Source organism: Acartia tonsa, chromosome 4 (genome assembly GCF_053477335.1).
Source record: "Acartia tonsa isolate MP-2025a chromosome 4, ASM5347733v1, whole genome shotgun sequence".
Lineage (NCBI taxonomy): Eukaryota > Metazoa > Arthropoda > Copepoda > Calanoida > Acartiidae > Acartia > Acartia tonsa.
Genome location: NC_137263.1, coordinates 20,636,184 through 20,708,272, shown reverse-complemented (window position 1 = coordinate 20,708,272; position 72,089 = coordinate 20,636,184). Strand labels below are relative to the sequence as shown.

Here is a 72,089-nt window from a genome sequence, read left to right as displayed (position 1 = left end):
TTGTTATCTTTTCATAGTAAAAAGTTGCATTATATCCTTGATAAAAAGATCATTAAATTTTCATTCCGCTAAAGTGTTAATTAATTTTCTTTCAAAGACTCTAATGGTGGAAAAATTCAATTAAAGCTTGGGTCTTTTATATACCAATGGATGTAGAATATACGTGGATATTATGACAGAGGAAAATTGTCGTCAATACACCTTACTAACATGTTTAACTTGTTTATTGGACAGTTCGTTCATCATGTTGGTAGGAGGGGGGTGGGTTAAAGGAGGAGGAAGGGGCATATAGTTATCGCTACAAGTTTTACTTTATTAGAGAACATGAAAATCTCGTTTAAGATCCAAGTAATAATATATCCATTTATTATACCCAACTCAGCATATATGCGCAGCTACTCTATACTTATATATTGTCTGTCAAGAATAAGGTATAACCAACAAGGGAATTAATTCGAAAATTGATTTGGGGGGCAAAATAAAGCAACCATAATACGATGCTAGACATAGTTTTTTCGTTAACAACCAATTGTTAACGTTATAGCTAGCTGGTTGTCTTTACATGCATAACAAGGATGACAACATCCATAAAAGCGAAGCTCTGAAACAGTAGGACAAACGGACATTAACACTTGTATATTGTCATAACAGAATAATCATAATATAAATGTATAAGTCCCAAGGCAAAATTGTAAGTAAATTTGTTGAAAAACTGCTTGATTCAGGATAATGTTTATGGACATACTTACATTTTTAGGACTTGATTATAGAGTTGCTTCGCTTATTAAATTATACTTTGTTGTCCCAGGAATTAATATACCAAAAATCAGATCAATCGGATGATTAGATCACATTAAAATTTGTTGTTAAAAAAGTAAAAAAAATCAACATGTTTAAAATGGACGTACGGACATTTTGGTGATGGTTATAGAGTTGCTACGCTTTCTCTAATCGTACGTACCTAACTACTAAAGGAATCACCATGCAAAGTTTGAAATTGATAGGACAATTCTAACATGCCAAAATTAACGAAAAAAGCTATCCGTTACGGACGTACGGACGGACGGACGTACGGACGGACCGACCCTAATTATAGAAAAGCTTCGCTTTTAAAAAGTATTCTATTGGATCACCAAGTTTTAACGACTTATACACCTTCCCTTTATATTATTCTTTTCCCCATATTCTTCCATCTAGCAAGTTCTATCAAATTTTGATATTTAGGGGGATGTTAACACCCCCTACCACACGCTAATGGTTAGTTTCAATATGGTTTCGTACGATCTTTAAAAGAATCAAAGTCTCTGCAGTGAATATATTTAGTATACGTGGGTATATTTGTCGTCAATTTAGGTTGCTAATAAGTTATCGTTATTTTAGTCAGCTGCAAGTATCATTTTATTGGAGCACATGTAAATCTGGTGCAACATCTAAGTTATTACATATCAATTGACTCAGCTAAAGATTTTATAGACGTTTTGAAAGCATATTAAAACCTTTGAATTTAACCTAATATCCACAGACAATGGACCAGTATTCTGTCATCAAATTCTTCCAACTCATATCCTTTGATTCTTCATTCATATCCACATCCTTTTGTTTACATCCCAAAACCAGTTTTATCCCAAGTTTACCCAAACAAATCATTAATTTTAGGTTTCAAAATTTGAGTGGGATAAACAACCATGATTTTATCAATTTGAAACTAAATTCCTGAATCAAGCCCCTTAATACTACTTCGATAATTTTTACATGAAGTTATTTTAAAATATGCTTAATGATTCGTTGGCTGAAAAACTGTAGGTACTTTAATTAATTCTTGTTTAGTTGATTAAATCTGGCAATATTAAATCTTTCAACCAATAATTTTAATATACAGAAGGATTGATCTTGTTTATCATCATTGGGGATGTGTATATAACATCAATGAATCGTTCATTGTCTTATCCCTTAAGATCCCTGACGTTGTAATTACTTTTTAAAAGCGAAGCTTTTCTATAATCAGGGTCGGTCCGTACGTCCGTCCGTCCGTAACGGATAGCTTTTTCCGCATGTTAGAATTGTCCTATTGATTTCAAACTTTGCATGGTGATTCCTTTAGTAGTTAGGTACGATTTTTATGTGATCTAATAATTCGATTGATCTGATTTTTGGTATATTGATTCCTGGGACAACAAAGTATAATGTTATAAGCGACGCAACTCTATAGTCAAGTCCTAAAAATGTAAGTATGTCCATAAACATTAGCCTGTTTTTAAAAAAATTTACTTACAATTTTGCTTCGACTCTTATACATTTACATTCTGATTAATCAGTTCTGACACTATATAAGTGTTTATGTCCGTTTGTCCTACCGTTTCAGTGCTTCGCTTTTATGGATGTTGTCATCATTGTTTCTCTAATATTTGTCCAGGTTCCTAGATGTATTCGATATATTATTACTTGGATGTTGCACCAGATTTGCATGTACTCTGTTATATTAATACCAGCAGCTGGCTAAATTAACGATAACCACCATCCACGCCCCTTTATCGCATTCCTTCTCCTACTACTGGATGACCGAACTGACCAATAAATGAGTTCCATAATAGCAAGTTACATTGACGATAAATTTTCCCCTGTCAATATATTCACGTATATACTATATCCATTCCAGATGTTTAATTGGATCGCTTTATTATTCCTTTCAAGTTAATTTAGATAATTAGTTTAATAAATTATTTATGTAAGTGGTTGTGAAAGTGTGTGTGTGTGAGTGTGTGTTTGTTTTTGTGTGTATTTAGAACCAATTTAGTATTTTCTTTTGATTTAAATGAAGATGATTAAAGTATCTCACTAAATTATGACGACATATGATAGCCAATGAGATGCCAGTATACACTGTAATTGACCAATGATGAAATTTATGCTGGCCTCTCATTGGTTATTCTATCGTATGACCTCATAATCTGTGGAGGGACTTTAATCATCTTCGATTTAAATGGATAATATTATTACTTGTTTCTTACATCGGATTTACATGTTAAAGTGAAACACGTAGCGTGATAAAATAACGATTATCCCCATACTACTTGTCTGGAACTAAACAATCAAAATTCAATGAAAGAAGATAACGGCGTTATCTTATTTTATGATTATAGGTAATTTACAGTCCAATGTCTCCTCCCTCCTTTGGTAGATTTGTGATTTTTCAGCCTTTAGATAGGTAATGGTTAGGTTAATTAAGGTTCATAAACATTTAATATGGTTAGTTAGGAGGTTTAGGTGCAGTCCTGTATGGGTGCAATTTTAATACCCTTGTCCTAATTGAATATTTTATAACTTGGATCTTACACTAGATTATCATGTAGTCGAATATATTAAAACTCGTGGCTGACTAAAATATGATACCCTCCATCCACCCCCTTTACCCTATCTCCCCCACTCCAACTAGATGGAAGACCAATAAATGATGTCCATGTTAGCAACCTTAATTGACGACAATTTGTTCCCTGATATCCAAGTATATTCTATATCCATTCTTATTCTTCATCAAATTTGAAGATTAAAATGTTGAAAGTTTGATTCTCATTACCAATCCCCCGCCCCCTCCCCCCAATAGAAAGATAAAATATCTATTAACGAACAAAGTTATTTATAAGAATAATAAGAACTAGGTACCAAAATTCTAACCACACCCCACCCTAGACCTCCCCCCATAATGACCCCATCTCTTTTATTTCCTGCCCATCTACTACAACGCCCCTATATTGCACCCCTCCCTCCCACCCCTGTTTCCAATTTTGTAAATGTAAATATTTCTTTGTTCCTCCCCGCCAGCCCACCCATACCCCGGCCCTTCCCCCCACTTTTTTTACAATCTAAAAAGAAAATGGGAATATAATAGCAAAAAGCAGCCTTAGATTTAGTTTTTAACTTTACAATAATGGATGTAGAATCTACGTGGATATTATGACAGGGAAAATTGTCATCTATTTAGGTTGCTAAAATGCACATCACTTGGTCAGTTCGTTCATCCAGTAGGAGGAGAGGAGATTTGAATGTGAGGGTTGTTATTTTAGCCCGCTACAAGTTTCACTTTTATTAGAGTACATACAAGATATCAAAGGTATAATGCATTTAAATTGAAATACCTATGCAAGTTCTATTTTCATTTTTATGTTTTTATTTCTATCATGTTTAATCTTAATTAGAAAAAATATCAATATTTAGCTGAGTTATGTGCACACCCCCTAAACTGAAGGGAACCACTCCTCCCTCCAGCAGTTATATTTGCGCTACCCTCCCTTATTGGAGAAATTAAACCCTTCTCTAAGTGCCCCCCCCCCCCCTATCTGAGAATTATATTGTAGTAGTAGTTATAACTAAGAGTAATCCCCCCCCCCCACCCTTATTTTGTAACAGAATTTTTTAAAAGCAAAGCTATTCTACAATTCAATTTAGTGTGTGCCCTTAAAACATCGTCATGTGAAATATATTTCCATTCAAACCTTGTATGAGGATTACCATAATGATAGGGCACACTCTTGAAATCATTGTAACTCTATAATTATATGATACCTGTCCGCATAACTAATTTAAACAATTAAAACTTTACCTATTTTGACAACAAATCTTTATAATGATAGAATTATCCTACTAGTTTTTTTATTGATTCCTAGAACATTTAAGAACAAAGTGTATTATAAAACAAAGAATAACTTTTTCGAATATTTCTATTTAGGAGGGTTGACTTCCCATTACTTCATATGGCGAAGCCCCTAAAGGCTAGGGGCGAAGCCGCTATTTTTCTACAAAGTGTAGATATGAGCTTTTAAAGCTTCCAGTATTTGAAATTGTCAAGAATATGACTAGCATACAACAGAGATATAATTTTATCCACTCAGCCGATGTCATGGTCCATCTAGGAAATCACAGAGTGACTTCCAAGCGATCATCGACATGTTGATGGAGTCAACCATCAACGCCTTCTCACGCTCAGGACATGACATTCAACTCATCATCATGGCTTAGCTATCTTTAAGTTTCGAAAAGAAACAAAGGATATATACTACAGAAATGATTCTGTGAAGTACAATCTTACTGTACACTGACCTTTTTGGGACATATCCTAAAAGGACTATAGATAGGTTGCTGACCAGCTGTAGACCTCCACACACAGCTTGATTCAGTTGCTGTGTCGCCTCAGAAATGCTATTTTTATACTTTTTCAAATAGCTGGTGACATACTTTGTTGATTTAACCTCAGGTTGTAGGTATTCTATTTAAAAAATAAGACACCTAGTGGCCAAATTATCGACTACATAGCACACGTGATTGTAGAGAAACTCTGCAGCTGCTCCTTGGCAGGTTATGTGTGAGTAATTAAGTAACTTACATTTTCAGCCATTTGTTACAGATTAATAAAAAAACGTTTTCTTAGCTTTCTCAGAAAACATTTTTCTTTCCTAAGTTTTTTGTCTGTATCTTAGGATATCATGAACTACTAATCCGACTGGCTTCTTTATTTTATCACATACATAGTTCCTGAGAAGGTTTTAGGCTATTTTATTATATTTTTGGCTGCTATCTGCCGTTCTCCTTCCCTTAAAATACAGAACACATAGTTTTTACGGGTGCAACCACTAGCAACCACTACCATTCCAAATTGTTAGACTACCTTACTTTTTAGACTTTAATAAAGGTTTTCATTCTTGTTAAAAGCGAAGCTTTTCTATAATTAGAGTAGGTCCGTCCGTCCGTTGCCAGAATGTACAATGTTATAAGTGAAGCATCTCTATAAACAAGCCTTAATTATGTAAGTATGTTCTTAAACATTATCCTGTATTTAATCAGTTTTGCAACAAATTTTTTTACAATTTTGTTTATACTTTATACATTTATATTTTGCATATTCAGTTATGACACTCTACTAGTGTTAATGTTCGTTTGTCCTTCCTTTAATTTTAGAGCTTCGCTTTTATAGATGTTGTCATCCTTGTTAATAGTGTAAATACATAGACTTCCAAAACTTGAACAATTTTGTGACCACTCTAGCTGGAGGCTAATTATCAACCTTTCTTACTTGTCTACTTGTTTTATTTTTCTTTCTTACCTTTATATATTACATTTATGTATTTGACTTATTTGCAATACCTTTTTTTTATTTTTTGAGGTGGGGGTTGTCAACTCCAAAACAAAATATCTTAAAATCACTGCTTGAATTATATATATGCCCTTAACAATAATAGAGCCCAATCAGTTCAGCAGTTACCAAGATCTTAAGCTTTAGACAGATAAAAGTACAGACGGATTGATGGAAGAAAAGACATCTTTTCACTTTGTATTATAGATTACCTTTCATATCATCTTCATTAATTTTTCAATTATTTCCTATTTTCTAACTTTTTTATTTCAGCTATCCAGTTAGTTGAAAAAAATATTTTTTTGTTCTTTTTCTGATTTTTTATATGGATTTTAGATCTTTTAGATAAATTATTTCTTTCTTTTCTACTATCGTCAAATAATTAGGAAGATAGTAGAAAATAGCACAAAACCGACCAAAGGCTTAAATATATATATAAAATAGCCTAAAAACAACCTGGGACCTATGTAAAGTATCTAAAAAAGAGAACTAAAGGAGAAGTGGTGAATAAAATCTTACGCTTCAGTAAAAAACCTTACTACTTTATATGATACAACAAATATAACATAAAACTTCTCCATTTTCTTTATTCACTTTTCTTTGTCTATAAATTACTTTTTGTTTTGTTTGTTAATTTATTTTCCTCCAAAACATACATATATACTAAAAAGGGCATTTTTTTCCATGGGACATTAATCATTTTGTGGGAATGTATATTCACCCTCCCAATAGAAAATGCCATTCCCCCCTCCTACCTCCCACCTTGAGTTACGCTATAGACTGCTAGGGGTGTAGCCGCTAGTTGCAAATAAAAAAATATACTTTGCAATTAAAACTCTATTGCAAAAACTCTTTTGTTTGCATTCTGCAATGAAGTCAGCCAGGGACTATTGCGCTAAATATAATCTAAAATGAATGGATATAATATTACTTAGATCTTACTCTAGGTTTGTACTCTAAAAAAGTGAGACTTGTAGCTGGCTAAAATAACAACCCCCCCATCCAACTCCTTTACCACATCCCCTCCATTCTTGTAGGATGAACCAGCTGACCAATTGATGTCTGTTTTAGTAACCTAAATTGGTAACAATTTTCCCACTGTTTATTTATAATATTTTATCTTTTATACTATCTTCCCCTCATGATCACCAAAGACAAAATTTCTCAAATGCAATAATTTTTGGCAAGATGAATTTATCGTTTTTAGTTCTATCCCTGTATACCTGAAAGTCGGCTGATTTTGTTGCATGCAAAATTTCTTTGCAATTTCGCCAATATTTCGCATGAACCCCTCTGCATTATTTTGCAACATGCTTAAGTTTGCTAAACATTAAGGTTTTAGCTTTAGCCTCTAGGTGCTTCCTTTGAATAGCCTACAACCTGCTTACACACACACACATACAAACATCCAACTACTTTTCTATAATACTTTTACAATAAGTGGTTTAAACGTTTGGTCACTAAACTTAATAAAACAATTAATCAAAATTGAATTAAAGTCCCAACAGTTGTTGAACCAACGAATAAGAAAACGTTATTATAAAACTTTGGGGACTAGTGTAATGAAAAGCCCAATGTCCCGTCGCTCCTATCATGATAAAGACTAAATATATCTAAATGGGATATTTGTGAAATTTATTTGCAATAATTGTGCAAAATTTGCATCTAAATAATCCGCAAAAATGCAAAAATATTCGCAGCCAGATAAATAGACGATATTTAACACTTGCAAAACGGTCTGCATTTTTTGTTAAAGGCTAGTGGCTTTGGCCTTGGCCTCGAGGGGCTTTGATCTATTTCATTTTACTTTAAATAAAGTAGTAAAGATATTTTGTATTCAGCATAAGATCTTCTAAACGGGTAATCTTTTTGGGGAATATTCTTTTATTGCCTTAAAATAGCCTTGAAAGCAACCCTCGTTTGGATTCTTTATGGTTTTAGGCTATTTTTAGATCAACTGTCCCAAGAGTTTTAACCTTTGAAATAAATCTTAAAATAAAATAGCCTAAAACCACTCTGGGACTTATGTGAAGCTTCCCTAAATTGGAGAAATCAATTGGTTCATTAGTCATCGAAATCTTAATCTACAAACAAAAATTTTACTAGCGGCTACGCCCCTAGAGGCCTCTAGGGGCACTTGAGGAGGAGAGAGTCGAATTTAATAACCCAATTTCTTATTTTAGATTTTTAAAGAAAAATTTTTAAAAATTTTCTGGGGGGGCGAAATTTTTTTTTTTGGGGGGGGGCGGGTTGCCTCCCCCCCCCCCCTCATTTTTAATTTTAGAAAAAAAAATTTCGGGGGGGGGATTTTTTCATTTTTCGGGGGGGTTGGGGATGTCCCACCCCCCAAGAAAATAGTTATAAACCTTCCCGGGACCTATGAGAAGCTACCCTGTTAAGGAGAACCCGATCGGTTCAGCGGTTAGCGAGATCCTTTGGTACAGACACACAGACACACAAACACAGAGACATCCTGTTACTAGAGTATAAGGATATTATTGCATACTCATTCTTGTTATTCAGAGAGAGAGGTGACAATGAGCTGTTTAATAGACTAGTCCCCAAAGTTTTGTAATCACGTTTTCATATTCTTTGGCTTAATAACTTTGCAAACTTTTAATAAATTTTGAATGGTTGGTTTATTAAGTTAAGTGTCCAAGAGTTCTAACCACACAAATTGTAAGCTACAGAAGGGGTAATTTTATATATTATCATTGGGGATGTACATCAATTTATCTGCCATTGGCTTATCTCTGATGTTATTAGTAGCGAAGCATCCAGTATGTAATTTACTTTGACCGTCAGTCTGTCAGTAATCATACAAAATATTAATATTAAAAATTAAAACAAAAAAATAATATCTCATACTTCAAATGTACATGATTTATATTCCTTAATTCGTAATTTATCTATTATAATTATTTAAAAATACATAATTCATAGTTTGTTTCATGTTTAACTCGAAATAAATTATATAAAAACAAAAAAAACTATAATAGTTATTTCTCACATCGTATTATAAACAGCTTAAAACCCAGTTTTTTTGGCCCCGAGATGCCGAAGGCACAGGCTAAAGAACTGGTTTTAATCTTATGATTGTACATTATTATATTCATAGAAAACTGAATATAATACGATATCTGGATGAGAACCGGTTCTCATAAAATCTAATATTGATTTCAACAAATACTCTAAATTTTATTTTCTATATTCTTATCCATGATTTTTTGTGCTTTGCTACTTATGAATCTTGTCATCCTTGTTTTTCTTATCGTATAGTATTTCCAGATGTGTTTGTTCACTTTTTATCTACAAAAAAAAATTACAAAAAAATAAATGAAGAACGCAAATATGAAAACATGCAAGTTTACCAACATTGAATTCTGATTTATTCCTTGTATAAAAGTAACAGGATGATTTTATATCATTCTGTGTGTCTGCAGAGAAGGATCTCGCTGAATCGATATGGTCCTCCTTATATGAAGGTCGAGAGAATTATTTCTGGGGAGGGTAACTTCATAGGCGTCCAAGGGGGGGGGGGGGTAATGGGCCATTTGGCACCCCCAAAATTTTGTGAACAATACCCCCCCCAAAAAAAAATTACCCCTACCTTGGGGGTGCCGTAGGCACCCCCAACGATTTTGGGGGGGGGGGGGGGGGTATATACCCGTGTTTTCTAAAGGGTAAAAAGGGAGGAGAAAAATAGCCTAAAACCACTCAAAGGATTGACCTATAATAGTGTGGAACCATCATGGGATCTATGTGAAGCTTTCCTAAAAAGGAGAACTCAGTATTAAAAGTAATGAAATCTGAAGCTATAGTCAAATAAACCTTACTTACTACTTTATGTTATAGGATAGTACTTATTAACTTAATAGATTAGGTAGGTGCTTTTTTTACATTATTAAATTACCCCCCCCAAAAATTTTACCCCCGGGGTAAATTAGTTTGGTAATTACCCCCCCCAACAGATTTGGGGGGAGTATTTACCCCACCCAACAGACTTTAGGGGGGGTAATTACCCCCCCCCCCCAATCAAATTTTACCCCCGGGGTAAAATTTTGGGGGGGGTAAAAAAAAATTTCGGCGCGCTTCGCGCGCCATTTTACCCCCCCCCAAACACGAATTACCCCCCCCCCCCAAAAAAAAAGCTTGGACGCCCCTGGGTAACTTCACCTTCTCAAGAGAAAAAAGAGGCCTCTAGGGGTGTAGCTGCTGGTATTCAAATAATTTTTTTTTGTGTTTAAAATGATTTGTTAATCTTACCAGAAAAAATCATACATAATATAAAAGTTTATAAGCACAGTTTCTTGTATTCATTCGAATCAGGTGGATAGGAACCGGTTCTCATCCAAACGAAAAAACTATGTATAGCATCGTATTATATCCAGCTTTCTACGAATATAAAAATGTACAATCAAAAGATTAAAACCAGTTTTTTAGTCGGTGCATTCGGCACCTCGGGACTAAAAAAACTAGATTTAATCTTATAATTGTACATTCTATATCCGCGGAAAGCCGTTTATAATACGATGCGAGAAATAACTATTATTTTCATTTATCTGATTTTCTGAATTTTGATTTATGGATGTTGTTATCCTTGTTTAGTTTTGATAGTTAGCTAACATGTAGAGAGTGAGTTACTTTGGGCTATTTATTACACTTGTCCCCCAAGTTTTAAAATCATGTGCGAGCGGTGTACAGAGACGCGCCCCAGATAAATCCATCTAAGGGCTTCGGCCCTAGCGGGGATAAAAGGGTGGCGATATAATACACACTAACAAGAACATTAAGGATCTTTAACTTAACTTATTTAGGTTATTTTTGGGGGAACGGGCAGAGAAGGGGACACAATAGTTCTCCTTAGTTATCCTGGGCTGGTGGACCTGGACGTGTTGGTTTTGGACATCAGCCTCGCCCTTACGAGGTATTTTACAGGTAGTCGTTACTAACAACTTTTATTAAATTTTGATTAAATGGTTCATTAAGTTGAGTGTCAAAACGTTTAACTGGCAATTCTAATCTACAGAAGGGGTAATTTTCTATATCATCATTGGGGATGTACATTAATTTATCGCCATTGTCTTATCCATTTATATCCCTGACTCACATGACATAAACAGGAATTTTGCTAAAATAATTAATTTTGTTGAAACTTGTACTATACACTGTAAAAATTATTTCTTCCAATCTGTTCATTGCCTGTAAAGGATAGCTCTTTTTTTAGACATATCTGATGATTCCTGTAACGGCTAGGTACAATTTAGAGTATGTATAAAAGCATTACATTATTAAATATGATGATTTTTTTTTAGCTTTTTTAACAAAAATGTTTTGAATATGAAAGTTACCTTTTAAATTATGAAACAGTGATTCCTAGGAAATTTTGGCATAATGTTATAAGAAAAGCATCTCTACAATATAGTCTCGAGTCTCTATAGGGTACAGATATAATTAATTCAGTAATTAAACTAACATTTATTCATAAAAAATATCTTTTTTTACAGTGACTAGTTGCAAAAAATATAAAAAAAAACTATTAAATCAATACAGTTTGTTTTTATAAAAACACAGATTTTTTATAGCTAATTCCTTTCCATAGGTTTTTAATCAGGCTGTAAATAGTTCTATTGGTGTTTAAATTTTATTTTTGGAAATTTAAAAATAAAACTATGCAATTAAGAAGCATATGTGTACGAGAAAATTAAAAAAATAAATAAAAACATCGCACAAGTCATAAGTTCTTACATGCAGTATTTTAATATGTATTTTTGATAAGACTTCTCAGTGAATATTTCAAAATTGTACAAGACGAATATTAAATGCTTTCTATATACTCTATAATCCAACTCTACATTTCCTTTTAGGAAACTGCCATTTGGGAAGAAAATGTTTTTATAAATTAACCATATTATTAAAATTTGACTGTATATATAAATGTTTATAATATTCATTTAATTCATTTATTATTGTTTTTTAAAAGCGAAGCTTTTCTATAATTAGGGTCGGTCCGTACGTCCGTCCGTACGTCCGTCCGTCCGTCCGTCCGTCCGAGATAGATAGCTTTTTTTCGTTAATTTAGGCATGTTAGAATTGTCCTATCGATTTCAAACTTTGCATGATGATTCCTGTAGTAGTAAGGTACGATTTAGAAAGCGTAGCAACTCTATAATCATTACCAGAATGTCCGTACGTCCATTTTAAACATGTTGATTTTTTAACTTTTTTAACAACAAATTTTTATGTGATCTTATTATCCGTTTGATCTGATTTTTGGTATATTGATTCCTGGGACAACAAAGAACAATATTTAAGCGAAGCAACTCTATAATCAAGTCCTAAAAATGTAAGTATGTCCATAAACATTATCCTGTATCAAGCAGTTTTCCAACAAATTTACTTAAATTTTGCTTCGACTCTTTCGATACTTTTATATTCTGATTATTCAGTTCAGACACTATACAAGTGTTAATGTCCGTTTGTCCTACCGTTTCAGTGCTTCGCTTTTATGGATGTTGTCATCCTTGTTTATGTATGTACACCCAATAATAATAAATCTAATCTAATCTACATTTCTTAATGTTCGTTTGTTTACAGGTACATCCAATGGAAGGGTAAAGGAGTGATTACCTCCCCCCAAATGAATTTTGAGGTTACCTAGGCCAAACAAAAAAAGCTTGGGCGTCCTTACCTCTATGATATAAAGATTACCCCGTAGGCACTCCCAAAATTTTGATTTTTAATATTTAACCCCCCCCCCTAAATGAAAAAGCTTGGACGTCCTTGTTTGTTGAACCGAAGGCACCGGCTAAAAAACTGGTTTTAATCTTATAATTGTACAATCTATATCCGTAGAAAGCTGGATAAAATTCGGTGCTAGACATAGTTTTTTCGTATGGATTAGAACCGGTTCCTATCCACCGGATTCGAATGAATACGAGAAAGTAATTTATCGTCTATTGACTTATCCCCTAAGATCTCTGGTAGACTATAAATTTTGCCAGAATTTAGTTTAAATTCTCTCGCTGCATTTTATGATATAATTTAGTAATTGGATACAATTATTTACAAGTCTCTCAGGGAGGGAGGGAGGGTACATTGGGCCGTAAATTATTCTGGTACTCAAAGTTTTTTATAAACAGACTGCCTAATTAATTGGCTCAAAAACTTTTGGTACTTTTATTGTATCTTTATTTGCAGTTTAATCTTTTCCACTGATAAATTCAATCTGCAGAAGGGTTAAATTTGATTATCATCATTTGGGATGTACATAAATTTACAGGGCATTGTCTTATCCCTTAAAATCCCTGCTAGTCTTTGCTATGTCAACTTATTTATTACAGCATATTTGAAACAAGGATGACAACATCCATAAAATCGAAGCTTAATTAATTAGATAGAGAGAAAAATAAGAATTAAGACTGGTAAAAAATCATTTAAAATATCATCATTTCAGTGTTGTAAAATGCTCTTAAAAAGAAAAATATAACATAAGGTAAAGAGCTTGGAGTGTGATTCTACTTCATATTCTATCCTACGAAATAAAGTAGTAAGATTTATTTTAGGTTAGGATCTCACTAATCATCGTAACGATATGGTTCTCCTTTTCAATGTAGCTTCTCAATGGTCCTGAAAAGGTTTTTAACTATTTACAAGGAGGATACAAATTTTCTTTTTAAAACTGGGTTTGATCGAATTAAATCTCAAAACACCCCCTCCCTCCCCCCCTCACCCTAGTTCCACTAGAGGCCTCTAGGAGGCATAGCCACTAGTTTGTTATAATGAGAGCAACAATTTCTGATTATGATGAGGCATTTTGAAAAGTTTGAAATCCTATAAATGTGCAGCACTGTATTTCTGTTGTAAATATCAAACTTTTAATATTTATAGTTTTATGCAGGGAGGAAGGTAGAGGACAATGGGTTAAATATATCTACAGCCCATTCTTCCCCCTAATATTTACCTTCTGTTAAAATATTGTTTTATTGATATATTTTAAAGTGAGGGGGTGATTAATTTATTACCCATTGCCCTATTCCTATGATCCTGAGTTGTATACAATTGATCAAAATTCTATCCCCCCCCCCCCACACACACACATACACACACACACACACACACACACACTCTTTACTTTGTTCTTTGAATTATTCATGTGGCGACACTATTAACACACACACACACATACACTCACTCACACACACACACACACACACACACACACACACTCACTCACACACACACACACACACACACACACACACACATACAAACTACCAACTCTTTTTCAAGGCGTATAGACATAAACCTTTTTCAGAGGCGAGTTTTTAAACAAAAAACTTCATTTTTCTTTACTTTAAAATAATTCATAATTGCTTGACACCCAGTATACCTAGATTGTACACAAGTTTAAAAGTACAAAGACAAATAAATCATGATATAATTTAAATGTTTCATTAATATTTGTATTTAAAATAATCTTTGTTTTAGCATTTTATCAAATTTATCTTTTTTTTGGAAAACTCAAGAACAACCCATATGTACTAAATAATTATTACTTAATGTTGTACCAGATTTTCATGTAGTCTGATAATGTAAAACTCGCAGCTGGCTAAATAAACGATACTCCCTATCCATCCCCTTTACCCTATCATCTCCCCTTCTACTAGATGAAAGAACTGACCAATAAATGAGGTGCATATTAGCAAGCAATTTTGACGACTTATGTTCCCCTGTCAATATATCCACGTATATCATATATCCATTATGACATAGTTTCGACGCTTTTAATACTAAAGAAAAGTAAAAATCTTAGCAATACGTAAAAGTTCTTGTTTTTAAAAGTTTTGTGCAGGTAATGATATGAGCCTACCCAAAAAGAAAAAAAACTGGATATTTTTTTACAAAACAAACAGAGAGACATCCCAACTTTTGTAGAAGGACAAAGTGACTAAAAATTAGCCATATGACGTCATAAAAATGAGGGATATGCGATGGAAAGAAGGAAAGAAAACCCTAAAAAAGAGATGGATAATCACTCATTTGTATGACGTCACGTGGCTGATTTTTAAGTCACTTTGTCCAACTACTAACTCTTTTCAAAACAAACAGATAGACTTTTCAAGTTAGAATAAAAAATTGCCCAAAAGGTTTATTTAAAAACTGTTGAATTATGCCCTTGTTGGTTATTCAATATTGAAAATTGGCAGATGATCAAAACCAAAGTAGAAAACAAGGATGGGAGGAAGGTAAAGTGGGTGAGGTATTGTTATTTTAGTCCACTGCGAGTTTCACTTTATTAGAGAACATAAAAATCTGGTGTAACATTCAAGTAAATATATATCCGTTGAAAGACAATTTCATTTTAAATAAATCAACCAACCAATGCACATATGACTTAAAGAGTAGCTCCGCCACTAAAAAAAGGGGGATGGATGAATGAATAAAAATAGTTTTTGCCTATTTTTATTTATAGGCGCAGTTGGCATAGTAGCACTTTACTTGTATATAATTTTTAATCATTTTTTTTAATGGCTTCGCCACTTGCCTCTTAGGTCTTTCTCAAATGGGACTTGTCTCCCAAAAAAAGAGACAAAAATGCCTTGGGTACATAAAGTTTACATAAAAATAAAATAAAACAATTAAGTGGTTACCGAGATATTTTGGTACAGACGGACATAAATAGTTAATGCTAAGTTTCTAGAATTGTTGCCTAATGTCTCCAAGAATTAAACCCCCTCCACCCCCCCCCCCTCACGAAAAATAACAATATTTTAATTCAACCAAAAGCAAGAATTTAATTTGGGTTTGAATTTAATGAAATAGTAATAAAAAGCTGCTCAATAGCAGTTAGAATGCCATGGACGTTATATACTTAAGTATGCCACATAATAATGGAAATGTTGACAAGAAAAATCAGAGATCTAGCTTTATTAGCGGCTGAGTAAATCTCTTTTTCTCAATAGTGTTACGGACAGATAGACATAGTGAATTATAGAGTAGCTTTGCTACTAACAAATGCAAGGATTAAGCTATATATATAAAATTTTGATAATCACATAATGACTTAAATAATATGTACACTAATAATCAATATATTATTAATTGGATGTAGCAACAGATTTTCATGTACTCCAATAAAGTGATACTCGAAGCAGGCTAAAAACGAGACCCTCCATCCAATCCCCTTACCTCATCTCATCTACTCTTACTGGATGAACGAACTGACCATAAATGAGGACCATTGTAGCAATCTAAATTGACGACAAATTTCCCCTGTCAATATATCCACGTAATCTTAAATTTGTAGTTCGTGTGCTCAATAATATCTCCAAAATGGCCATTCTCTCCACGTATAATTGGTGTTTCACATGATAAAATTTCTCTTTTAATCAAGGATAATAAAATCCATTAAAGAGAAGCTTAACAATTATGACGGTAAGACAAACAAACATTAAAGGATATAGAGTATCAACGCATTTAATATTTAACAAAAATATTTAATTTAAAACTATTCAAAAGTGACTTAAATACACGATGCTTAATATAAACGTTATTACATTCAAAAAGTAATTCATAGAGGTGCTTCGTTAATGACATTATGACTAATCATCTTAGGTATCGCCACCATCTTCATCTGCGGGAATAACCTTTATCGGAACAACCCTACTTTCTTCAATAATAATTTTTATTTTTAAATGAAACTTCTAAATGAAAGATCTTGTATATGTTTCGATGTTAGATAAAAAGTTATCAACTTGTTAAATAATAATAATACTCAAATTATTTATAATATTTGATAACATATTTTCGATTTTCAAAAGCAAAGCCTTTTACAGAAAAAATTTTATATGTCTTTTTCCGATTTAATCATGTTGGGATGATTTCTCTAACAATTAGGTATAATTTAGAAAGCGTGGCAACTCCATATACATACATGAAAAGTGAGTCAGTACGTAATATATTTATCCTATTGATTCCTTATTAGATTAGGCAACATATTTAAATCGAAGCATTTTTTATCATTAGGCTTTAATGCGTAATATTCTAATTCGGGTTTTGAGCTGTTTTGCAATTTATTTACTTTGTTCTGAATCGAAATGTCTTTAATGTTAAAATTACTCTGTAATTGTTGATGTTCGTATGTCCGTCTGATTTGTTGATCTTCGTTTTTATGGATGTTGTCATTCTTGTCAAACGCGAAGCTTTTCTATATTTAGGGTAACGTTTAGCTATTTTCGTTGATGTATACATGTTAGAATTGTCCTATTGATACAGAATACTGATTCCTAGGATAACAAAGTACAATATTGTAAGCTAAGCATCTGTATAATCAAGTTCCAAAATTTGTATGTATTCAAAAATTTTGCAAGAAATTTACATACAATTTTGTTAAAACTTATATCTATAGTCCATTTATACAGTTCTGACAATCTACAAGAGTTAATGTTCGTTTTTCCTTCTGATTTGTTGAACCTCTCATTTATGTATGTTGTCATCCTTGTTAGTTCATGAATATGTGCACATATGTTATTAAAAAAAAGCTAAGAAAACAATTTTTGTTTACTTTTAAAATTCAGCATGAACGATAATAATATATAATCCTTATATAAAAGTAAAAGGATGTCTGTCTCTCTGTAGCCTAAAATCTCACTAACCGCTGATTCTCCTTTACAGTGCAGCTTCTTATAGGTCCAGGAATGATTTATAACTAATTTGTGGGAGGATACCTCCACTCTCCCAAGAAAAATCGCCACTGGAAAAAAAATCCCCCCCCCCCCCTCCTAAATTATTTTCAGCCTACTTTCAAAACTAAAACTTAAAGCAACTATAGGCCTCTAGGAGCGTAGCCGCTAGTAGATTCATAAACTCTCAAACAATTGGAATTGAGAAGGTTATAACAAATAATGGGAAATTACAAGACCTCTACATTTTTAGAATAGTTATTTCTCGCTTCGTATTATAAACGGCTTTCCGCGGATATAGAATGTACAATTTTAAGATTAAAACTAGTTTTTTTAGCCCTGAGGTGCCGAGGGTCTATTTAATTTAGGGATAAAACAATGGAAGATTAATTGATTTTCGTCATGCACAAAATTACTCCTTCTGTAGATTATACTGTTGTTAGTTGAAACGTGCGGACAATCAACTTAATGAACCACCTAACTAATCAAATTCAATAAAAGTCCCGAAAGTTTTTAAACCAACGAATAAGAAAACATTATTATAAAACTTTGGGTAATGGTGTAATAAATAGCCCATTGTCCAATCCCTCCCTGTGTCTCTCGTTTAAATAAGAGCCGAGAAAATAATAAACTGACGAACAGACAAAGTAAATTGTAGTGTAGCTTCGATACTAAACATATAAATTGCCCTCATTATTTATTTGTATTGATAATACTAAAAACTACCCAAAAATATGAAATAAACTATACACATTATAAATATATTATAACCTAACCTTTAAAATTTTAGCCTTATTTATCAAAAAAATATGTTTTTTGACAAGCTAAGCTTTGAATTTTAGTATTATTTAACTACTTTTCATCATAATAATTTAAATTTTACATTTTACAAGTGTTTAAATGATAAAATTAAGATCATATGATAAAATAATGAAAAATATGTATAAAATGTTTAAATAATAGAAAATGGAACGGACCTAACTTTACAGTTGAGGCTAGATCTAGCTGTGCTTGTGCAAGCAATCAACACACACGCATGCCACACTGGCCTAGCAAGCAGGAAACACGCACCACGGGGCCAGGCAAGCAATACTCACACCCCCACCCAGCTAGGCAGCACTGCACACACACAAACTCAGCTATGCAGGCAAGCAACAACACACACACACACCCAGCTAGGCAGGCTTGGCTAGCTGTGTTTTTCTATACTATATAAGGCGGGAGGAACAAAATTGGAATGGACCCAAACTAAATATATCTATAATACAAAGTAGAACGATGTCTGTCCGTCTGTCTGTCCGTCTGTCCGTCTGTCCGTCTGAAGCTTAAGATCTCGGTAACCACTGAACCGAATGGATTCTACTCTTCAGGGTATATACCTATTGGTCCTGCGGTGGTTTTAAGCTATTTTCTTGGGGGGTGGGACACCCCCAACCCCCCCAAAAACAAAAAAATCCCCCCCATTTTTTTTTTTTTTTTTTTTTTTTTTTTTTTTTTTTGGTGAAGAATTCTTTTGTAGAAATATTCTTTTGAAGAAGAATTCTTTTGTAGAAGATTTCTTTTGTAGAAAATTTCTTTTGTAGAAGATTTCTTTAATTCTTCTTATTTTTTTTTTGAATTTTTTGTTGTTGTCATCTCTTGTGGCAAAGCCCCTAGAGGCTAGGGGCGAAGCCGCTAGTTTTATATATAGACGCATATTTGAATGTATATATTTATTTAACTGAATATTTTAAATTTGCTTACAGAGAAAAGATCAAATACATTATATATATTAAACCTTTCTCTTGCAAGTTTGAGGGAGAAAGAATAGATAGATAGACAGAGAGAGAGAGAGAGAGAGAGAGAGAGAGAGAGAGAATGAGAGCTAGACAATAAAATAAATAGAAAAAGAGGCAAAACACATAGAAAAAAATGAAAAATATATTTGCAGATAAATATAAAGAATTAGAAATATAATAAAAGTTAAAAAAAGACATCATTTAAGGAAAGAGGGAGAGAGAGAGACAGAGAGAGAAAGAATAGATAGATAGAGGGAGAGAGAGAAAGAGAAAGAGAGAGAGAGAGACAGAGAGAGGGAGAGAGTAAGAGATCCAATGAAAGAAATAAAGAAATAGAAAAAGAGACAAAAGAAATAGATAATGATAGATATAAATATAAATAATAAGAGAGAGAGAGAAAGAAAGAAAGAGAGAGAGAGAGAGAGAGAGAGAGAGAGAGAGAAAGAGAAAGATAGCGGCTATGAAAGGAGAAAAAAAAGAGACAAAAAAAGGATATACAGAAAGAGAGAGTGAGAGAAAATGCTAGAAAATAGGATAGTAAGAAAGAGATAATTTTGATAGAGTAAGATAGTGAGAGAGGCAATAACAAAATAGACAAAAATTAATATGGAGAGAGAGAGAGAGAGAGAGAGAGAGAGAGAGAGAGAGAAAGTAAAGGATAATGATGACTGATATATATGAAGATTTTAAAGAGCACAAAAATTAGTACGAGAAAGAGAAGAAAGTAAAAAGTAGAGCAAAAGAAAATAAGAGACAAAGCCCAAAGTGACTAAAAAATCAGCCACAGGACGTCATAGAAATGAGGGATTATCCATCTCTTTTTTAGCGGTTTTCTTTTTCATTTCTCTTCTCATCTCCCTCATTTTTATGACGTCATATGGCTGTTTTTTGAATCACTTTGGGCTTTGCAAAAAAAGAAAGAAAGAAAAAAAATAGATAGATATGTAGATAGATAGATAGAAAGGAAAGAGAGAAAATTATAACGGATAATTAAAGGATTGAAAGAAAGAGAGAAAACAAAGAAAAATATAAAAAGGAGAGAGAAAGAAGAAAAAAGAGAGAGGCAACAAACAAAAAAGACTGGAAAAGGTAGAGAAAATATGAGAAATGACAGAAATTTAAAAGAGAAAAATAGAAGACGTCAAATATAGAATTATTCTTAATTAATATATTTTTCTGTCTTTAGCTTAAGATCTCAATAACTACTGAACCAATTTTTTTTGTTTTCAGATTTAAGTCTTAGAGTGGTTTTAAGCTATCTCTTTAGCCCCTTCGAATACAGAGCCCCTAAATGCTAGGAGCGCATCCGCAAAAAATATGAAATAAATAAATTATTTATAATGAATATGTAATAGTGTACCATATCTAATAAGACATCATTATTAGCTGCGAAGCTATTGTAAAATATTATAGAAAGTCTGAAATTTTCAAGCTAGGAGTTATTAGAGACTAGCAGCTACGCCCCTAACGGCTAGGGGCTATTTTGTGAAAGGGACTAGGAAATATCTTGGAGCCCGGGCTAACAAAACTGGGATTAATTTTATGATATTTCATTCTAATAATCGTATAAAATTGTATGTAATATGATGCTATACATGATTTTTCGGTATCCAACACATATCCCATATTCGATTCCCCCTGTTTAGATTCCCAGATTTTTAGTATGACTGAGAACCGGTTCTAAAAAAACAGTTAAAAATAGTTACTAACTTTAAGTGAGCGTTACAGTTACTATACTTATGAATGTTGTCATCCTTGTTTTAATACATTCAAACATATAACTAATGTAAATTAATGATTATATATTTTTTCTATAAACATTTCTTCATTGGTTAAGTTTGGGGGGGGGGGGGGAGGTGTATATAGCCCCCCATAGGAAAAGGTTTTCTTTTGTATTATATGAATACTAGTGGCAACGCCCCTAGCATCTAGGGGCTACTGTACTACTGACACTGTAGAAAAATAGCTTAAAACATCCCAAGACTCAAATAAGAAAATGAAATAGCCTAAAGTCATCACAAGACCTATGCGAAGCATACCTAAAATAGAGAACCCAATCAGTTCTTATAATAAGATATTAAATTCTTATTGGTAAATTTGGGAATATATAATATACAAATAAATATAAAATTTGGAACGGACCTAAAAATTCGATCCGTTAAGCAAAATTTACAGAAAAATATAAAAATTTACCATTCCCCCCCTTTAACCCCCCCCTTTACAAAGGGTTAAACAGCAGGGTGGACATTGGGCTGTTTATTACACTAGTCCATAAAGTTTTATTATAACGTTTTTCTATTCGTTGGCTTAACAACTTTGGAGGCCTTCAATGAATGTTGGTTTGTTTCTTAATGTTCATTAAGTTAGGTGTCTTAACGTTTCACTATTTGTAATCAACAGAAGGGGCAATTTTTTGTATCATCAATGGGGATGTACATCCATTTATCGGCAATTGTCTTATCCCTTTTGATCCATGGACTTATTACTACGTGTAAGGGAAGGGGGCTCTGTATTATAAGAGAATGGAATGGGGCTACAAAATAGCCTATAATCCTCCTAAGTCTATATCTAAATTTATATCTTTATTTAAATAGACTAAAACCATCCTGGGGCCTATGTAAAGCTTCTCTAATAAGGAGAACTCAATCGGTTCAGTGGTTAGACAAACAAAAAAGCCTTATACTACTACAAAAACCTTATAATGTAATATATTTAATATACATATATAGTTGACTGCAAATATACTCGAATAATAAAAATTCATGATTACATTCAGTTTTGGTGACCCCAGAAGGAGGGAACGGGGCCTAAAATGACGATAAATCAAATGATTTTTATTTACGTCACCGTGGCCAATTTTTATAACATTATACATATATACTAGATTTTTTCGAATAATAAAAATTCATTATTACATTCTGTTTTGGTGGCCCCAGAAGGAGGGAACGGGGCCTAAAATGACGATAAATCAAATGATTTTTATTTACGTCACCGTGGCCAATTTTTATAACATTATACATATATACTAGATTTTTCTCTTAATGTATTTAATTTTACAACTATCTTACGGGGGTGTAAACACCCCCAAGCACCCTCTCCTAAAAAATTTAAACCTTTTTTAATGGTCAAAAAATTTAAGAAGTATTATTATGTATTTATATAAAAAGATAAGATTTTGAAATTAATGGTTTTTATATTTAGCTATTATATCAGTAAGATGTTTGTCTGTCTGTAAAGATCTCGCTAACCACTGGACCAGTTTGGTTCTCCTAAACAGAGAATAGGGCCTAAGTCCTATTTTAGGAGAGAAAAATGCCCCTCCCATGGCAAAAATATTTTTTTCAACCCCTCTCCTAAAAGACAAAATATTTGAGGGGGGATGGGGGGTTAGCCCCTAACGTCTAGGGTATACCCCACCAATTAATAAACATTTATATTATGGTCAGGGATCTTAATTTCCAGTCCAATGTCCCCTCCCTCCCTGTGATTCTAGTTTATATAAATGACCTTGAGTGAATGTCGACGAGTACCCGGATTCTCTACAAATCCTAAATTTTTTAATTTCCCTTTTTAAAAATAAATTCTTTATTATTTTTCTTTTTCAGTTATTATTTATATAAATAAATATTAAACGATTTTTAAAAATATGATAACTTGAATATTTTAACTTAAAATTTTGGATTTAAATTATATACCTATACATAATATAAAAATTAGTTATTTATTTATATATTTTTTAAAATATATAATAGTTATATTTATCGCATCTTATTATTATACAGATTTTCGCAGATAGTAAAATATAAAATCATAAGATTAATTCCAGTTTTGTTGCCCCTTGGGGTCGGCATTCTGGGCCAACTATAGTAAAATATTTTAGATTTACTAAAGATTTACTAAAAACACATTTAAATTTTTCAGGCGTGTGGGTAAAGTAAAGTACAAATTTGTTTTGACAAAATTTCTTTCGAGAGGTAATACCCCCCTATCCAAATTGTTCTGCACGCCCTTGTCTAAATCCCTGTGTATTTTTCCCAGGGAGGAAGGGGAGATTGGGCTCAAAGAAGATAAAGTATAGAATAGAATCCAGGTAGAAAATTCTGCCTGGCTAGCCTGAAATAAAATTGGAACTTTTGAAAGCCCTAAATGGCTACAAGGCTTGTAGTAAAATCACATGATTTCAGATATTATCGAGAAATGATATGAAAAATAAATGCCTTTTTTAATAGTATACTAAAAGCCATACAGCCAATCGTCCAGCCATATTTGTCCTATTCACAATGGATTAAAACCTTATAGTATGAGCAAAACTTTAAACAAAAATTCATTTCAACATGAATTTAATAAAAAAATGACTTTAAAAATATTTGGTTAAGAAATAATGATCACGGCATTTGTATTAGGGTTGCGCGTGAATTTGTTTACAAAAAATCCTTAGCAGCTGATTTTTAATTCTTTCAAGGTCTGAGAGTAAAAGATGTTTATATCCAATTATATATTTTTAAGTATTTTAATTTCAATTATTATCATAAATTATTTTATTAATTGTTGAGTTATACGCAAGTTACGTTTACATTTTGTAATCGAGTGATTACGCAAGTTGCGTCATAAAGTACATTGACAGTGGTGAAATGTAAACAATATTAGATAAACATAAATTTAATTTCTATGCAGTAGAGACATAAAGTTAGAGGAAAAATCTAATATTTTTTAATATATTTTCATTAAAAAGATTATTTCAGTTTTGTCCCAACTTGACATGTGTACTATTCAAGTTTCATATTATGTTTTTATTGCGCAAGCGCAACTTTTCTTCAATATTCCCTAAAATATTTGAGGTTTTCATTTCTATTCCTCCTTATTCTATGATTGGGCTGTTTATAACACAAATTCCCAAAGTTTTATTATTCGTAGGCTTAACAACTTTGGAAACCTTAATTAAATTTTGATTGGTTAGTTCATTGGGTTGAGTGTCCACTAATTGTAACTACAGAAAGGATAATGTTTGTTATATCATTGGGGATGTACATTAATTTATGTATCATTGTCTTTTCCCTTCTAATCCCTGTGTTTTTTTCCTCTTGTTTTTGTGAGAAATATTGCAAATGTTGTTTTTCTTCTACAGGATTTTCTCTCAATAGATTTATTATTACATAGATTTTACACCAGATTATCATGTACTCTAATAATGTGAAACTTGTAGCTGGCTAAAAAACGATCCCCCTATCCACCTCTCCCGTTCTACTGAATGAACAAACTGACCAATAAATGATTTCTATGTAGCAACCTATATTGGAAGCAGCTTATAGAACCTAAAAAAACGTCATTCAATACAAATAACCAATGATAGACCAGTATACATTTTAATTGACCAATGGAAAATATATACTGGCCTATCATTGGTCATTTGTATTGTATGACGTCATCTTTTTTGCACTATTAGCTGCTTCCCCTAAATTTTCCCCTGTTATAATATCCACATATATTCTATGTACATAATTCTCTCAAATAACAACCTTGGTTCTATGAGTTTAGTATATTACCAGCGGTTGCGTCCCTAGTATCTAGGGATATTAGAAGGGACATGAAAGTGCAGAAAAATAACTTAAAACCTTACAACGACTTTTTTATAAAAATTAAACAGCCTAAAACCACCCTGGGACCTATAAGTAGCTTTACTCTAAAGGAGAACCATATCGGTTCAGCGGTTAGCAAGATCCTTCGCTACAGACAAAACAGCTTACTTCTTTATATAATATTATTGTAAAACAAAGTAATTGAACGTGCGTCTGTTTGTCTCTGTATGCAAAACAAAGAGTCTTTCTGTTACTTAAGATATCAATAATGGCTTGACTGATGTGTTTAAGCTTTTTAAAAAGGTTCAGATATGGAAGGGATTAAAAACCCCCACAAAAAAATAAATTTTTATTTCTAAGTCGAAGGGGCCCGGGGGTTTGAGGTAATACTCCAATACATTTTTAAAATTGAAGGAATAGTTATTTCTCGCATCGTATTTCAAACAGCTTTCCGCGGATATAGAATGTACAATTATAAGATTAAAACCATTTTTGTAGCCCCGAGGTGCCGAAGGCACCGGCTAAAAACTGGTTTTAATCTTATGATTATACATTTTTATATTCGTAGAAAGATGGATATAATTCGATGCTAGACATAGTTTTTTCGTATGGATGAGAACCGGTTCCTATCCACCGGATTCGAATGAATACGAGAAAGTTACATTTACATATACTTTGGGTTTAGACCCCCCCCCCTCTTAGCAAAAACAAGGATGACAACATCTATATGTAGTAAAGCTAAAATATAAATGAGTAGGTAAGGTTTTTGTCAGAATCTTAAGATTTCATCTATTTTTCTTAGGGGAGCTTTATAAAGGCCCTGGGATGTTTTAAGTGCTATCAAGGAAATAAGGATAACAACATCCATAAAAGCGAAGCACTGAAACGGTAGGACAAACCGACATTAACTCTAGTTTAGTGTCTGAACTGAACAATCAGAATATAAAAGTATAAGAGTCGAAGCAAAATTGTAAGTAAATTTGTTGAAAAACTGCTTGATACAGGATAATGTTTATGGACATACTTACATTTTTAGGACTTGATTATAGAGTTGCTTCGCCTATAATATTGTACTTTGTTGTCCCAGGAATCAATATACCAAAAATCAGATCAAACAGAACACGACAATCTCGAACAGTCGAAGGGAAAGATATGTTTTAGTTATAGAGTAGCTACGCCAATGAAAAATATCTCTAATGCAGGGATCGTAGGGGATAAGACAATAAAAGTTAAATATTTCTATATTTCAAAAATGACCTAATCTGTAGATTAAAATTATTAGTTGAATAGTTTGGACACTGCTAGTTTGGGCCAACCAATCAATAATTAAAGTATAACGAAGTAAAGAACATGTGTTTAAAACTTTGGATACCAGTATAATTTACAATTCAATGTTCCCTACCTCCCTGATCTAACGTTTATTTTAAGTTGTTTTCCCTTAAGAGCGATTAAATTTGAAAGGTCAAAATATGTTAGGGGGGGGGGGGATTGGAAAGGGTGAACTACAGGGTGTTTCAATAGAAACGTTATTTTTAATTTTTTAATTATGCATAGAAAATAAAACAATTATATAAAATGCTTTATATATTTAGAAAACCTATTCTGGGACATTTATGTTTCAAAAATTTAAAATTGATTTTTTCAACAAATTATGCCTTAAAAACCGGTTTTTCTAAAGACCTTATTTTTGAAGATTTATGGATTTATAGGTTGTGGAAAAAAGGCACACATTTTTAAAATTCAAATTGCGCGGCTTGTATTAATAGTAGAAAAACGTTATGCATACCGTTAGAATCATCATAAGCTCTAGTTTTTGGATATGTAAGTAAAATTCCTATGCTTCATATAGCATAGGAGCTAGGTGGTAAAATGTTCCAACTTACTTAAAACTTTTCAACATTTCTCACATTTTTTAATGTAGCTCCTAAACTACAAATAGCACAAAAATAGTATTTATATATCCAAAAACTAGAGCTTATGACGATTCTAACCATATGCATAACGTTTTTCTACTATTAATACAAGCCGCGCAATTTGAATTTTAAAAATGTGTACCTTTTTTCCACAACCTATATAAATCCATAAATCTTCAAAAATAAGGCCCTTAGAAAAACCGGTTTTTAAGACATAATTTGTTGAAAAAATCAATTTTAAATTTTTGAAACATAAATGTCCCAGAATAGGTTTTCTAAATATATAAAGCATTTTATATAATTGTTTTATTTTCTATGCATAATTAAGAAATTAAAAATAACGTTCCTATTGAAACACCCTGTAGAATATCAGCTGAAAAATATACACCTATTCAAATAATATAAAAAAGTGAGAATCTTAGTAAAAATATTTTTTACTAGCGGCTACGCCCCTAGAGACCTCTAGGGGAACTTGGAGGAGGTGGAGTTGAATTCGATAACCCAATATTTTTTTTAGTGGGCGTAGCCGCTGGTATTTGATAAAGTAGCAGAATGAGTGCCTGTTTGTATGTCGAGCAAAATCTCATAAACGGCTTGACAATTTCCAGAAAATCTAAGATTTATGTCATATTTTTCTTTTTCTTACACTAGTCACCAAAGTATTGGTTGGTTCAATAAGTTGATTGTCAACCACTAATTGTAATCTACAGAAGTGGTAATCATGTGTTTCATTGCATTGGGGATGTACATCAATTTATCGGCCATTGTCTCTTCCTCTCAATATAATATAATTGATATTATTGTCGAGTGTTATATATAATGTGATCAAAGGAAAAAAATAGCTTATTAATTGTAATATTGTCCAAAAAAGAAAAGTTTTCTGAAAAAAAACAAGGATGAAATATTAATAAGTAGCAAAGCCTTTCCTAATTTTCAGAGGAGGAAATCATATTTCTTCATACAAACTGACTTCAAAAAGGTGAATTTTGGAGTAGTTTATAAGTAATATGACAGTTCAGATAAAATAGTTCTTTGATGTAGAATTTTGATTCCACTACCTTTATTTGAAAGACCCAACTACTGTGTAGTAGTAGCAGTAGATAAAATTTTAATGCTTTCGAACACCGACCGAGGCTTAACACGTAGCGTATCCGCTCGTCGTCGGAGAAGTGATAGGCTTCGATCTCACACCGCGTCATAAAAATATTTCCTACTGCTGCTATGTCAGATGTGCCAAATTAATATTTATTGTAGGTGGAATTATTGGCCAAAAACAGTGCAAATCACAGTGAAAACTTTCAGACAAAGGTCGTGCAATCAAAGAGTTTATTGTCTGTAAGGTATTAATCAACCTCAGTTAGTGTTTAGACAGAAAAGAAGGTTATCAAATGTGTGTACAGGTCTGTTAAATGATAAATGCGGGCGTTATACAAGGCAATTGTGGTCATTAAGCTAACCCTTTTATACGGTCAAACTGAGCAGGGGCAGGGTGGTCCCAGCCAAATATAAACAGCTAAAAACCACCGCAGTACCAGTAGGTTCAGCGGTTACCGAGATCTGTAGCTTCAGACAGACATCGATCTACTTTGTAATATACTTCGTTCATAGGACCTAGGGGAGGTCAAAGAAGGTCAGAAAAGTAGCCCAAAACCAACCCAAAGACATACATTAAACTTCTCTGGAAAGTACAACGAATTCGGATCAGTATTCTTTGAGATCGTAAGCATCAGACAAAAACCTACTACTTTATATTATAAGACTAGTGAATGCGCCTCCAGCATCTAGGGAGTTCGAAAGTATGCAGAAAGGGGACAAAAATAACCTAATAATATCCCTTAACTAAAATCTAAAACTAAATAGCCTAAAACCATACCAGGACCTATGTGAAGCTTCCCTAAAAGGTAGAACTCAATAAGTTCTGTAGTTATCGACATCTTGAGTCAAAGACAAAAAGCCTACTACTTTATTTTATAAAAAATGCAAAAAAAAATATATTTTTTATCTAACATCATTTATTTTTATATAAACTCTGACACATTAAGAACTAAAAATTAATAATTTTCATTATTTTATACATAATTATTATCAAACATGATACAAGCTAATTCTCAAGTTCCGACAGTCTTATTTGCAAATGAAAATTTAAATTTTTCTTGTGGACAGTCTTGTCGTATAGAGACAATTGTAAATAAACTAGAATTTTTATAGAGAAATCTTTTTAAATTAATTAAATTATTCTTTTTGAAATCTTTTTAAATTAATTAAATTAGTCTTTTTATAAAAGATGATACATCTTAAATAATTTTCAGTTAAAAAATCATTTAATTTTTCTGGTTTTAAAGGAAAAAATAATTTAAAACTTTTTAAATTACAGAATATTAATGAATATAGCATCTAGCTAATAATAATCTAATAACTAAAACATCCATAAAGACATTATTTGATTTTTCTGTAACTTTTCAATATTTTAACTCGATCATATACACTAAAAGTGACTTAAGTATTTTTTCTGTCACGAAAAAAGTTTTTTCAGTCCATCAGATTTTTTTCTTTTCTTATTTTACATAATTTTTATAAATATCACTTCTTGAAATATCACATCTTGTTATGGTTTTAGTAAAACGTTTATTTTTTATGTTCCTTGGAAATAAGGTAACTTTTTAGCTTTTATAGGTAGATCAGATTTATTTATTATTTAAAAGCAAAGCTCTTTTTTTACACAGCTTTTTTTGCGTTTATAGTAACAAAGTCACCGTTATAACGTATCTAATTGGTAGCGGGTAGACCCGCCGTTGTAACTACAGACGGCACTGAAGTGGCGATGCACTTAGCGGCGGCCGCCGTAGATGATGGTGTAGGGCCCTTGGTCTCATTAACAAAGTTACAGAAGGCGGATAGTCAGCTAGACGTGACGCCTTCCTTGTTGTTGATGCCTGCCTCCAAGCCGAGCTTCTTGCCGTCGCTGCTGGGCTTCTTTAACGGGTTGAGTATGTTGTTGTCGCCCTTCAGGGTCTTCTGGTGGACGGTGTTGAGGTCGGCGGCAAGCTTTTTCAGCGAGTTGACCTGGGCCATCTGGGCTGGCGTCACTGACCGGAACATGCTCATACTGCTGGGGAGCGTGGACATCGGCTGGGACGTCAGCGGAGATGAGGGCTGGGATGTTAAAGAGGGTCTGTTCTGTTGGCTCAAGGACTTAGGGATGGCCTGCGCCTTCTTGACGGTTGGGAAGGGTAGGATGGCTGGCATACTGTGAATTGCTTTCACATTTGACACACTGTTTGCATTGTCGGATTTTTCAGTAGACCCATTGTTTGGACTACCGCTGTTTCTTGGAGAGTCAGAGTTAACCTTGACCTGGAGCCTGCTAGTGCCGAATCCACTGACCGCCGGGCTGCTGGTGCGAGACGGCGGCGTAGGGATCTTTAATCCAAACCTAGCCGATATGTCATCCGCGACACTCACACTGCTGGACAAGGTCGGATTCGTGAAGTTTAGTGTTGTCACCGGGTTGGCCAACGAAGACACGATCGAGGACGGCAGGGAGCTGACAACGGCCTGTTGGGCGGCCACTGCACGCATGGCAGCATCCATTTGCGCCGCCGCTAGAGCAGCCACTGGGTTGCTGAAGTTCAACAGGTTGTGGTGAAGCGCCATGGCACCGAGGGAATTGTGGAATTGACTCATCAGCATGGACTGACTCTGGGGGCTGCTAGCCACCAAGTTAGAGGCATTGCTGAAAGGATTAACCATGCTCATGGTAGGTCTGGCCATGGTAGAGTTGCTGCTCACACTCATGGACACTTTGTTGTTAATGGTAGTCTTGGGAGATCTTGGCTTGGGCGAGGAGGATTCATTGGAAACAGCCGGGGATGTCTTTCCTGACATCTTGTTATTATCAACAGTTTTGACAGTGACGGTTGTTCCAGCAGGAATATTCTTAGCCAAGCTTTCTGCATTCTTGACAGCATCTGACAAGCTGCCACTGCCCACCATGGGCTTGGAATTGGCAGCTGCCATATTGCTCTTGTAGAAATTAAAATTTTGCTTGTTTGTGGCTTCAAAAGAGTTGACACTGGAGCCGTCTTTGTTGATAGCTCGGATAGATGTATTAACAGGTAGCTGGTTGCTGAGAGCTGTGTCACTCTTGCAGCTCAACATAGTCGCCAATGACTTGCCCTCCACTTTGCTGCCATTGTTATTATTATTGGATGGAGTGCCGCTGGTTTGCAGGCTATCCTTGCCAGCAATTCCATTTTCTTGCAGCTGTTTCTGCTGCTTATTTGCCAAGCTTTGGACAATACTAGACAGCGCTGTGCTCTCAGTTACGCTTGTGCTGGTATGACAAGTGACGGCTGGAGTCACAATAGGCTTCAGCGTCGGCTGCAAGCCCTGGATAGTCGGCGGCACTTTGGGCACACTGCTCAAAGCATCGCCGCCACGTGTAAAGTCCATCATGGAGGCGGCCCGTTGTTCTGTCTGGTGACGGGCCAGTGCTGAGGATCCGGCCTTCTTGATCTGATCAACTATGGAATAGTTGGAGTAAAGCTTCTCCTCAACGCCTGTGGAGGTTACAGGAGTTAAGTTGGCCAAACTAAGACGCATGTGATCCTTTTCAGCTTTCTTCTTCTCAAGGACCTTCTTGACATCACTAGCTGACACCTCAACACTAATCTCCACCACCTCCTTCTTCTTGCTGGCTGGTTTCAAAGACGTAGTTTTAGACTCGGTGGAGGCTTTCAAAATTGACTTGGGCATTGCAGGAGACGGGGAAGACGGCTTTTCGCCCTTTGATGCCGGGGTGAGCATGCTTATTTTTGGCAGCGGCTGTTCCAACTGCCTTTTCTGCTCAGGGGTTGGATGCTTCAAGATTGGCTTCAGAGGTGGAGTTGGCCTTGTGGTGGGTGTTTTGTTCGAGTCCTGCACTTTCATTGCATTGTTGGGTGCTGTCGGAGTATTATTCACAGTTGTCACGGGTTTGCTAACTGTCGGAGTCACTGGTTTACTCACAGAGTTGTTAGCTGTAGACACTGTCACATTATTAGAAATTGTGACAGATTTTGTTGTGGTAGTTGAGATAGGTTTAGTAGGTGTTGTCACAGTAGTGTTGGCAGTAGTTGTCACTGAATTATTAGTTGTCACTTTGCCAACAACTGGTTTAGGATTAGCCGCCGCAGCTGGGGCGGTTTTCACTGATGCAGTTGGGGTGCTGTTGCCATTTTTAAGAATACCCTGTGGGACAGGTGAGTTAGAGCCTCCATTCTTCAGGATACTTGTCAGCTTGGGGGCTGCGGCAGCAGGAGATGATTTAACTGGAGGTGCCACACTTTTGGCAGCACTTGCTTTGCTGACACTTGTCGGCTTGGCAGCCTGTGAGAGTTGACTAGCTGATTGCTTGCTTGCAGCACTGCTGTTTGGCACGGAGGTCTGAACCGGCTTTGCCGTGGGATTGGCAACTGGAGCAGGCTTAGGGCTTGGCGTCTTGCTGGAGGTTGTGGCACTAGAAACTTTTCTGTTTGACAGGCTTGACATAGATGAAGCAGGGCTCAGTGTCGGGGCAGTCTGTGCAACAGATAAGGTTGCCTTTGCCATAGGCTGTTTTGACGGTTGACTGACAGTCTTGGTGTTGGCACTGCTAGTGGTATACTTTGACTTGGCATCAGCAGCCTTTGCTGCTGGGGGAGCTGCCATGGAGGAGCTAGAGGAAGACCGGGAAATTGAGGCGGTGATGATGGGGCTTTTCTTGCCCCCTTTGCCCGCACTACCATCCTCTACACTACTACGTGAAAGACTTATTTTCAACTTTGTTGAAGGTTGATTATTGGGTGGAGTAGTTCTGGTATTGGCCTCCTGCTGCTGTCTGGAGGCGGCAGGCTCTGGCCGTGTGCTGGTCAACCGCGACATTTCTGCGGACTCGGCCGTCTCGCGGCCGGGACTCTTCCACGGGCTGCTAATATTATTATTGGCCGTGGCTGGCGCTTTGGTGTCCATGCGCATGCGCTTGGCGGGCGGCGACCGTTTGCTGCCGGTCTTTGTCCGCTTCTTGATTCTCTTTCTGGTGAGTACCTGGGTCCGCTGGTACACACAGTAGAAGAACTGCATTGGGGAGGTCTGAAAATAACGAAAAATTAACATAAATTCAAAACAATATTATGTTAAAATAAAATAAAAACAAGTTGAATGCATTATTTTGCAAGACGGTATAAAAGTTTTGATTTACGATGTTGTAGAAAGAGTTTTTACTAGAGAGAAAAATAACATCAAATATTTATAGGGACATTTGTCTTTTTATACAAAAAAAAATAGACATTTCTTTTTTTTCATGTTATAATTTTCTATTATAGAATGTATGTATTTGAACCTTTAATGTTACGCCCCTAGATGCTAGGAGCGAAGCCACTAGTAAATTTATCTAAAAAAGTATGAAAATAAAATAGATAGAGGGAAAGTCCACAGGGAGAGTTTTATTCTTTGATGAAAAGAATTGTTGTTAAGCGGCAAAAAAGTTTTTTTTTCAGTTTAACCTGACTGTCTATAAATTGTTCAAGTCTGAGAGAATAATTTTTAAGTTCACACACACACACACACACACAGTCACACACATACATACACACACACACACACAGTGTGTCAGTGAAAAGGGAAAATTCAGGGGAGAGGGAAGGGAAGGGGGAATATTTTCTAAAGCTGTGTGTGTGTGTCCTGACATGATTGCAATTACCAGAAGTTATTATCCTGGTCACTGGCTCTGCAATTATTGCAAGAAACTCAAATAAAAAAGGGAAATTGTATTTAGCAAAAAAGGGGAGGGGAGAAGAGAAACGTGCGTATGACTTAAAGTGATTGAGAAGTTAATTATTTTCTTTATACAAAAATTTTCTTTTCCATTATTTTATTCACCAAAGACTTAATTTAAAAATCCAAAAAGGTATGAGGATAATAATTTTTTGTGAGTAAAGAAATAAATTATAAAAAAAATAATGTTTCAGTCCTTTAAATTGGTGGTAGTAACAAAAGAAGCTAGGGGGGACATATATAAAATTTTAAAATGTTCCCGGCCATACATTTTTTTCTGTGTATGTGTGTGTGTGTTAATGTGAAGCATTTATATCATTTTTTATTTTATTTTCCAGCTTAATCTGCTATTTCATGTTCCTTTATTATTTTAAATACAGTAATATTTGAGTAAAAATTAGCCCTTTTGTGTTTAAATAACCTAAAAAAACAAAAATAAGCTTGATTTTTAAAAATAACAAACATTTTTTTTTACCTTTTTCCAGTCAAAAGCATAGGCAATGTCAATAAGAGTTTGTTCCTCATGCAGAAGCTCGTCCTTGTATAGCACGTCCACAACGAATGCCTGGCTGTCCAGGCTGTACTTCGAGGCGATGAACTTCTTGAGGCAGCCGACGGTCACGCTGCCCGGACACTGCAAGAACCGCCGGTTCGGGTTCTCCTCCCCGCCGTTCATGTTCTCCTTCGCTGCCGGCTCTTTCCTAAAATATAAATTTTATTGAATTTTTTAATTTGACAACAAATAAAGAAGATTGTCAAACATCCTAGCTGTCCATGTCGGACGAACGGACGCACTAAGATAAAGTAGCTTCGCTACTAAAAAAGAAAATCGAATTTATTATATATAAAAGTAGAAAGAATTAATATTTAATATAAAATCCGTGGAGTATAAAAGCTCCAACGTCAATAAAGCAATAAAATATCAGAAAATCTGAGAAAACCGATATTTTAGTAGGATAAAACGATACTATATATTGGTTCTAGGCTACATCGATTTGAAATTATAAAAAATTGAAATAATTTCTATAAAAAATAATGTTCCAGTCTTATTTTGACATAAAAAGAGGATTTTCTAAATTAATTCTTTAATCTGTAAAAGGAATCCTTATAAAAGTATTTAAAATATGATTAAATTAAAATATTTAATATCTTATTTTATAATTTTCATTCCATTTTTAATAATATTAATCAAGTTTTATCTGGAAAAAGATGAAAAGTTTAAGGCAACACAATAATTCTTCATATAAAAAATCCCTTTCTGAAAATTAATAACCAAAATTTAAGCAACTCCTTATATGTAAATGATTAAGGCCAATTTTTGTATTTTTTCCTTTAATGGGAATTTAAATATCGGGGCAAAAAAGGGCAACTTTATAAAATTAAAATATCAAATAGTTTTTATCTTTATATATATAAAAATAAGTTCTTTTATTATTGAAATTACCCCCGAATACCTTTTTGTTTACATTAGTATCTGAATTAATGACTATAATATTAAAACCCAAGCCATCCAAAAAAGTTTCTAAATGGTCTGTAGCGGCAATGGATATAATATTAATTGGATATAGCACCAATTGTTCGTGTACTCTAATAAAGTGCTACTCGCTGCTGGCTAAAATCCATCCCCTTTACCACAGCCTCTCTTACTGGATGAACAAACTGACCAATAAATAAGGTCCACAGTACCAACCTAAATTGACGACAATTTTTCCCCTGTCAATATATCCACGTAATGTATATCCATTGTAGCGGCACAACACAAAGATCTAATTCTACCGTGATTATCTCTTTCTTTTAATAAGCATTTCTTCAGGGGGTTGGCTACCTTTTTTCATTTTAAAAGAAACTAATAGAATATTTATCTTCTAAGAAGCGAAGCTTTCCTGAATATCTTAAACTAAAAATGTTGTATATCCTATTATATTAAGCAGTAAGTTTTTTTTTGTCTGAAGCTTGATATCTCAATAACTACAGAACCGATTGAGTTATCTTCTTTTAGGTAAACTTTACAGGGCGCCTACTACCTAGAGGCTAGGGGCGCATCCGCTAGTTGTATACATATACTCTGGTAAATGGTTATGTAAGGGCATTATTGTGTTTTTAATGGAACTACAGGGGAAGTAATAACCATATGTTTTACATACATTAAACTTAAAAACTATTTTACAGCTAGATATTTTTTATCAAATAATATTTTATTTGTAATTTAAAGGCAAAATGGTTTAAGAAAAGCTTTCCGCCAACTAAAAAATACATAATCATTGTTTTGATCAAATCTACCTACCCCTTAAAAATGGGGAGGGGTAAGAGATAGATTTTTCAATGAATTTAATGGGATAATTCCTTAAATGGTCATTAGACCAAGCACCCCCCCCCCCCTCCAAAATACATCCCTTTACCAACTAAAAATATATCTAGCACGTTAACATTTCTTTTATTTTACTGTTTATTTGTTTGTTTTTTTTGGGGGGGGGGGGGACTACTCCTAACTTACTTCAAATGGGAAATTAGAGATGAAACCTTTTAGTATAAGATTAATGAAGTTGTCTATGTGGGGAACTGATAAACTATTTCACTACAAAACACACACAACAAACACAATTTTAGACAAAAAACAACCGGCTTTTATATTTTCAATAGCATTGGGGAAAACTTAATCATGTATAGTTTGTTCATAAAGGAATAAATTATTAAATAATAATAAAAACATTAGCTGTATACCCCCAATTATGGTAAACATAATAACCAATTCTGTAGATTAAAATTATTGGTTGAAAATTCAGAATTAAATTTGATTAGAGACTCCAAAGTTTTTAAGAAATCTTGTTTATAAGAATTTGGGTACTAATCCATTGTCCCCTCCCTCTCTGAAATACAATTAAGAAAATAGAGATATATAAAAGTTTAAAAGTTAGAATTGTAGTAAGAAAGTGTGAATGGGAATTATCTACGAGAATTCAGATAAAACTTATATAAAAGTGATGGGTCTATATACAACAAAATAATTATATATGTTTAAAAAAGATATCTGTCTATCGTTGTGATTAAAATATGCTTTTCAGGAAAGTCTAGTATTAGTCTAGTGGTGCCTTTAAGCTTTTCATAGAATTAATTAAAACCCTTTTACCAAAATCTTTAATTTTGAAAGCTGCTGTAAAATATTTAGCTGTGTCAATACCTATCTCTCTAAAGTTGTAGCTGGTCTATTTGCTATCCTGATAAATGGGGCAAAATTAACTTGACAACTTTACACTTACACAAAATTTTCTTGGGGGGGGGGGGGGCGAGGTGGGTAGTGTATATTGGAATAGAACAAGAAATTGTGAGTCAGATGTATTTCATATTTTCACAAATAATATTTTATATCAAACATTAGGAAGGGAGAAGTCAACCGCAGAAATAATAATCCCAAATTGAAAAGGGAATGAATTGAAGACTTTTGGTGGGTTAAGGAAGTGAAAAGTCTGATTATATGTGTGTGTGTGTGGGGGTTTGTGTGTGTGTAGATCATTTGTGTGTGTATTATAATGATGAATTCTCTCACACCCTCTGCACTTTTCCAGAACTTAAGGGATAATAAAACATATTTTTGGTGAATATTAACTAATTTATGATGCTCATATTTTTATCTCTCATGATGCAATTATAAAATTGTCAAATTCTTAGGAAATTCAGTGATTTATCGTTTTAATAACCAATAATTCTCAAAACTATAAATATTTTTTTTTGTATTCTTTATCCCTAACTCCTGGCTATAATGATGATACATTCATCCATTCTTAATCACAATTTTATTTTTTTTTCTTGAGAAGAAAAAATATTGTGATCTATTAGCACTTTAATTGGCGCTTAATTGCAGCGTAAAATCTTTGACCTTTGACTTTAGGTGAATTTTGTCCCATAGTGGACCAATGTATGGTGCATTAAAACTCTCAAAGTCATGCAGAGAGTGAGAGAGATGCGAGGGAGTTAGGGAGAGTGAGTGAGTGAGATTAACTCTTTCCTTCATGGCATGACTTTGGAAAAACAAGTCTTTTCAATTGTCCGCCACACACACAAGAATACACACACACAAGCATACACACACACACTTACACAAAATATATAAACACTAAAGTGTTCAAAATAAACAAATGCTTTTAAAACCATTTGAATGAAGAAGATAGGAAAATAAGTCTTTAAATAAATTGACCTTTGTCTCTTTTTTTGGTTGAGGCACACATACACAGACACACACACATACACACACACACACACAAAGAAAGGATTATTCTTGTTGATTGTTTGTGTGGCCCCTTATCTGAAAATCACGATGCATAACGTACATAGCAACCCCCTCACCCCCCCTCCCATAAGCCATTTTAGTGTTATCACATTTTTGCATTGAAACCATTTTTGGGAAATCCTTTTTAAGCTTTGTAGAAGAAAAGACTTTTATGGGGAAACATTAATTTCTTGGATGCTTATGAGATAAAGGTTTTGATATTCCTATTAAAAAGTATTCAAGCACACATAAAAATTAATTGCTATTTATTTGCGGGTCGGTGTAAACCCCCAATTTTTGCATTTATAAGAATTCTTCCGGGTTTGTTTAGCAGTGTTTCATCAGTGTTCGCAAAAAAATTCGCAATTGTCATATTAGCAAGTTATTACATATGCAACAAAAAGACAAAATAGCAAGAATAATAATGTTTCAGTTCTAAAAGCTTTTAACAGTGTAATGTTCTGCCAATCTATTTATGAAATTTGCGGTAGAAATTGCACACTTTATTTTGCTAGTTGTGTGTATATGCTAAGGTTGAACATTTTTTTCTAACATGCAAAGTTTTTTTTGCACTGCATGTAGTTAGGGCAGACGCGTGCATAGGGGTTTGGATGGGGGGGGGGGGGTTGTTATTAGCCAGCTGCGAGTAACACTTTGATATAGTACATGAAAATCTGGTGCAACATCCAAGTAATAATAAATCCAGTGTTGAAGTAAAAACATGTCTTTTACTGACTCAAGTTAAAATCCAATATTTCTTGTTAAGCTGCAAAAAGTCGCAAGAGTTATGTCAAAAAGAAAACAAACATGTAAAGAACTAGAATCAATATTGGGTAAAAAGTGCAAAAACCGCGGTGGCCAGGTGCCGCTCTAACAACCTTCAATAGGCATGACATTTCATTTCAATTTTATAAACCTAGCAAAAAAGGTTAAAATATGTTTATACTCAACTTGAAGATGTGCTAAAATAATCCGCAAATAAAACAGGTGTTTAGGTATTTACTAAATGCATATACAATTGGGCAATTTCTATGGATTTTTGCTATAACTATGTTACTTTAAAATGCAAGCTAAAAACACAATTTTAATCTATTAAAACAAGCAATGACATCCATAAGAACCGCTGTTGCTAAACAAAAGCACAAAAATACGCTGAGAGGAAGGGAGAGTAAAACGGGGGAGGGGGCTAGAGTATGTCATGGTATTTTAAGTTTAATTTTGCATTGTTTTTAAAGGCAAGCCTTACAGCAAATTCTTTTATAAATTGCCCATACAAATAGCTGGATAGATAAAGTGCCCATTCTATAATATAAAGTAGTTTAGATCTTACTGAGGATGAATAATCTAATTTTTGTAAGCTTCATGTGGGTCTAATAATGATTTTAGGCTGTTACTCTACCATCAAATAGAGACATCCTAAAGACTATTGGCGCATCCCCAAGTTTTATTATTGTTTTCAGTTCTTCATAATTAATATTTAGCCCTGGAGGTAAAATGTAAATATTGGTTTAATGGATATAGAATATGCATGGAAAATATGACAGGGGAAAAACTGTCGTCAATTTATGTTGCTAACATAATTTAATGGCCAGTTCGTTATCCAAAATGTAAAAAGGGTGGATGGGTGTTGATTGATATTTTAGCCAGCTACAAAGTACACTTTATTGAAGAACATGATAATCTGATGTCAGATCCAAGTAATAATAAATCCATTAATGGTTTGAAGAATGATTATCATAATTTATAAATATTGAATACTAACTAATTGAATTTGAAAAACATCACTTAAATGTTTTTGTTTTGTTTTTACATTTAAATATTTAAAATAACATTTTGTTTTTCAATAATAAAAAAAAATTTCTTAGTTTTATAATATCATTTTGGTCAGTTTAAGAAAGTTTTGAGCCAATTTTGTACTGAAATATTTTTTGAAAAGATTTACCACTAATACCATTTAATATTGGTTCCTCCCTTTAGCTACCTAAGACAGGAACTTGTATTCAAAGAATTGTATTTTTTTTTTGGTTTTCATAACACAAATCTATTAGGCATCTTAGGTTTTTCATATACATATCTCCAGACAACTGTCACACACTCCATTAAGAAATATTTATTTGTAAATAAAACAAATCAAATGTTGATTTGCCATGTGATATTTATTTTCTTGAGTAAATTTGTCCCTGCATTTGGCAGCAGCCCAGTTTTCAAGTACCACGCCCTGGACATGTGTGTGTGTGTGTGTGTATGTGTATTTATATATATATGAGTGTGTGTGTATGCCAATTCATGAGCATGCCATAATTCCTTTGCCCATTTCAAGTTCCTACTTATAAACCATTCATACTAACAGACTGAATACAAAATTTTTCAATTCAAGTTTTTTTATTTTTTTATTGAGAAATAATGTATATAAAGAAGAAAGCAGTCTTTAATACAACAAAATGTTTTGATTTAAAGCATTGTATCATCCAATATTATGTTATTTTTAACTCGTGGAAAAGTTTGAAAAGGTAAATTAATCCTATGAAAACGAATATAATGGTGAAAAATAAGGTTGTCAGTATGTTTAAACTGTAGAATGTCTCCTTACCACAAAACAGACTTGCCCAAACTTCTTATCTATAGCAAACATCGATAACAAAATTTCAGCTATGCGCCTTTTCTTTATTTCTACCCACATTTTTAGCTTTAAATATTAAAGTATATTATATTAATAGTTTTTTTTAAAGCTATAATTTTTGTTATTTGAATTCCAAAGGCAGTTTTATTTAAATTTGAAGCATCAGTATTCACAAGCTATGATCATAAAGATATTAAAGCATTCACCCTAAAACATCTTAGGCTGGATTTCAAATGGTTTTAATAAGCTTGCAGGGACAGGGGGAGTAGAACAACAGGGGGATAAATTTATCTTCAAAGGCAAAAATGCCTTTGTTTAATAAAAAGGGTGAATAAATGTAGATTAATTGAAATCTTTATGTACCCACCCCCCCCCCCTTTCCCTGAAAAGCTGTGGCGGGTTAAAACATGTAAAGGGGTGCGCAGCGGCGCTATGCTTGCTTGGTGGTTTAAATTTTGGTTCCCAGAAACCACTTTCAGGGGGGTTCTAACAAGGATTCCTGCACAGATAAAACATTTGATTTTAGTCCAAGTTGGCCTGATTCTTGATATCATAGTCCTGTGATAGAAAGGCCATTGGAACCCTTTTTTATGTGAGGCGTATTTGTGTCCCATCAATATCGCGAAGTTTTTAATATTACAGTAGCCTTCTATCATACAAATACAATTTTAAGTACAAGCAAAAATGTTAAGTTTCTACTATTTGATCACTACAAATGGCTGTTCTAGAGCTTTATACGTTTGTTTTGAAAAGTTTTGAAAGTTTTAAAAAAAATTGTGGAAATTTGTAGAACACCCTTAAAATATGTATATAAAACCAAGGCACTGCGTCACTACTAGGGCAAGAGATGAATACAGGGACAAAGGGGTAGGCCAATGAAAGTTAAATAAATCTTCCTACATATTCTTTATTATGAATTAATAACAGCTGTAAATATTTGGGATAAATATTGTTTTTTTTTCTGTCGTTGTCCTCTCCCTCCATGGATTGTAAGCCCAAGCTTTTCAAGTCCCAACGGTTTTCAAACTATGCGAAGAGTAACAACTACTTACAAAGTTTAGATAGACAGATAGATAGATAGACAGATATATAGATAGATAGATAAATTGTTCACAAAAAGGATTGTGGACTTAAAATAATAGACTCAAGCACAAAAATTTGTTTTAGTCTTTTATTAAATATTTCCCAAAAATTCAACATTGTTTTTGAACATTTTTAGAGAGCGTTATTTTTTCTAAAAAATTATACTGACAGAATAAAATACAATTCTTAAAATAAAATAATTTTTTTGGTAAAGGTCTGGTCATACCAAGAAATTTTAATTTTATTGAAATATTATACAATCTTATATACTTATATGGTAAAATCAAATAAACACACACTCACACACAAACATGTACACACACACGCACGCATACATACACACACACACACACACTCACACAGACATTCACACACAATCACACACATAAAATTCCGCATTGACTTACATATATCAAACAAATGCTGATCAACAGTTTTTAAGCAACAAATTAAAAAATTTGTCTTGAAATTATTAAATTTCTTCTTCAATCATTTCAAAATTGGAAAGTTTCAAAAATTGGAAAAAAGCAAGGGGGTAAAAGTCACTTGAAAATATTTATTAAAAACTCGACTTTAGTATTTGAATTGAGAGTGTATTAAACTGGATTATATGAGCTACCATGCTACACACACACACACACACACACACACACACACAGAAAATACAAATACCAAATCGACTTTTATTTGAAAACACATCATTTAAGATGTAGTCAACTATCCCATTTGTTAGTTATAAAGATCCCCCTAACAGCTTTAAGATTTTAGGTATAGAAAAATTTTAAGTGTCATCTATAAGTCTTATTACTTTGTAATATTTAATCCTTGTTTAATTTTATTAATTCATGTTGAAAAATATAAAATTTTGAGTGTGTGTATGTTGTAATAATTGGCAACCTAAATTGCAAACCATAGCAAATTTGCACAACACGTCTATTAGACATTAAATAATAGAGATATTATTATAGATATCTTTTCAAAAACACAAAGAATTATATTTTAATATTAGTTTAGTTATTCACTTGTTTTGTAGTAATTTAGTTAGTTCAGTTGCAAATATGCCTTTAAAACATTGCCATTTCTGTGGCAGTAACGTGTTCTTAATAGTAAACTGCGTTGAAAAATTACAACAAAATATTTGTATAGATATTAAATATAGATTGCTAACATGGACATCACTTACTGGTCAGTTCGTTCATCCAGTTGGAGTATTGTACCGTTATTTCAGTTTTACCGCTGTGATTTTCACTTCATTCAAGAACATGAAACTCTGGTGTAATATCCAAGTAATAATATATCCATTATTAAAACTTGATGGCTAGACAATCTAAGCTGTTTGGCATAATCTAAACTTGTAATCAACATTCAATTAAACTAGAAAAATCAAACGAACATTCAGCCGACGAAATTGTATTTTTTTCCCTTAATACTTTTCCAAATCCATGATTAGTAGTATCCAGCAGTAATTTAAAAGAATATTCCCTGGCTCCCTGAGGGCATTAGTACAATTCCTTTAAAGACAATTTCCTGCGGGAACCTTCCTCACCCCCCTCCCCCAATAAAATTTCCTGTCCCGTACCCTCCCCCTTCCTGAAAATTCCCCGCCTTTCCTGTAATTTTCCCTATTTTATTATATAAATGGTAACGGCCAAAAACTTTATTCACAAAAAAATGTTAAAATATTTTTTTATTGTTATACCTAGTGCGATAATATATTTTTAAGCATTAAATCTTATAAAGAATTTTTAATAAATTAATCTCTATATTGCACAATTATGAGTAATATCCCCTTAAAAACTAAAACTAACCCTTATCCCCTTGTCTATCTATCTATCTAGTCCCTTGTGCCCCTAACTCTACCCCCCCCCCCCCTCCCTCATTGCGACTACCCACCCGACCCACTGGACTGATATACTGTCAAGTGGCGGCAATGGATAATCCAGGGATTTACAGGGATAAGACAATGGAAGGTAAATTTATGCACACTATTGATAAATTATTGGTTGAAAAACTTGGACATTGCTAGTTTATATCAACCAATCAAGACACATGCAAAGGACACAAAGATTTAAGCTCATGCAGGAGAGAGCGATGTGTCGAAACTTTGGGTACCAGTATAATTTACAAACAAATATCCCCTCCCTCCCTGATAATCTCATTTTAAGATATTTTGGGGGAAATTTGTTAAGTCAAGGGTAGACACACACACACACACACACACACACACACACACACACACTCACTCTCACACAAACACTAATGTAGGGACGAAAGACAGAAAAAAAGTTGTTGGAGAAAAGGGAATAAAACTATAATACAAATGTCAAATACAAAATATACCAAAGATGAATATATATATTAGACTGTTCCAAAAAAATGGACTTTTTGGGATTAAAAAAAGGCTTAAACATATTTTTATTTAACTTAAAAGATTAATATATATCACGTAGAATTTTAGGAGTTATTTGTTTTAAAAAAAAAAATAGCACAAAAAATCACGTTTTAAAAGCATTTTTGAAACACTCTAATAACTCTATTTATATGATCTTTTGTTTTTGTAATATATGAATAAGAAAGATATTCTTTTCAACAGTAATGATATATGTATGTTCTTTTTATTTCTTACATAAATATAAATAATAAGTTTTTTTGTTTGCAGTAGAACTGTACAATAAACTATAATACAGTAATACTTTATAATTTTCCATGTATATTGAAATTTTTTCTGAGAATATTTTAGCCTATTAATAGGGTGATAAAAGCTCGCCCCGTAGAATTTGTAATCAGTTGAGGTAACCTTTATATATCCAATAATGTTATTGGATTAATACAGGCAGTTTTTACCCAAATGTACATCATCCCTTAGTTATAATAATTCCTATTTATTTAAAACTATATCTTAAAGGACAAACAGACAAACATCCTGTTACTGTAGTTCTTAAAATAGTCCTAATAAACCATGGTTAACAGGACGAATAATAAATCATTTTTAATTCACGTCCCAAAACTCGAGTATCCTTTAATATAAAGTATTACATTTTTTTGTCTAAAGCTAAAGATCCCAAAATTGTCTAAATTGATTGCACTTTCCAAGAAAGCTTAGTAAATATTTTAGGGTGGTTTAAGGCTATTTTCCGGATCTCCTTCACCCTTCCCCTGAGGTTAGGGAGGAGCAACTAGTAATATACATTTTATTAAATATGGAGTGTGGTTATTATTAAATGAAGTGGAATCCACACTTGGAACCTTAATATCCTACATATCTAATTTAGGATAAGTGGTCGAGACCCTTTAATGGTGTGCTATACTTTCTGCGGAAATGACAGTGTTTCATAATCGTCCTGGACAAAATAGCAAATGATATTTTATATACGTGGATATTACGACAGGGGAAAAATTGTCGTCAATTTAGGTTGCTAACATGGACCTAACTTATTGGTCAGTTCCTTCATCCAGTAGGAGATGAATGGGGTAATGGGAGTGGATTAGGGGATTTTCTTTGTTTTTGTCAGCTACAAGTTTCACTTTATTAGAGTACATGATAATCTTGTGTAAGATCCAAGATATAATAAATCCATAAATATAAATTAATTTAGACTTTAAGCAGAATTGATGGTTTACCCTTTTAATAGATCTCTCCCTTTCTTTTAACCAGATGGTATAAGATAGTTGGGTAGTTGAGTTGATAAGTTTTCACTTTAATTAGAAGTCAGCTGTTTGTGTATAAATAGCATAAAACCATTATGAGACATAAGTGAAGCTTCCCTAAAATAGAGAACTCAATCGGTTCAGTGGTTACTTCTTAATAACAAAGATTTTTTTGTAGATTTCCCCCTAAAAATCTCATTAGGTATATCTACTTTTATTAAACATCTATAGTAACAAACACTAGAGGGAAAACAAATTAAAGAAGAGGGGGGGGGGGGGGAATTATACGGTTTCACCCCCTAACATCTTATTGGTTAACAAAATCGATGCCAATTTACAGGGGTATAAAAAGCAACTTTTTTTTAATACATTTAAATCTTTTATTTAGTTAGTAAAGAAGATATTATTTTTATTTCTATATCCTCTAAAAAGAATATATACCCCTGTATATAAAATTAGCGTGAAGAATAATCTTATTACATCTCAAATAAAATATCATCTGTTATCTTTTCTTAATAATATTTTACATTTGTTATAGACAGCTTTCCGCGGATACCAAAATGAAAATTTAAGATTAAAACCCGTTTTGTTAAATACGAAGGGCTGTCAAAACTGGCATTAATATCATGATTTTTTTAGTATCCCTGGAAAGCTTTGTATATACATGATTTTTCATTATGGCTGAGTACCGGTTCTAATCTTGCGGATATTAATCGGTATCGAAGCCATACTGTAATAAAAATTAAAAACTTATGTTAATTAAAACTTGTGCTTAATAAAAGGTGTCCCAATTATCATTAAGCAACGGTAAAATATTAAATAGTTATCCATCTGACACCTAACTAACTAACTACCAAACTGTCTAACCCTCACAAATTTTCAACAACATAAAAATATTTTCCAAAACTTTGCCGACGACGCAAAGAGACAGGAGGTGGGGGAAGGTAAATGTTTTATTAAAAAAAATATAAAAAGGACAAATAAAAATTTAATGGCAGAAAATATTGTTTGATTGTGTTTAAGGGCTGTTCTTACATCAAAATAATACGCCAGTCTGAATGTACTACAGTGTAGATAAAGGTATCTTGTAGTAATTCTTAATATAACTCCTAATATCTTAATCTAAATTGTTTTTATGAATACATTTTCCTCCCCGAGTGGGGAAAATTTTTGCATAAGGTCTCAACACTCAATTAATTAATTAGGGGAAAGTCTTTCTAAGCAAAGTTTTCATAAAAACATGTACTACATTTATTTTTTAATTACCTCTTGGGGCAAAGCCCCTAGAGGCTAGGGGCGAAGCCGCTAGTTTTATTATATAGTAATAGCGGTTGCGCCCCTAGCATCTAGGTGTTCTATATACGAATGTATATGAAATGGCAGAAAAATAGCATAAACCATATCACATCTATTTCAAATAAAATAAAATTGCCTAAAACCATCTTAGGACCTATAAGAAGCCTCCCTGTAAAGACGAACCATTTCAGTTCAGTGGTTAGTGAGATCCTTCGCTACAGACAAAAAAGCTTACTTTATATCATAGGATAATACCCTTTTCATATACAGAGCCAATAGAACCTATGGATGTAGAGGGTTGTTTTTTTAATGAAACTGTAATCTTTATAATAATTCTTGTAATTTTAAATTGTATTAAAGTTACTTAGTATTTATGTATATATTCCCCAATTACAACGCAGTATAGAAGCAGAAAATTGCTCAAGCAAAACACAAAATGTTTTCAACAAGAATGAACTCATCCAAAAACAAATTTGCTACGCTTCATGCAAAAAACATTCAAAAATAAACTATTATGATAATTCTATCATGAATTATAAAAAAAACATTTTTTTGAGACGGACGAACGGACTGACATAATTACAGAAAATGTACAAGAAATGTGTTAACAATAAGGATGAGAAAAATGTTGAAGATTTTGTGAAAGATTACACAGACTGAAAAACACATCTGTCAGGGATAAGGGAATGAAAAAATCAAAAAAAAATCTCCCAAATCTGTTCTTTAAAAACTTTAAGAAACATTCATATTTTTATACATTAACCCCCCCCCCCCTTCCCTAAATATTAAAAAAAAAAATATTTCCTTTATCGCTGGTCTTTCTCGCTCCCAAATTACCAAAGTACTTTTTTCCCTTTTCTCCCCCCCCCCTCTCCCTACTCCCAAGACTCTTAAACTTACTCTCAATTTGAATTTTGTATTTAAACAAAATCTCTGTAAAATATAAAGAAATTTACAAAAAATTTCTTTGACTTTTGTTCTTTTTTCTCCAGACAAAAATCAATGATTTTTTCTTGAATTCTGATTTTTTTGTTATCTCAAAGAAAAATAAGATAGTGCATGCATGAAAAAGGTGGAAACATTAGGGCAATGAAAGATAAATTATTCTCCCTTCCATAAATAATGAAAATGTTGTTATAATTATAAATTTATCTGCCATTGTCCTCTTCCCCAAAGAAATAAAGCTAAACTAACCTAACAGAAGGGTTGTAGCACTCAATAGACATGGAAATTTCCTCCTCGGCTCCGAAGAAAATCCTCTCTGGTAGTTGTCCTGCGTCCTCCGCTCTGTCCAGCTCCGATATCAGAGAAAATACGGAGGGCTTGTGCTCAGTTTTGTTCAACACTCCGCCCAACAGGAGCCTGTACACCATCTCGTACATGGATGTGCCACATCTGAAAATGCGAAAAAAATCCATCAAAAAATGTAAAAAAAAATCTCCACTAAAACCAGAAAACGCGCGAATTACTCCTGACATACTTTACTAATATAAATTGTCCCTCAAATACTACTTTTTTGTTGTTATTAAATCAACATAAAAATATAAGCTAAATGGTCTTAAAACTGCATAACGTTAATATGTCAGACTTGGCCACTTTTGCCATAAAAACCATTGCAACTTAATTTCATTGAAAATGCAACAAGTTTTATCATGATTTTAATAATGTATTTGATTAAATTTCGTATAATAATCATTGAAGTATGATGATCAATAAAAATAATGATTGCTATAAATTATGGTTAATAATCAACCTTCTACAAATCATAAAACTTTCTCATATAATAAAATTTTTTATAAAATATTTTTAATAAAATTTCTAAAATCCAAATTATTTTCAAAATAAAAGGATTCTCATGATATTTTAATATCAAATATTTTTATTATTTTCATGTTTCTTTACAGCTTAGGTCTGTCCGTCTGTCCAAATAACAATTTACTGTTTTATTGCCGTGCTACTTATATATATTGTATATTTTTTATATCCTATTATATGAATTAGTAAATTTTTTGTCTGTAGCTTAAGATTTTGGATTATGGATGGTTTTAGGCTAATAAATTCTTATATCCAAGTTTGATTTTAGGCTATTTTTCTACTTTCCTTACTCCTTCGAATACATAGCTCCTAGATGCTAGAACCGCAGCCGCCAGTATTTCTTATATGATGTCAAATAATTCTCATAATTCTTTTTATTATTTGATGTATAATATATCTCTCTGTCTCTCTTTCATGTTCAGAGACCCTTAACAACAAATAATAATCTTCAGAAAATATATATTTATATATATGTGTGTGTGTGTGTGTGTGTGTGTGTGTGTGTGTGTGTGTGTGTGTGTGTGTATGTGTGTGTGTGTGAAAGAGCCAAAAGGGAGCTATATAGTAAAGAATATTGCTTTAAATAATGTTTCATGATGACGTTTTTATAATATGTAGAAATAAAAAAATAGCTAACTAAAAATTTTCCTTATTCACTACCACAACTGTATGTTTTTGCACAATATTTGCATATAGGTAATAAATAAAATTCTCATTTCCACTGGCAGAAAAGCTACAAAGCAAAACATTTTTCTTATTTGTTTTGCTATTTTTCTAATTCTTTTAGTTAAAATACAAGGACGTCTAGTTTCATGACTACTTTGGTTCCATGTTGTGTGAATAATGTTTAATTAAAATTCACTCAGGGTATAATAATATGGTAATAAACAGTATTATAAACCTTGCTATAGACAAAGTTGTCATTAGAATAGGGTTATTTGCTTTAGTGTATAATCATTATAAAGGAGAATGAACTTTCTTAGTTTTGGGAAAAAGAACAATAAAGTGTAATACAGAAATTTTATAGAAAATCCAGTGACAAGTTAAGTTCAAATAACAAATTAAACAGTCGCTGTTATCGAAAAAGATACTTATAGGCCATTGTCTTATCACCTTAGATCCCTGAAATTTAGGTAAATAACCCTTTTAAAATTATTTGTAAAACTGGAGGAAAACCAAAATATACAGAATATACTGTACACAATTGGACCCTGTATTTTACTGTCAGCGTCAATCTTCCTATTGCTTTGTTACTAAAAAAGAAATTAATTTCAATTTTCAATGTTCTAAACAACTTTCATTAAGAATAAAAGATTATTTTTTGCTGTTGAAAAACAGTTGTGAAAAGATACAATATATCATAGCTTTATGTATTCTTTATAATAATGACAATTATAGCCCTCTGGAGTCTGTGTAGTTCTGTGTATGTATGTGTATGTGTGTGTGTGTTTATACTTGTAGCTAGCTTGAAAATTATTACTTGATGAGAGAGAGAGAGAGTCTTTTAAAATATGTCATACATGCAGTTTTATAAACAAGCATTTTAGGATTTTTCAAACATTTTCGGATTTACATTGACTTATAATATAAAGGCTAGATACAAGAATAAAAATAAAAAAAACCTACATTGCCTGAAATGATTATCATTAAAAATATGGCTGGGTATATTGAAAAGCAAGCGCCCTGGCTCCACGCTAAGCGCTAACCGCGCACAGGCAGGCCACCCTACTGCGCGTGCATCTTACACACACACCCACACACACACACACACACACGTATACGTGACTCGAATGTGAAATATTTGTGGTAGAACTAAATGTTTGTTAGGGCAGCACGACTCTTAACTTTTATCATGAGTTACTGGTGCTTTATATTTTCAAAAATTACACCGAAAACGAAGATTTAAATATATTTGATACCTATAGTTGAGACAACTTTTATTACATATAGACTGCCAGTTATCATTAATTTTTTACATAGGTATATAAGATAAAACTTTTAAAAAATACCAAATAATTGAAATCATTTTCAATTGCAAGTCAACATAATACTGCAAGGCCTAACAGGGAGATTGTTGACTGAATAACAATTTCATGTCAGAAGAAGCATTTTTTTTTCATAAAATTCCAAAATTACTTCCTTTTCTAATATAAAGTTAGTTGTGTCACTAAGTTAGATAACAAATGATAAACGGATAAGAATTATTAGGGAAAACAACTTTTATATGAAAACAAGAACGAATACGTCCAATAAAAGCATTTAGAGTTTTTACAGATTTGATTTCCTTTATTTCTAATAAATCAAGTTAAAATCAAGTTTTAATAAGACACAATTTCAACCCTTTAGTCAATTAAAAAGGAAAGAAAAGAGTAGAAGGGGAAACTACTAATTACGAAACGACTGCAAAACAAGAGAATTACGTCAATCCGACCAAAGATCATCATACATGACATATAGAGTAGCTTCGCTACAAACAATTATGTTTTCAACGCGGGAATGATAATAATAAAGGCTTGAAAATATCTAAATCAAAGCTAATTAGGCATAATTAGGTGTCTTTATATATTTATATATATTATATGGATTAAAATAAATGTTAAGGGGAAGATATTAACTTTTAGAAATTATAATACTTTTCTCAAAATATAGTAAATTTTTATGAAAAAATGCTAAAATATTTAATCTTTAATACAAAGTAGACGATGTTTTTGTTTGTTTGTTTGTACCGAAGGATCTCGCATACCGCTCAACCGATCGGGTTCTCCTTCGCACGGTAGGGAAGGTTTATAACTATTTTTTTAGGGGGTGGGACAACCCCACCCCCCTCCCCCCCCCAAAAAAAAAACCCCACCCCCCAAACAAAATTTTTTTTCTTCAATTTTTCTTTTAAATCTAAAATACGAAAAATTAGGTTGATCAAACCTCTTGGGGCAAAGCCCCCCGAGGCTATATTAAACCCTGTAATAAATAAATTCGTATGGAATGTAGACTTGTTTAATGGCTAAAATAGATTAGAACAGATAGGGTAATTAACAAGCCACAGATACCAAGGATATTAAGGGATAAGACAATGTCCGATATATTGATGTACATCCCCAATAATGATACACAAAATTACCCTATCTGTAGATAACAGTTAGTGGTTGAAACAGTTTGACACTTAACTTGATAATCCAACTAATCAAAATTCAATTAAAGGCCCCAAAGTTGTTAAGCAACCGAATAAAAAATATTATTATAAAACTTTGGGGACTAGTGTAATAAACAGCCCAATGTCCCTCCATCCCTACATAGATATTTTCACTAATTAGTAGAAAGGTGCGGAAAGCTTAATTTAGATTTTGATATTTAACATTTTTTCTAGTATGGCTTCAAAGCTGATTAATATCCGCTGAATAAGAACAGGTTCTCATTAATACTGAAAAATCATGTACCGCATCGTATCATTGACTATTTTCTACAAATAATATCACAAATAACAATCATACCATTTTTTAGCCATTAAAAAGATACCAAAACTGTCCAATAGCGTTACAAACAAACATGTGTACACATACATACAGTCAGAGTAAAGGAAGCGAACACGCTAAAATTTAAAAAAGTAAAAAATTTATAAATATATTCATGTATATACTTTATAAACTTGTTGTACCGCTAATTAGTGCTAATTAAGAAAGAAAAGAATAGACCCTTATTGTTTACAATCTTACTAACAAAAGAAAGCTAAAATATAATGTTTTTTAAGTTTTAGTTCATTGTATCCAGGGCTCGGCAGCCGCTGATAACTCAACAATCCGCAGCACAGCTGAACATAACAGCACGTAAAAAGTCAGATCAAAGCAGCTGTAAGCTGAAAATTCAATAACATTCACCTTTTTATATTAATAAAAGATTACTTTTTTAAAGAAGCCTGCGGCCGAGCCGGACTTAAAATACACGGCTGCCAAGCCCTGATTATGATGCATTAGCTTTGTTTTTTGGTCATGATTTTCATTCGATTCATGGCTATATGCAACAAAGAGTGAGAAAGAAAAAAGTAGATACATAATCATGAATATAATGGAACAAATGTGTTCTAAAAAGCGCAGCAATAACAAGCTAACACATTTGAAATTAAAAATAGTTTGATATACACTAAAATTAAATGCATATATTTAGTAAATGATACAGACGAACGTAGTTGCACAACTAATTTAATAGAAGCTGCACTTCTTAAATTATTGCTAGCCATTTTAAAAGATAGCCATGTTTAGTCCATTTCATGTTGCTTTAAGATCAACATAATATTATGTAAATTTGTGTTCAATTTGTTCAATGTACTATTAATCAACTTTTAAAAAAATTGTAATTAAAGACAAGGTAGTAAAAAGGTTTTGTATGTTTTTTAAACTGTAGAAGTAAAACCTTTACTAATAAATCGTTTTGATGTCCTAAACACAAACTGTACAAAATCCCTTTTAAAAAATAGTGTGTCGTTAAAAGCAGTCAAGTCTCTAGTCGATGAAAATTAATGAAGTATAATTAATAATAAATTTAATTGGCGCACATAATTAGAGCAAGGGAAAGGAGTGGGGGGGGGGGGTGTCTGTCGGGCAAAATAAAAACTTGTAATTTTTAACAAAAAGTTCTACATAACACTTATTTCTGACAATATTCGAAGGAGCAGTTTTAGAAATTTTGAAAATCTTTATGGTACTTCTTATACCTAATGCAGCTACTTCGTAAGTAAGGTAAGGTTAAATGAAAAATTTAAAAACCAGTTTTGTTAGAACCAAGGGGATGAAATTTTAAGATTTTTATGTTTATATCTGTATTGTCAGTAATTTGATGCTATACATGATTTTTCAGTATGGCTGAAAACTGGTTCTAATTCAGCAGATATTAATCAGTTTCGTAGCCATACTGGAAAAGATATTTTTCGATTTCCTTATAGACAATACTATATTTGTACAAAAAAAAATCTTAAAAAGTCTCCTTAAACAATACTATTTGAACCCAAACGAGCCTGAAGTGAGGCGGGAATGGTTACGAACCAATGATTCATGAATATAAATTAAATTAAACAAGGATCAAAACATCCATTAAAAGAAGAGGCTATACAAATCTGCAAATTTCGTCATTTTCAGATCAATGTTATTTTTCATATTGATGACATTTGTAAGTTCAATAATATGTCAGCCAAAAGCACCTATTAAAGGCAATATAGTCGATAAAAATCTTCTAAAAATCAACACCAAAACAAAATAATTACATATATTTTATCACCTCCCTCCCCTACTAAGTAATTTTGAAATTTTGACATGACGAAAACCCCCTACCTCGTTGATACCCAATAAAATACACATGTTAAGAATTAAAGTATTTCAGAAATAAGTTTTTTATATTTTTTCCAGGGCCGAATCTCCAGGGCTTTATATAGCTTGAAACCTTCCCTAGACTATTGTTAAGCTTCCCCAAATAGACAGACATCCTGTCACTTTAATAACTGATGATTGGTGTTAGAAAAAATTTAAAATAAAAAAGGTTACCTGAGACTGAGAAGTGGTTTAGTAGCCTCAACTGTACTGTTACATACTGGACACTTACTGGTCCTCTGGGAGTGCTTGGTCCAGCATAAATTACAATCTGAAATTAATACAAACTAGTTTATTACCACATCATAAATTTTCAGGGCTACATACAATTTTAAAAATATATTATAGAATAGCGGCTACGGCCCTAGTTGCCTCTGTTGGCACTTGTTGGAGGGGGGGGGGGGGGTGTCCGGGGGAGTTTTTACTTGGTAGGGTGGAGTTGCACTCCCTAAAAATAGGACCTATGACACAATTCACTGTAAAAGAGAACCATATTGGTTCAGCGGTTAGCGATATCCTTCGGTATAGACAGACAGACATCCAGTTACTTTTATATCTGAATAGATATTTATAAATTTCAACATATGTATTAATGAAAAATATATACCCCCATTTTTTTATTTAGCTATATTTTTATCATCAGTTATAGCATATTATTATTAGTTTATGTTTCTTTATCAGACATTTGCAGGGGGAGAGTGGGGGTAGAATCCTAGGAGGGGAGAGGGATGTGTTTCAAGGAGGGAGAGACCTAGTCCCCAAAGTTTTATATTAACGTTTTCTTATTTGTTGGCTTAACAATTTTGGGGGTTTATATCAAATTTTGAGTGTCTAAACGCTTCACCCAATAATTGTAATCTACAGAAGGTGTAATTTTGTGTATCATCAATGGGAATGGGCATCAATTTATTGGCCATTGTCTTATCCCTTTAGATCCCTGGATTTGTTTAGTCTAAGATAACATATTTTGATTAAATTCCGAAGAATTTGAAACCCATGTGTTATCCTCTTGTATGTGAAATAATTCAAATTTTTTCAATTGAGATTATGACGAATTTTTGTTATCTTATATTTATTCTTTGAGTTTTTCCCGGGCAAATAACTCAATAATACACCCCCCCCCCTCAAGATAAACCTCTTAAGATAATTTTAAAAATTTGCCAGAGTCCGTTTCTTTGCAGGGATCTAAAGGGATTAGACAATGGCCGATAAATTGATTTACATCCCTAATGATGATATACAAAAAATACCCTTTCTGAAGATTACGATTAGTGGTTGAAACGTTTGGACAGCCAACTTAGTGAATCAACCTATCAAAATTTAGTAAAAGTCCCCAAAGTTGTTAAGCCAACGAAAAGAATACGTTACTATAAAACTTTGGGGACTAGAGTAATATAAAGACCTCTCTTTCTGGTTCCTTTGACATCTCGGGACAGATCGGGAACACCGTTTACGGGATCTTACAGCATCTTTAGCGACTATTACAATTATTACTACTTTGTCAGACGCATGAAAATGATTACTTACATGTATGGAAGCATTGTAAGGAGACTACAGGGTCCCTAAGACCCCCCCTGCACACGATACACTTTGTGTGAGGGGCCAGCACACTCACGTCGGCCATGTACTTCTCTCGCAGCTTGGTCAACCTTAATATTAAGAATTATAAGTTTGATGTCAATAAAAACCATATTTCTATACATGAATTTTCAGCATGGCTGAGAACCAGTTCTAATGCAGCGAATATTAATCGGTTTCGAAGCTAATAAATAACTATTAATTTCTTTCTTAGCATTACAGACAGAAAGACAGATAAAAAGATTTACAGACAGATTGACAGAAAGACAGATGAAATGATTGACAGACAAACTGACAGAAAGACAAATTTACAAAAAGAAAGACAGACAAACTGACAGACAGACATATTTGCAGAAAGAAAAAAAGAAAGACAAATAAAATGTTTTACAGACAGACAGAAATTGTAAAATAGCTGAAAAAATTGTAAATAAAATTCTTTATAAAAAAAAACATATGCTATAAGGATTATTATAAAAGGGTAAAATGTTGACTTTTCCTAAACAGCCTCAGATACAAATCTACATAAAACTGAATTTCAAAAGAAAATAAAAACTTTGAACAAGCATGTCTACATCCAAAAGTAGCATGACTTACAAAGTAATTTATAGAGTAGTAGAGATGCTTTTGGATAGGACAGACAGACAGGGTAAGTTTTAGAAGAGATTCTCATTATTCAGCAACCGTGCAAAATTAAATCTCATCCTTATGAATAAACAGACGTACTTAGCAAGTCCTAGAGTATCTTCGCTTCTAAATACAGAGAAATATAGTGAATTTTGGGGGAGTGGGAAATAAAAGGGAAGTGATCTGTGTAGAGAATAATAGAAAGAGACTGTTTCAAATTAAACTTAAATATAAATACAAAGTTGGAGAAAAATTCTAAAACTTTTTAAACTTTTAACAAACAATATTCAATTTGGAAAAGTAGATTGGAAGGTTAAGGGAAATAAAAAGTATTTTTTTGCTGTTTTAAATTGAATTATTTTATTATATATTTCTACTTTAAGACAGCCTTGACTATATTTTTGTGTAAGTCTGTATTTTACAATATTTAGTGACAAATTATAGAATAGCCCCACTGTTAAAATAGCTGAAATAATGGATATAGGATATTGGCATGGGAATAAGCTTCCAATTTATCTTACTAATATAGACCTAATTCATTGGTCAGTTCGTCAATCAAGTAAAAGGGGAGGGGATGGGTAAAAAGGGGGTGGATGGGGTTTTATAAATGAGCTACAAGCTTCACTTTATCAGAGTTCATGAAATCTAGTGCAAGTATCAATAAATCGATTGCTAATTTATACCTCTGTCTAATTTCATTCTGTATAGTTTTAGCAGACTTGGTAACAGGATGTATGACCTCCATGCCATGTTGATCCTCCAGAGTTGGGGGGCCTGGAGACCCGGGGGGGTCCTCCTCCATCCTCTCTACGCCCCCGCCCATCCGGTCCGCTCCGCTTTGCATCCTGCAATAAAAAAAATTGACTTTTATATAAGGTAGTAAGGTTTTTTTTATCAGTCTGATAAAATTTTTTAAACCAACTTTTAAGATGGTTTTATGCTATTATTTTTCCCCCTTTCTTTGAACGAAAATATCGTAAATGTTAGGGACGAAGCAACTTGTTAATAAAATCCATAAACTAAAATTCTTGTAAGATATAAAATATTTAACATCTTTATTACGTTAATAATATAAATTTTATTGTTATATAGTCAGGGATCTAGAGGGATAAGACACTGGAGGATAAATCAAAGTACATCCTCAGTGATAATAAACAAAATTACCCTTGAACAAGTTTGAATACCAATTAAGACTAATAAAAGTACCCAAAGGAGAGAGCGTAATAATAAAACTTTGAGTACCATTATAATTTACAGTCCAATATCCCCTCCCTCCCTTGAACTTTTCTTGAAGTATTAAAAAAGTGCAGGATTTGCATTTTTTAGGTGTTAAATTTCTAGACATTTGACACCTTAATTCTCACTTAAAAGGACTCTACAACTGTTTGTTTTTTAACTTTTTTTTAGAAAAACTCAAAAGTAATGTTCTTTTGCTAGAATAATATATAAAAATATTCTTAAGTAATACAAATTTGGGTTGGTTATTAAGCCCAAACGGCCAGGGCAAAATTTGATACTAAATTTTCATTTCCTATAACTGTACAAACTTCCCACCCCCCCCCCCTTATTGTTAAATATTTATTTGGCTATTACATTTTTAAATAATAAGTGTCCTTTTAAGCTAGGCTGTAAAAAAGACGTTAGAATTATATATTATGAACTTAAAATGATACATTTTTATACTTTTTACATACATACATATCAAATATATTAGAATTTATAACAACGTTAATGATCATAATTAAGACGAAATGTAATAATGTTATAATGAATATAGGTTTTACGTGGATATATTGACAGGGAAAAAGTTATTGTCAATTTAGCTTGCTAGAATGGATCTCATTATGTGTCAGTTCGTTCATCCAGTAGGAGGGTAGGGTATAGGGTAAATGGGGTGGATTGTGGGTATCACTAGTTTAGCCAGCTGCGAGCATCACTTTATCAGAGTACATGAAAATCTGGTGCAACATCCAAGTAATAATATATTGTATAAAATTATTTTTGCAACCTACTTTGTGATATTTGATTAAATATTTTAAAAATGTTAAATTTTCGACCTAAAAAAAACATTTGAAATACGCATAGCAAGGTTTAACTTCGCTTTAAGACAGGTATAGGTTTACAAATAAATAATTTATAACAAAATAAATATCTAGAATGATGAAGGGATCTGAAGGACCAAAGCAACGGGCAATAAATAGATGAATATCCCCAATGATAATAACAAAATTACCCCTTTGTATGATTTCCCTATAAAACTACAGCTCCTATAATAAAAGATTTATTCTTTATCAAAATTATTACAGGAGTATTTTAGATATATTTTTTAGTTTTTTAACGAATTTGCTTTCATAAAATGTATCTAAATCTGTATTTACCACAAGGTTAAGCATTTATATGTACAATATATACAAATTCACACATAGGGATCTATAGGGATAAGACAATGGCCGATATATTGATCTACATCCCTAATGATGATACACAAAATTATCCCTTCTGTAGATTAAAATTAGTGATTGATACGTTTGGACACTCATCAATCAAAATTCAATAAAAATCCTAAAATTTGTAAAGCCAATGAATAAAGAAATGTTATTATAAAACTTTGGGGACTACAGTGTAATAAACAGCCCAATGTTCTCGTCCTCCCTGATATATACATACATCTAAAACACAATTTGCTCAAACTTTATGTGTGTGTGTGTGTGATTCTGTATGCGAAGTTTTGAAACAAATTCCAAGTGTATAATGTTGGACCGGACCCAATTCTAAAACTTCTTCCCTTCACTTTTGCTCTGCCTGGCCTGGCCCAAGCACACACACACACAGCTTGATTTTGAGAGTAGAGCGAGTTGTTTAAAAACTCTTGGATCGGTCCTCTTTACTTAGAAAGAGTATTATATAAATATATTTATTGGATATTATGCTGTAAAGTTTTTATTTTTCTGTATAATGCCCCCCCCCCCCCTATTACCATATAATACCCGTTTTACTCTTTTACTTTTTCTCTTCTATTTATTTCTTTTTTCACACTCTTTCACTCTCTAAAAAGTCCTTCCAAGGTCGAACTCTTTTTTTTTTAAAGTTTTTAGTCGTGCCTTAGAAATTATGTTTTTGAAAAATCGTCACGATATTCCATTGAAGCCATATTTAGAGTCCCGCTTAATTCATTTTTTTGGGGCTTTAAATCATATTTTTTGTCATCTATGTAAGGAAAAAAGAACCCCTTATTAAACTTTGAAACATAGCGTTGACAATTTCAAAAAAGTATTTTTAATTGACCTTTCTCCGCCGACATTTAATTTCTAAAGCTACTTATTTATAAGATTTAAAGGGATACGACAATGGCTAATAAAATGATGTACATCCCCAATGATGATAAACAAGATTACCCCTTCTGTAGACTACAATTAGTGGTTGAACCAACCAATCAAAATTTAAAAGTACCCAACGTTATTAATTCAACGAATAAGAAAACATTACAAAACTTTGGGACTAGATTAATAAACAGCCCAATGTTTCCACCCTCCCTGTCTCCCTGGTCTATCAAAGCTTGTTTTTGACAGGTAGTTGAACGTGTAGAAATATAAAAATTTTCTCCAGCTGCATCCATAATATTAATAGAGAAAGCCACCTGGCTTCAAATATTTTTATGCTTGTTTTACCGAATTTACAACAGCGCAGCTACTCTATGTGTTTGTCTGTCTGTCTGTCGTAATTTGTGACGTTCTACCTTCTCTTGGTAGTTGTATGAATCATCACATAAGCAATTCTATGACTTTTTAAAAATTCATAAAGGATGAATTATTTGAAGCATAATATCTATTGATGGCTGGTTCGCTAAGATTGTGCTTTTTAGGAAAGATTTTTATGTGTTCTAAGGTAGTTTTAGGCTATTTTACTACAACCTCGTTGTGCATGGGTCTATTTAAAAAAAAGGCTTCGCTTCAATTAAATATGCTCTAATCCAATATTTTTTAACACAAAAAATACACAGCAAATAACAAAAGATTTTTTGAACTTTTTAGGGGGAAAATTCACACTATTAATACCAGGAAACTTAAGGATAAGACAATGAAAAATAAATTTATACTTATCCTCAATTATAATAAACAAAGTTAGCCTGTATGTACATTATTGGTTAAAATGTTTTAAAGATTGTACAACAAAATATAGGTTTAATTAAAGTCTTTAGACCACCGAATGAGATATCATGTGTATAAAACTCCCTTCCTTCCTGATTAATATACTTTTTTTAATTTAAGCAGTATAAAAAAAAATTGCTATACAAAAATAAAGTATACATTATTTAGGGAAGGGTAATTTTTTATCATTTTCTCACCCTTAAAAACAACATTTTCCCAAATAAAAAAAATAAAATTAGACAATTTTTCTACTTCATAAAACTTATAGAATTGTTAGAAAACTTAACTTTTAAAGTCCTTTTTGGGGATATTTTTTAGCAAGCACAATATTTTGATCCTAAACCACAAAATTAATATCATGCATTTTAGGCTTAGCATTTAACGAGACCTTTAAAGATAAATTCCATTTTCATAAAAGCACAATAAATTTTGTCATAGGCGGGCCTAGAAATCATATGTGATTTGTTTTCAAATAATCGTTTTGGATACCAACTAATCTAGTTTTTTTTCGGGTGCAGCTCTAAATATGTGTGTGAGAGTTTGTGTGTGTGTGTGTGTATGTATGTGAGGTATGCATTGCTTGGGGTAATGACTAAAGATTGTTTCTAAAAATCACAATTTTCAATAAGATCACAGCAGGTTTTAGGCTATAATTGTATTGTGATTCTAATGGATGTAATATTTCTGGAACCCTTCTTATGTGTTGAAATTAGTTGGCAGCTAAGGAACAATGCTATTATGCTATATACCATCTCTCTCTCTATATATATATAAAATATATAGATGTACATATGTTATATATATACTTTATATAAAGGGCCCTATCATAATACCAATGACTATTTTAAAATATATATCAAATAACATTAAGCTTTATTCTTTGCTTTTCTAAAAGTTAATTTTTCTACAAAAAAAAATTGGGGAAAAATAAAAAAATTTGTTTTTGTTATTTTGTTAAGGCCTTCTTTCTCTCTATTTCTCTTACCAAATCTGCTCATTGTAGTATGTATGTATGTGTGTGTGTGTGTGTGTGTGTGTGTGTGTGCCCTCAGGATTTGGCTAGATGGAATATATTGGAGATATGTAAGAGCATGTGTGTGTGTGTGTGTGTGTGTCAGTTTGAATGAGTAGAATTGATGTAGCTAAGGTTGCACAATATATACACTCACACACACACACACAAACAATTACACACATACACACAAAAATGCCCACACAATTACACATATAAAATTGGCTGGCATCCATGAAGCCTACTTACACACATACACTCACAATTTATGATAATTATCATTCTTTGACTAATATCAATTCTTATTTTTTCAACTATTTATATTAATATTCTAAAATAAATTACACTTAGGTGTAGATAATCATTTTGTTTATAACTTTCATTAATTTTAAAATGGTAAACACCCATAAACAAGGACAATTAAATCAGTAAGTAGCGCAGCAACATTTAGAACATTAGATAAAATTCTTAGACATTAATAATATAGAAAAATCATTGTGCTATGAGTGTTAGTAGCTGTTCAGTACAACTAATCTACAAGTGACAAACCGTCGAATTTATTCCCTTAACATGTATATATAGAGTAGCTTCGCTATCTAAAATAGTTGGTACTCAATTATCCAGTCAAAATTTGAGAATAACCCTATCCTGAGTTAATCTCTGTAGCCCCACCCAGTGAGAGAGAGAGAGCTTAACCCTACTTCAACCTATTCATCTTAACCCCCACCCCCACCATTATAAACCCCCAACCAACAATCAACCTCCCCCCCACACAACCACTTTGTAATGTTTGAAGAGGTCCTTAATCACTATTCCCCAGATATTACATTATTAATCCCCCCACCCCCATTTGTATTTCAATTTTATCATCAGGGAAGGAGGTTGAAAATCTACAATACAACCCCCCCTCCCCCCCCCACTATTATGTAGTATTAATAAAACACAATAAGTGAAGGGGGATGAATAAATTATCATCCATTGTCTTATACCTTGTTCCCTGTATAATATCCATGTGTGAGGTATAGCAGACAAATAATATTAATATTTTATTAGAAATCGCCGACCACCACTACAGTTAGCAACCTTTTAAGGAAAAATATTATGGAAGGGGACAACCTCTTATATTCGTTGGCTCAAAACGATGTGTACTTTGATTGAATACTACAGTAGTGTCTTATATTTTTAATTAATATTCTAAAATCTAAAAAAAGGGATAATTTTGTTAATCATAACAAATAATAGGGCTTTGTAAACCCCCACCCCCTTCTAAAGAAAAACACTATAATATATTACTATAAAATTCTGATTTATCCAAGGGGGGGGGAAGTTTTGACACATTTGCGTAAACAGGGAGTATAGGCTTTATCTTTGGACTGAGAGTATAGGTTATTAGGGATAAAATCATTCTTATATGATGAATTTTCCCAAGTTTTAAAATCTTTTGGATAGGCCTCCAGGTTCCGGAGCTCCAGGCCTCCAGGTCCTCTCTGTACAGGTAAAAATGAAAAAAAAAATTTTTTTTGAAGAGTTAGAAGTCAACTTATGAAACAAAATATGCGTTTTTTTCTTCAAATATGTGAATAACATTCAAAAATTTGCATATTTTGTTTCATAGGTTGACTTCTAACTCTTCAAAAAAAAATTATTTTTTAAATTTTTACCTGTACAGAGAGGACCTGGAGGCCTGGAGCTCCGGAACCTGGAGGCCTATCCAAAAAATCTTAAAACTTGGTAAAATTCATCATATAAGAATGATTTTATCCCTAATAACCTATCCTCTCAGTCCAAAGATAAAGCCTATACTCCCTGTTTACGCAAATGTGTCAAAACTTCCCCCCCCCCCCTTGTTTCAAAAATCTTAAGATGCAGAAAAAACATGTAAGTTAAAAAGCGTACAACGCCATCCAAAAAGCGCCTATACAGCACATAAACGATTCATAGAACTAAAATGCACACTGCAAAGAGAGAGAGAGAGAGAGAGAGAGAGAGAAAGAGAGAACAATTTTCTCATTTTTCATAACATAATGATTGGTGAAAGAAACAATTAGTAAAGTTAGTTCTGAGAAGCCGATCTTTATAATTACATTCACGGAACACATTTTACATAGGAATGTTACATTACACAGTTGCCAAAGCCAAAATAGCATAAAACCATTCCAAGACTTTTCAAGACAAATAGACTAAATTCATCCTGGGAAGCTTCCCCAAAATGGAGAATTTAGTCGGTTTAGTGGTTAGAAAAATCTTAATAAGACAATCAAAAGAATTTAGTAGTTTAATTTGAATATGAAATTCGGCAACTTATAGAAATCAAACATAACATTTCTCTTTGAACTAAAGCAGAGTGTTATGGACAGCCTTTACAATAGATATCCCATTAAAAAAAGTAGTAAGGTATTTTATTATCTGAAGCTTAGGATTTTAAATAACACTGAACTGATTGAGTTCTCCAGTTTAGAGAATCCTGGGATTGTTTTAGGCTAATTTTTTTATTAATGTCTTGGGATGGTTTTATGCTTTTTTTTCTGCCCATCCCATCATCCTCGAATACAGTGCCCCCAGACGCTAGGGGCGCTTACAATATAAAATACTTACGAGTAATTAAGTGTTATGGACAGAATATATAAAGATACGTTAGAGTAAAACACTAGAGGGAGAAAGGGTTAAATAAATGTAACTCCCCATCGCAACCGTCTTGTGCAAACTTTCTATTGGGTCATTAAAAATCAACCAATGGTGTCGCATATATTAAAACAGCCAAGTAGCAGATAATAGTGTAGAAGCAGAAGAAAGAGGTCTTTGAAAAATGAAGGGAGGTAGTTGTCTGTATATACATCTATACTATAGATCTGTTGTAGATACTAAAGAATAGTTTTTAGCCAATGGATAAAGTATGCCCCTTACTTTACCAAGACATCTATTTAATATCATATCTATTGTTTGTAAATAACATTAACTATTCCATGAGGGGGGGGGGGGGGTATATTTGAATTTAAAAGCATCATGGAGGGAGGGGAGGGGGGATGATAGAATTATTGAAATCGCCTGAAGGATTTTGAATGAAATATTGAAAATATCGGCTAAATAATACGATGTGTTATCATTTCCACATATCCTATCCTATTTGGTAGTAAGTCTTTATGTCTCTAACATAAGATTTTAATAACCAATGAACTTATTCGGTTCTCCATTTTAAGGAAGCTTTACATAGGTTCATGGATGGTTTTAAGCTATTTCATTTATACACTTGGGATGGTTTAAGGCTATTTTCTGCCTTGCCCATTCTAATAAAGAGCCCCTATATGCTAAGGTCGCAGCCGCTCATTGAAAATAAAGCCTATACTCGGAAGGAATTGATATTTCACTATGTGCATTATATCGATGGAAAATGAATGCTTATTTTTTTTCAATTTTTATCACATTTGTATATAACACATGGTATAAAATTAATACCAAAGGTTTCAAAAGAAATATGATGGTTTTAGGCTAATATTAAACTATCCCATTCAAAAAAATCAAAGCAAAAAAGGTTTGATAGCAAAATTTTAAGAAAAAATGCTAAATCATTCTAACTAATAGTTTTACTAATGAATTTTAAGTTTTCATCGCTTGGTATATTTGTTAAATATACAGTTTACAACCCCTGTTAAACCTTAGAGTTAGAGCTATAGTTATATCAATATGAAATAAGGTCGATATCATGTCAGCTATATATAAGAAACTGTATTATATGTGAAGTCAAATAGAAATAAAATAGAAGGGATAGGAGCTATAGTAACTCTCCTCTTAGGCAGAGACCCTGTCCATATTTTGTATTGGGTCTTTGAAATCATCTAATAGCGTCGGTAATATAAACACAGCCGAGTCCCTATAAAATTGCAAAAAAAAGTGCTAGCAGACGAAAAGGGTCTTTGCCATTGAGGCAGATAGTTGTAAATATTATACATCTATACGCATACATATACTATTCCAACGGTTTATATAATATACAATACCTTGAGAGGAAGTCGGCAAAATAAAATGAACAAGAGAAAATATAAAAAATACATATGTCTATATGTACAAGTACACTAAGACGAGAAACTGAAAATAACGACTTTGTATAAATCCGGGAACTCGTTGCCGCCACTCTAAAATCCCCACTCTAACTACTACAACTACAACACACAGAAAAAAAAACTGCGAGAGAAAGGGAAACAATTCATCGGGAAATTGGCGCACAAAGTGCCGCTGGGGGGTTATCAAATTTGGCGGGGATTTTCAATAACGGCGTATTACTGAGCAAACTGCCGCTAAACGTTTTTGCCCTCAAAATAAGTATTTATATTCATAGACTACAAAATACGTTTTTTTCTACGCTTTTAAGAACGTTTAAAACGAAATACAAGTTATAAATACATAAAATCAAAAATAAAGACTATTTGAAACATAGTAAATTATACTTAAACATGTTCAATATAACCAAATGCCTATATACAATTTATTTAAGTTGTCTTTTGAGAAATAAAATTCTTTAGCCAAAGTTTTAAAGAACTTTGCATATAGTTTATGGCTATAGACAGGAAAATAGCCTAAAACCACCTTACGACACTAAAGAAGCTTCCACGAAAACACCAAACATGCCATTAACGAGATATTTTGCTCTAGCAGTAAATGAAATAACCGTTTTCTAATACAGTATTAAAATACAGTACAAATATATAATAAATTTAAAATAAATACATAATTTTAAAACCCTTAAAATCTTCTTAAAAGTATTATTTACATAAAATCCTTCTCTAACTAGAAACTAAATCTCAAAGATATGCTTCAAAATTCATAAAAATGATTCGTTAAACATAACATAGACAAAAAAAATAAGTTTATATTACAATAAAATGAACATATATGTAAGACTACACATCTTAATTTTTTTTAAATATAGAAAAAATTTTCCTCTAGTAACCATTCCCTCCCCTGTGGTCTATCTATCCGTAACATAATATCTGTAATCCTTTACTCTATAATAACGACAGCATTACCTTAACTATGCGACAGCTGGAAATTGTGTAGAAACAGCTTACAATAGCAGCTGGGATAAATTAGTAGCCGCCATTTCTCTTCTCTCGCTCAAGCAAGCAACTGAATTTTTTCACTTATTTATCACGAGATAGCTTTTATTTTTGATAGCTTTAATCAGCTTTTTGTAACTGGTACATATGTAAAAATCACTTTATTTATTTAATCAGAAGTCAGCTTTGGTGACTATGAATAACGAAAAAATCTCGTTATATCCTCCAAACTGAAGACAGCTGAAAATTTGATAAACCACACAGGTTAGGGCCGTTCCAACAACAGATTCACAAAATTATTTAATTTTCACAATTTTGCTTTTTATCAGCTATTTATATCGCTGTATATCTTTGGATATAAAATTTATATCCTCAATATAATTATATTATCACTTGAAATATAAGTTATGTAATAATATTATAGTAGATATTTTTATTATAACTGAACACGGAGGCTGTATATATGTATGTATGTATGTGTGTGTTAATTTCAACCAACACAATTTTTCATTGAAATCACTTTCACATTAATTGGACACTTTTTCCAAGCTTATAACACAATTTTCGTCTCACTTTAGATAATAAAATAGTAAGATCTTTGGATATTTTAACTATAAATAGGGTAACTTTTAGCTGTCACCTAATTATAAGTAACCAAATAGTATGTATAATTAAATAACAAACATGTATAGTTCCCTATGCATAGAGGAATTCAGCGTAACTGACAATTTTTGTGTTTTGGAATGGGGGCCTCAGTTGGGGTAGGCATAGGATGGTTAGGAAAAAGGGTAGGTGGGGGAGATATATTAGGAAAGGGGGTAGATACACTCTTACAACTTTACTCTAAAACACTGATGCCAAAATATCGTTACAAACACTACTTTTTTGAAAGTATAAAAATAAGAAATATAATGTTATCTAGGTAAATAAAAAAATTAAATTGAAATACTCTTTTTATAAATCCTCTGTAAAAATTTAGTCATTTCCTATTTTTACTGAAATATGGGCAAAAAATATCCGTAATATATAGATTTGGACTAAAGTAGAGGTGGCCATTATGTGAGCCACGGCATCCCTGTTCTAAAGTCTGCGTGGCTGTGTGTATGTGAGTTGGTGCAGCAGCCTTGCCATGGCTTCCGCGATACATTTACTTTGGGGTTGTGGACTAAAAGCAGCCTAAAGTGGAAAGGTATGGTGTTGTGGCAATTATATTTCGGAGGGAAAGCGGGCAGGCCATGCCTAGTGGTGCCCCTGCGCCAAAAGTGACCCGACACGCCTTGCCGCGGAGTCGACTAACGGCCATCGGGACACAGTTGTTGGCGCGGACAGCCAGTTTAGCGTGCGTATAATCATTTTTGAAAGTGGGTTGATTGGAGCGGAGGGGCAGAAGAGGGGAAAGTAAGGGGGCAAGTTTAAACTAAAGGGGATATAAGGCAGATAATTTAAGTAAAAAGGAAGGAAAATGTATAAAAAAGGGGGTCAGCTCCTAGGCTCTGCTCTGCTCTAGTGGCATGCTTAATTGGGGTATCTTCACCCCCTTAGAGAAGAAATTTATAGGGCCGACCTTCCACTTTTTCGACCCCCCTTGCATTCATATCTGTGCACGCGTTTATACCCTTCTTGCCTCTGCGCTAAAGAAATAAAAGAGTAACATAATCAGAAAGGGGGACTGCAATATATAGCGAAAAAAGGGAGAGAAATAAAAGGCTAACTACCCTAGGCTGCTAAGGATTCTCGAAATTGCTAAATATTTTGAAAATTGTCAAAATGGAAAACGAGCGCTCAAATCTATCAAAATATGTATATTGTATAACTTATCAAAATAATAATAAAACAGACTCTAAATAATAAGGGATGGAGGGAAAATTAGACTATAATTATACTGGCTTCCAGTAAGACAAACTTTGGGGACATAATACTGTAAATTTAACTGGCTCCCAAAGTATTACAAACCGACATTAGGCTGTATATTACACAAGTCCCCAAAGTTTTAAAATAACGTTTTCTTATTTGCTTAAAAACTTTAGGGACTTTTATTGAATTTTGAGTGTCTAATCGTTTCAACCACTTATTATAATCTTTAAAATGTGTAATCATCATTGGATAGGAAAGGGGTTAAATTTATTTATCATATTTGGGGGTCTTATCCCACAAGATACCTACAAATAAAGTATGTAATATAGCAATGTCTATAATTAGAATTGAAAATTATAACTCATAATGTCGATGTAAATATTATGTTAAATAGCTATCATAACTGAAAAACATGTTCTAATAATCACAGGATTTATTGTTCGTTTTTCCTTCTTTCTAATTTTATAGCTCATTTTTTGTGGATGCTGTCGTCCTTGTTATCAACATAAATAAATTAAATTGTAAATGCTGAAATACGGACATTCCTTGATTATAGAATAGCAACTCTACTTCATCGGGCAATAGGACATACGATCCACATTTAACAACAATTATACATATTTCATCTTTATAGAAATGCTGAACCTAAATATTATTCCTTCTCGTTGTAGTAATCACTGTTTTATAATCAAATAGTATAATCATATTAAGATTTAATATCAACATAAAACACTCATTTTTTTTATTGTGCTTTTAGAGTTGCAACGATTTATAGAGTAAAAGTCTTAATAGTTTTAAATCGATTTGACGACTCTAACATGTCTATATAAACCATCTTAGCTATCTGATTCTGTAACCTTCGAACGAACCGACGTCTGTTGAAGAAAACATTGGAAAAATAAATATGGTGGCAATATTTTAGTAATATTTTCAAATATAAGACCAAATATAGATACACTTTTATATTTCTTACTTACATTTCTTCAGGTTAGGTATACTTCAGAAATTAACTGCCAAAATATGGATATAGAATATACGTGGATATTATAACAGGGGGGAAATTATTGTCAATTTGGGTTGCTAACATGGAAATCGTTTATTGGTCAGTTCGTTTATCCAGGAGAAGGAGCGGATTAGGTAATGGGGATTGAAGGGGGGAATCGTTTTTTTCTAGCTTGCTGCGAGTTTTACTTTATCAAAGAACATGAAAATCTGGTAAAAGATCTTAATAATAATAAATCCCAATCAACTATACACCAATTAAAAATATCAAAATATTACGAATGATTTAATTGGCGGTTGCACCTTGACCACATACGAATTGTTGGATAACTACGTATTTCTATGCTTACCTTACTTTAGGTTATTTTAAGTAAAGGGTAAAAAAGTCCCGCCTGGGTAGTATACCATAGTCCTTAAACAGTAACATGATGTCTGTCTATCATTGTGTAGGCATCTCGCAAGCCGCTGAACAAATATGATTTTCCTTTTATGTACAGTGACACTTCTTATTGGTCTGGGGAAGATTTATAATTTTTTGGGAGGGTACTTTCACCCTCTATTTCACTTAAGATCTAACTAACCGCTAAACTGTCATAATCAGGGAAGCCTTTTATATGTCTTAGGAGCATGGGATCTCTGAAATTAAGTTTAGTTAAGTTGCACTTTTCAGAGAAGCTAAGATAGGCTTTTGGTTGCCTTAAGTAATGACCAAACATTTGCTTATCCAATACTAAGGCACAAAGAGGCAATAGGCGCAGCTGCTATTATTATACATGAATTAGTTAGCAAAATAAGCATTATGTTAAATCACTTTTACCTGTTAATTTTCAAACTTTTATAAATAAAAAACCCTTGGAATAAAAACAAACCATTCATTTCAACTGAAATTTTACTAACCAAGAATAATAACAACAAAAAATAATAAAAGAAAACATAACTTTTTAGATCTTCAGCTTTAAAATTTTCTCTTAACTGTTATAAATGTTCCATTAAAAGCACAAAATAATATTTGACATTGCAAACAATTTCATTTGATTTCTAAAAGCGAAGCTTTTCTATAATTAGGGTCGGTCCGTCCAAACGTCCGTACGTCCGTCCGTAACTGATAGCTTTTTCGTTAATTTAGGCATGTTAGAATTGTCCTATCGATTTCAAATTTTGCATAGTGACTCCTTTAGTAGTTAGGTACGATTAAGAAAGCGTAGCAACTATATAATCATTACCAAAATGTCCGTACGTCCATTTTAAACATGTTGATTTTTTTTACTTTTTCAACAACAAATTTTTATGTGATCTAATCATCCGATTGATCTGATTTTTTGTGTATTGATTCCTGGAACAACAAAGAATAATGTAATAAGCGAAGCAACTCTATAATCAAGTCCTTAAAATGTAAGTATGTCCATAAACATTATCCTGTATCAAGCAGTTTTTCAACAAATTTACTCACAATTTTGCGCCGACTCTTATACATTTATATTCTGATTATTCAGTTCTGACACTATACAAGTGTTAATGTCCGTTTGTCCTACCGTTTCAGTGCTTCGCTTTTATGGATGTTGTCATCCTTGTTGGAATATGTTTCTTACTACGTACCATGTTATAAGCGAAGCATCACTATAATTGAGTTTCAAAATGAAATGCAACTGTCCGAAATGAAACATCCTGTATTTGAGTAATTTTGAGATGACTTTAAGTTTAAACGGAATTTTGTTCAGACTTTTCAATAATGTTGAATATTAAATGCGTTGTTACTCTATATTCGTTGATGTATGTTTGTCTGACTATCAAATTTGTTGAGCTTCGCTTGGGTACATGGCAGATTTACCACTAGCAAAAATACAGTGATATTACTGTAATAAACACAGTGATTTGCTGTCATAAACACAGTTTTACTGTCAAATTCACACCTGCGTTTTTAGGGGGTATGACAAAAATACAGTTATTGCACTGGCATATTCACAGTTTTGCTGTCAATTATACACCTACATTTTGACAAAAATACATCTATTAAATTTTTAATTTGTCAATAATACACCTACATATTGACAAATTTACATCTATTAAATTTATACCTACTTATTTATCCATAATATTTAATACATCTATTACATATAGAAAAATGGTGACATTCATGGATGTTGTGTTAATCTTAGGGAGAGAGACTTTTTTTGAATTATGATTGGTTGCTTCATTAAATCGAGTGTTCAAACGTTTCAACCACTCGCTGCAATCTAGAGAAATGGTAATTTTGTGTATCATCATTGGGAATGAACATCAATTGAAAGGCCATTGTCTTATCCCTTTAGATCCCTGGCTATCCTTGTGTTGGCTATAAATATAAGGGTGTTAATGTAGTGTAAAGGACAGATATGCAGGGACCTTAAGGGATAAGACAATGGCCGAAAAACTTATGTACATCCCCAATGATCATACACAAAATTACCCCTTCTCTAGATTACATTAGTGGTTGAAACGTTTGGACACTCAATGAAAGGAACCTACCAATCAAAATCTAATAAAAGTTCCCAAAGTTTATCAACTAACAAATAAGAAAATGTTATAATAAAACTTTAGGGACTAGTTTGAAAAAACAGCCCAATATCCCCTCCCTCCCTGCAGATATGCTTTTCAATAACAATATCACCACAACACACACGTTCTCGTATCGGCTGCGCCCCTTTCCTATAGGAAAAATAGTTAAAAACCTGCCCTTTTCTGAAATGTTAAATTTAAACGGTATTGTAGTTATCTAGATCTTAATGGATACACAAAAAAAACGAACTGCTTTGTGGTTACAAAAATAGATAAAAACCTGTCTAGGGCCATAATATAGCTTCTCTGAAATTTTGAATTTTAACGGTAAAGTGGTT

General features: G+C 32.9%; 1 protein-coding gene and 1 non-coding gene across 2 annotated transcripts; both read right to left on the bottom strand.

Moving 5' to 3' along the window:
• Positions 1-4,877: 4,877 nt before the first annotated feature.
• On the bottom strand, positions 4,878-5,081 carry LOC145318442 (small nucleolar RNA U3). The gene has a single exon (XR_013879335.1). It is a non-coding gene; the product is annotated as a small nucleolar RNA U3 (small nucleolar RNA).
• A 24,438-nt stretch (positions 5,082-29,519) lies between these two features.
• On the bottom strand, positions 29,520-67,083 carry LOC145316377 (uncharacterized). Its single transcript, XM_080156828.1, has 7 exons — positions 66,331-67,083; positions 56,833-56,994; positions 55,475-55,596; positions 54,122-54,218; positions 47,973-48,173; positions 34,343-34,568; positions 29,520-33,183 (listed from the first exon to the last, which is right to left on the bottom strand). The coding sequence occupies exons 2-7, from the start codon at positions 56,991-56,993 to the stop codon at positions 29,974-29,976; spliced, it is 4,017 nt and encodes a 1,338-aa protein (XP_080012954.1). The 5' UTR covers position 56,994; positions 66,331-67,083; the 3' UTR covers positions 29,520-29,973.
• Between the last annotated feature and the right edge of the window lie 5,006 nt (positions 67,084-72,089).

Excerpts from the sequence above, each read along its gene's own strand:
- LOC145316377 (XM_080156828.1), bottom strand. The coding sequence starts at position 56,993 with ATGCAAAGCGGAGCGGACCGGATGGGCGGGGGCGTAGAGAGGATGGAG. Across the intron at positions 54,219-55,474 it reads CTTACAATGCTTCCATACAT|ATTGTAATTTATGCTGGACC; the intron begins GTAAGTAATCAT and ends TATTAATTTCAG. Across the intron at positions 34,569-47,972 it reads TGCTACAACCCTTCTGTTAG|GAAAGAGCCGGCAGCGAAGG; the intron begins GTTAGTTTAGCT and ends TTTATATTTTAG.